Source organism: Gobio gobio (assembly GCF_949357685.1).
Source record: "Gobio gobio genome assembly, chromosome: 8".
NCBI classification, from domain to species: Eukaryota; Metazoa; Chordata; class Actinopteri; order Cypriniformes; family Gobionidae; genus Gobio; species Gobio gobio.
Window position 1 is genome coordinate 20,874,971 of NC_137114.1, and position 72,089 is coordinate 20,947,059.

General features: G+C 36.6%; 4 protein-coding genes across 9 annotated transcripts; all 4 read left to right on the plus strand.

Annotated features, from left to right (window-relative positions):
- The first annotated feature begins 13,682 nt into the window (after nt 1-13,682).
- LOC307130598 (uncharacterized protein) lies at nt 13,683-36,251 on the plus strand. Its single transcript, XM_079823667.1, has 10 exons — nt 13,683-14,092; nt 23,382-23,567; nt 23,762-23,880; nt 26,569-26,672; nt 28,027-28,094; nt 29,743-29,889; nt 30,014-30,104; nt 30,180-30,328; nt 30,897-31,038; nt 34,472-36,251. Exons 1-10 carry the CDS (start codon nt 13,846-13,848, stop codon nt 34,632-34,634), a joined length of 1,416 nt encoding a protein of 471 aa, XP_079679793.1. The 5' UTR covers nt 13,683-13,845; the 3' UTR covers nt 34,635-36,251.
- A 1,516-nt stretch (nt 36,252-37,767) lies between these two features.
- On the plus strand, nt 37,768-50,997 carry hsc70 (heat shock cognate 70). 6 transcript variants are annotated; one of them, XM_079823656.1, is made up of 9 exons: nt 37,768-38,041; nt 41,894-42,140; nt 42,379-42,584; nt 43,512-43,664; nt 43,886-44,441; nt 44,526-44,728; nt 45,563-45,761; nt 48,173-48,405; nt 50,421-50,997. In XM_079823656.1, exons 2-9 carry the CDS (start codon nt 41,936-41,938, stop codon nt 50,595-50,597), a joined length of 1,932 nt encoding a protein of 643 aa, XP_079679782.1. In that variant the 5' UTR covers nt 37,768-38,041; nt 41,894-41,935; the 3' UTR covers nt 50,598-50,997. The 6 variants fall into 6 exon arrangements, with proteins under 6 accessions (XP_079679782.1, XP_079679780.1, XP_079679781.1 ...); XM_079823654.1 differs by having other exon boundaries at nt 37,802-38,041; nt 41,931-42,140; XM_079823655.1 differs by having other exon boundaries at nt 37,831-38,041; nt 41,935-42,140.
- A 259-nt stretch (nt 50,998-51,256) lies between these two features.
- LOC307130604 (chymotrypsin-like protease CTRL-1) lies at nt 51,257-57,937 on the plus strand. The gene is made up of 7 exons (XM_079823673.1): nt 51,257-51,396; nt 51,560-51,708; nt 53,417-53,496; nt 55,142-55,223; nt 56,903-57,086; nt 57,216-57,346; nt 57,465-57,937. Exons 1-7 carry the CDS (start codon nt 51,351-51,353, stop codon nt 57,624-57,626), a joined length of 834 nt encoding a protein of 277 aa, XP_079679799.1. The 5' UTR covers nt 51,257-51,350; the 3' UTR covers nt 57,627-57,937.
- Nucleotides 57,938-67,275: 9,338 nt separating this feature from the next.
- Nucleotides 67,276-69,193, plus strand: LOC307130324 (chymotrypsin-like protease CTRL-1; the record flags this gene model as incomplete). Its single annotated transcript, XM_079823290.1, has 7 exons — nt 67,276-67,321; nt 67,476-67,624; nt 67,799-67,878; nt 68,194-68,275; nt 68,466-68,649; nt 68,785-68,915; nt 69,032-69,193. The coding sequence occupies 7 exons, from the start codon at nt 67,276-67,278 to the stop codon at nt 69,191-69,193; spliced, it is 834 nt and encodes a 277-aa protein (XP_079679416.1).
- Nucleotides 69,194-72,089: the final 2,896 nt, after the last annotated feature.

The following is a 72,089-nucleotide window of genomic DNA, read 5'->3' on the forward strand; positions in this document are numbered from 1 at the left end:
TGGGCTTATTTTAAAAAATGTGGTTGCTTGTTAGGAAAATATAAGCAACTTCGTTTCTTTACATTTATGGTCACAGTTTTGTCCAAAACATTGCCTGACACTGTCTTCTCACAGCTAATAGCCATTCAGTGCAACGATGCAAGTGCTGTAGTAATCCGTCCTCATACATCCCGCCTCCTTCTCCCCCTCATTGAAGAGAAATCGCGTTCAACGTGCAGGCATGCGACGTTATAAATGCACGTAATGATAGTTAGTAGACTTAAATAGACGTATACATTTTTACAAACCATGCCACCAGCAGAGATGTACAGAGATGGAGAGGAAACAGTGAGCACCTAATTTAATTAAAAAAAATATTGTTGTAATGTATTTAAAATTACAGGCTATTATTAAAAAAAACAAGTATACTAATAATAACAGTAGGTAGCCTATGGTTCGCATTTATTTTATTATAAATATGTGGCTATATTGCAGTGCTCCCTTAGTGCTTGTCTGTGTCCCAGTGTGCATAATATCAATCGTATAGTAATAAATAGTATGTGTCATTAGTAATTTTCAATACTATTTAGGGCAGATAGTATATGCACATTGAGATGTAGGGCTTATCTTTTACAAGGTTTTGCAGTGTGTGTTCACTACTTACTGCCCATAATATGTGTGCACTTACTCCGACTATGGGTTACCATAATTGGCCTTCTTGTCACTTTTTCTCTTTTTCCATCTCCAAACCTCTTCTGTTCACAGCTGATCGGAGGATATTGAGTGTCCTTATTGCAATTTGATATTTTTTGTAAAATAACATCTGTTTTTGCTTTTCAAACTCCGAAAGGTTTCAGTGTAATATGTTGCAGGCCCATTTATTGATAAAAAAATATTTATTATAAATAATATTGATGATAATAAATAATGTAATAATATATTGGGCTTGTTTTGGGCATGTTTTTGAAGCTGCTGTTGCTTATTTGTCTCGCGAGAGTTGGCAACACTGCAAGCACCGTTGGGCCGATTTTGGCTGAAATTAATGCGCCACTGTCGGGAGTGTCGGCATTGGTGAAAAGATAATGGGCCAGATCCGTGCCGACTGTGCATGAACCAAGCAATCTGGCTGACTGACGGCTTTTTCTGAATGGGCCAGCGTCGGCTGAACGCAGTTGTACTGGTGTCTGGTTCATACTCGGTGTAGTGTGTGTATTATGTATATATATTATATGTGTGTATTAGCTTCGGCCCAAGTTCGTTTTGTCACTGGCGGGCCACTACAGGAATTAAGGAACTCAGCCGTGTGGAACAAAGTTTTGTCGGTTAAATCCTGAGGAGGATCCTCCGACGCAGACCATTTCATCTTCGAGAGGAACCATCTCGGCTGAGAAACGAGTAAGTAATTTAATTCATTTATTGTTTTAGTGATGTTTGATGTTTTAATTGTCAAGATAAAAATCGTTTTTTAATATCTAAATGGTTTGCAATGATTATTACATAACGGCAGAATACCCATTTTGTCCCGGAGTGTTGATGAAGGCCTACGGTCTCTTTTTTAGGATAAAACAAGGTATTTTTTTGAAACTGCTCTATATACAGTGAACTGTAATGTTGGCTAATGAAATTATATTGAGTCATATCCCATTTGCTTGCTAAATTGTCGTCAGTCAATTCGTTCAACGAGTGATTAGGCTTTCGAATCAGTCGGACTGCGCCATATCTTATACCGCCGCGCGGCTCTGTGTGATTTGATTCACTAACCTTTAAAAAGAGTCATTTGTTTGTAAGTCAAACTACACTGACCGCCAGCTGCATTATACCCGCGGAGACAAACTCGTGTGTGTGCAATTTGAAATTAAATAAGATTTATTTTGTTCTAACACTGCTATGGGAAGCCGGAAGACCGCTATATACTACTCATAGTCGTAGTACTTAACATATTTTACTGCAGTTGGGATTACTATGATTATGAGCGAACATAAATTGAAGGTTCATCTGAATGCTCAGTTTGGAATTCAACACTAAAACTTTTTACAGATACTACAATAAGGTTTAATTTGTTAACATTAGTTAGTAGTTAACATGGATTAAGAAAGCACAGTGCCTCAGCATTTATTAATCTTAGGTCATTTCAACATTTACCAATTATTCAAATGAAAAGTTGTATTTTATTAACATTATAATGCATGAAAAAAAAACAATCACATTTCTATAATTCAAATCCCATAAATGATTGTTAGACTCCATAAATTAGGTCAAGAACCGAAAACATTTCTCATAACACAGAATGTACTTAAGAAGATGGTAATATTAGTCTGTCTGTCTCATGTCTATCCCAAGGTTACTGTAGTCAGCCGGATCTAGTCCATATCCAGATCAGATGGTGGACTTGCACCCTAAGATGACCACAGTGCGGCCCTGAATGCCAGACAAGACCTAGAAACAATCTGCCTGTGAAGAGCTCGCTGACACAACAGTCATCGGCACAGATCCTCAGCAAAGACCATGAGAAACAGACCAGTTCTACAGACCCCAGTGTTTCCCCTACAATGGATTTTCAGCGCCACTGCAAAATCTTCACATGATCAGTAATATCACAACATTCACTTACACACTGTGAAGGAGAGAGAGAGAGAGATTGACGATGGCCAGAGAACTAAACAAAAATGTTGTAGCGGCAAAACAAGCGTCAAATTTGAAATGCTCTCAGACAGCAAATGTAGTGAGTTTGCTTCCTTCTTCTCCGAGAAAATCATTAATATCAGAAATGCGATCAGCACATCGTTCAGTTGCTCTGAGGTGAGTCAGATGAGACCACAACCTCATAAAGTTATTATGACTGATTTCGAAGCAATTGATGGTAAAATTTTAGAAGAAATGGTACAGCACCTTAAAACATCAACCTGCGCTCTTGACACACTCCCCACTTCTTTTTTCAAAAGTGTGTTTAACTGTTTAGAAGCAGATCTCCTAGAAGTGGTAAACGCCTCACTTCTTTCTGGGACTTTTCCAAACTCCCTTAAAACCGCAGTAGTTAAGCCTCTCCTGAAAAAGAGAAATCTGGATAACTCCATACTGAGCAACTACAGACCAATCTCAAATCTGCCCTTCATAGGCAAGATCATTGAAAAAGTTGTTTTCAGTCAGCTGAACAAATTCTTGAACTCAAATGGATACTTTGACAATTTTCAATCTGGTTTCCGACCGCATCACAGCACAGAGACAGCGCTCATAAAGATTCTAAATGATATTCGCCTCAATACAGATACAGGCAAAACATAAATTCTGGTACTACTCGACCTCAGTGCTGCATTCAACACTGTTGACCACAACATACTTCTTGACAGGCTAGAAAATTGGGTTGGGCTTTCTGGAATGGTCCTCAAATGGTTCAGGTCATACTTAGAAGGGAGAGGTTATTATGTGAGTATAGGTGACCATAAGTCTGAGTGGACATCCATGACATGCGGAGTCCCACAAGGGTCAATTCTTGCACCACTCCTATTCAACCTGTATATGCTGCCACAATGAAAAATAACAAAATGGCTTACCACAGCTATGCTGATGACACCCAGATCTACTTAGCCCTATCCCCTAATGACTACAGCCCCATTGACTCTCTATGTAAATGCATTGATGAAGTTAACAGTTGGATGTGCCAAAACTTTCTTCAGTTAAACAAAGACAAAACTGAAATCACTACATTAGGAAACAAAGATGAAATTCTCAAGGTGAACGCATATCTTGAGGCTAAACGTCTAAAATCAAAAAATCAAGTCAGTAATCTTGGTGTGATTTTGGAGTCAGACCTGAGTTTCAGTAGTCATGTCAAAGCAATAACTAAATCAGCTTACTATCATCTGAAAAATATTGCAAGAATTAGAAGCTTTATTTCCAGGCAAGATTTAGAGAAACTCGTTCATGCTTTTATCACCAGCAGGGTGGACTATTGTAATGGTCTTCTCACTGGCCTTCCCAAAAAGACCATTAGACAGCTGCAGCTCATACAGAACGCTGCTGCCAGGATCCTGAGCAGAACCAGAAAATATGACCATATCACACCAGTCCTCAGATCTTTACACTGGCTTCCAGTTACATTTAGGATAGATTTTAAAGTACTATTACTTGTATATAAATCACTCAATGACCTAGGACCTCAATACATTGCAGATATGCTGATTAAATACAAACCCAACAGATCACTCAGATCATCAGGATCAAGTCAATTAGAAATACCAAGGGCTCACTCAAAGCAAGGAGAGTCTGCTTTTAGCTATTATGCCAGCCGTAGCTGGAACCACTGTAAAATCCAACAGTTGTTCTTACTAAGACTTTTTTAGTAAACTTTACTTAATGTCCAATAATTTGTTGACCTTACTTAAAACAAGTAAGTAATCTGAACTATTTGCATGCTATGCCTTCTTTACTTAGAAAACTCAAGTAAACATTACTTGACTGGTTTGAGTACCATTTTGCCAAAGCAAAAAAACAAGCGGGTGGACGGGCGGACGGGCAAAGTGTTTTTGAGGCGGGGCAATTTTTTCTAGACTTATCACTCGTTTCCTCCACTTCTTCTCACCATAATTGTGATTAGTGTTCCCTTTGGTTGGACACTTGGAACTTCATTCATATTATAGTAATAAACTTCCTATTAATGCAGCAATGCAGCAAGAAATTGATTTCAAAACAAGGGAAGTAATATATATATATATATATATTTGTCCATTAATGATATAGAACATAACTATTTTTCATGTCAAATAATGACCTTTTAACATTTGTTTTGCTAATATTTATGGCATAACCTTTTAATTGAGTTGATATAATCCCTCTATGTTTGTCACAATATCATTTGACCATGCTCGAGTGTGTCACACACACACTTCAACATTCAGCATGCAAAACACAACAATGGTAACAAGGATTTTTATTTTTTTTTATTAATTTTTTTTATTATTAATACGACCTTTACTATTTTACTTGCTGTCATTATTGGGGTTATACTGACAAAAGTAAAATAGTAAAATAAAGGCAAAAATAGTAAAACGAAGCAATTAATTTATTCATGCCACAATGCACTCTGGGAGTACACTTCCTCAGATCCCAGATAGAATTAAGTTGACAAAACTTAAACGGTTTAAGTAAGAACAACTTAATGCAATTAAAAAGATAAGTGAAGTAATTAAACAGCAGTATTACTTAAAAATAAAGTATTTAGTCTATTCAACTTAAAATAGTTATTAGAACGACTAATATCTTTAAATAAATTTAACTCAAGTTTATCAAGTAATCATTACTTAAATTTTTTAGGGCAACCGCTTTCCTCAAATTTTTTAAGTAAACTCAACTTATCCGAACAAAGTAGAGATAGCCCTGGTGTTCCTGTCCAGGAAGATTTGTCTGTAAGGGTAATGTTTAAATGCACAGTTACCTGACAAATATTTTTTGAGTACTCCCTCCGGTGCGAGGAAGACTCGTTTAGATCTGCTCTGGCGGGTAAAACATCTGGAGAACGCCCTCAAGTTAGGCCAAGAAGATTTGTCTGTAAGGGTACTGTCTAAACGCAGTTACCTGACAAATATTTTTAAAGTAAACCTGACTCTACATTTCCTTCCACCCCAGATAGGGGATTTCCTCTTTATTTTTTATTTCCTTTTAATTCCTATTATAACTGTAATACTATATATATTTTAATTTTTTTTCACTTATGACTATTTTAACTTAATTTCTATGTAAAGCACTTTGAATTGCCACTGTGTATGAAATGTGCTATACAAATAAACTTGCCTTGCCTTGCCTTGCCTTACTTCGTTTGACACCTTTATGGCTAAGATGAGAAGACTTACTGGGCATACTGGGCTTTCTCTTTTTCTGTCCCTGTGCACTGAGGGTTTAACGTTAGACCGCTTCATTTTTGATGAACGCGCCAGTGATGAGCACTTGCCTGACCTAACGCCTGAACGCCTGTGATCGACAATACTGACCATCAATTTAATCGAATAATCAGGTTAAGTAATTAAACGTGTGGCTGAGGGGGCGCCCAAGGATGATCATGTTTAATAAACATTATGTTTTATTTCGCTTGTTCTAATTCTATGCTTAATGGGAAGTAAGCCTAAGGGCGACACTAGAGGGCGCCCGCGCCCCCAACACATTTGTCGCCCTAGGCAACCGGGCCCTACGCAAGCCCGTCTGAAAAACACTCTCGTTTTCTGGGCCTGGTGTCTATAAAAGCTTTTCTTTGACTAACAAGGACGTTTTCACATCTGAAACTTGCAGGATATTCTTATATCACGATGAACTTTTATATACCAAAGGCTCAAAGAAAAGTTGATTTCTCAATTCATCACCCCTTTAAAACTTCATTTTCAGATTTCATGGTTCTGTAAATTCAGTCTGTTGAGAAAGATGAAACGATATACACGTTTTCACATATCCAGATTAAATAGTCAAACGTAAATATGAAATGTAATTGAATAAAGTAGATTTTCTAATATATGCCCTTAAAGTGCATATAAATAAAGTCAGTCATCATTTACTCATCTTCATGTCATTCCAAAGCTGTAGGATTTTCTTTCTTCTGTGGAAGACAAAAGAAGATATTCTGAAGGTATTTTTATATTATTATTATACATTTTTGAGCTAATGGCTGCATTCAGCAAGACACAACACAGCATTCTAATCCACAGCATCCAGGTAAAATGGTAGAATGGGAAAGATATCATACACTTTTTTTCACATTCACATTCAATAATGATTTCTATAAAATCCTATAAATGATGAACTGATCAACAGCAGAATGCATAAGTGTTTTAGATCTGTGTTATTTACAAATACATTATTAAGATCAAAAGTTGTCTGTTAACATTAGTTAATGCACTGTGGACTAACATGAACATGATCAACTAACATTCACAAAGTGTAGGAAATGCTGTAGAATATATTGTCTATTGTTAGTTCATGTTAGTTAAGACTGTAAAGTGTTACCCAGGTTTCCATATCACCTCTTCTTGTGTGTGTGCGCATCCAGTCTAGCTGTACGCTGAATGTTTCATGTGGGACAGGCATGTTATTGTCACATCCTGTTAGCATCTAACAGCCCATTGTTTAGAAATACAAGCAAGACCCCCATTTTTCATTATACCTGCATGCATAAACATGCAATGGATTTTTTTTTTTGTTCTTTTTTCAAAACATTGCTTTGGCCAACACAAACTTTGCATGGAAATAATAATGGATGAATATTGGATAACAGTTATAATCCAATTCAAGTCTTTAACTTGAAGTGAAACCTTCATCCTTCTCGAATGGATACGGCACAGGAAGTGTAACCGATGTGTGAAAAAAGCATGCTCACTGACTGACACATGCAGGTACAGATAAGAACAACAATATTGTAGGAAGCCCCTGATTTGTGAAAAGCTCAGAGGTAAGTCAGACAGCATTGAATGAAACAATTCAGCATTTATTGAAAAAGTGATCAGAGATTTTACCCCCAAAATGGGAGGTCAGAAATAGCACTTTCATGTATGTTTTCATGTTTCAATATTTCAGCATGTCGTAAATGTTCTACGGAACATTCCTCATGATCTGTCTTACTATATACTTGTAATGAATGTAACATGTAAAAAAAAACATAAAGAAGGAGAGACAAGAGCCAAGGTTGTTCTGAAAGCTCTAAATAATTCATGCTGTATCTAATAAGCAACAGGAAATGTCATTAATCTGTTGCTCCTGTCAAAGACCATTGTTTTTTTCAAATTTACAGACAAAGATATGTTATTCAACGATGTCTTTTTTGCCGCTGTCTTCTTTGCATTTTATCCTTCAGGTAACACACTTACTCTTATTTGTTTGTTTAGTTTTTGTGTTTCTGATATATTTTCAGCTAATGGCTTAAACTTAAAATACAAAATGCATCCTATTTCAAAATAGTATTTTATTATGTTGACTGATTGTTTGAGTGCTATTTTGAATATATAATGAGTATTGTTATGTTTATGTTGTACTATATTTATGTTTAAAGCAGCAGTCCATAATTTTTGTTGAAATGATCCAAAATCAAATTTTTAGCACATATACATACACAGCCAGTGTTCAAACTATCTCCTTACCTTGTAAGCTGTAATAATAACGGTAAGCTTGTAATAATGTGTTATAATTTGAGTGGTACTGGTTTTCCGCTGGAAATTCGAGCATGTCTTTGTGCCATTATGTCACGTCTGTCTACATAAAGAAGGAGTCCGGCAAGTAGGCTATCGCATGTGAGGATGCTGCGAGTGGCAGATCATTTATTATAGCCTTTTCTCACAGCAGCTGGAATAATTCAATTTATCATTTTGATGGCGGATTGTAATCCAGAAAGGTCCAAATGACAATCATCAGTGACAACTGGAGATTCACCCATAGACAAAAGCAAAAGATTAAACTGTACAGAAATTGAAATCTGCAGGTAAAGGTAATATACACTAAATACACAGTCACAAAATAACGTTGTTAACATTAACAATTTGAGAACAAAGTACAACAATAATAATAATTTGCACAATTTATTTTAATGATTTTTTTTTCTCATTTGGTCAGAACAAAATGGCAGACATGTTACTTACTTGTTCAGATGACATTTTCAGGTGAAATGTATTATTTTGGTCGTTCTTCCAAGATGTATCTGTAATTCCGAAGTACAGTATCTACACCGGTCTTGTGACTAACAGCCACACATACTCCTTAAAACATTAGATTCATCCACGCTGAGGAGCGTGACGATGCACAACCCACGTAAAGATAATAATTCCTCAACTAACTTCAATTCCAGGTTTCAAATATAGCGACAAAGAGGCACACTTTATGGACTGCAGCTTTAATACCCTAGCTTAAATATATGGGCCACAATTATTGTTTTGTTAATGTCAGTTTCCATATCTTATGTTAAGTAATCATGTTCATATTTAGACTCGATTTTCACTGAAATGTTTTGACTTTTTTATGGAAAAAAAAGAATGAAATAAGAAAAACAAGCATTTTCACTTGTTTCTATCATTAAAATGTATTCTCATTGACAACATTACAAACAATATGCAGCATATTGTTTCCCCATGTGCTTTGTAATATGTCAGCATTCAAGCACCGAGCATTAATGTGATGTGTTAAACGCTCTTGTTCCAGTGGTGTCAAGGTGATGAAGTGTGCAGTTTCATTATCAGTACTAATATGAGCTTGCAGGATCACAGAATTGCAACAATTCTGTGATCCTGCAAGCTCATATTAGTATGAGTTGCCACAGCACTCTTAAAAGAAAAGGTTCTATATAAAACATCAAAAGCTTCTGTCGGGTGCCTCCATCATGGGATCATTGTCGATTTATTTTTAATTAATACATTTTTCTTTAATTCACTTTTAATTTAACAGAAATTGTATAAATTAAACAGCTCAGAAACATTATTTATCACTAGAAAATAATGAAATAACCCATTGAACATGAAAGTATCCTAAACCCGCAGGGGAAAAAGTCTTATATTAAGTTTTATCAAATTTAAGGCCATACAAAGTCTTATCTTACATGGCATAAGAAGAGTCTTACTTTTAGTTTCAAGCGGTCTTACATATTTTCGGAGAAACAAGAATCGATTTTGGTTAATGTTGATATAATTATTATATTATATTATAGGGCTAACAAATTATTAATTGTGATTAATCGCATCCAAAATAAAAGTTTGTGTTTACATAATATGTGTGTGTACTGTGTATAATTATTATGTACTGTATATTTGAATACACACATACATGTAATATAAAAAAATATGTGCATGTATATACTGTATATATATATATATATATATATATATATATATATATATATATATATATATATATATATATATATATATATAATTTATATTATATACGTTTTATACATATTTTTTAAACATATTCATGCATGTATTTATATATATATATACATAATAATTATACACATTATACACACATATATTATGTAAACACAAAACTTTTATTTTGAATGCGATTAATCGTTTGACAGCACTAATATAATACAATATAACATAACGTAACGTAATATAATATAATATAATAAAATTGACACTGGCCACAATTTTGACATCGATACCATGGGGAAAAACTGCCATTTAGATATTTTTTTATATTATCTCATAATTTGGCAGCAGGTATATTAGGCTGCTGTCTCATTAAGACCTGCCGCACAGATCTATTATACTGTTACACATGCGTTTTCTTTCTCAACTGTTTACATTCACTTAAAACATAACTGACTGTGTTTATGTGAATACTCGCCAAAACCCGCATTTTGACATTATTTTGTGTGTATTTTGACTGTTTCAGCGCAATGAGCAGCGAAAAGTAACTCAAATATAAAACTAAAAGTCTTTATGTGCCACACTTTGGGTATGAGCACAAAATTATGTACAATACGTGCAATCCTACATAGAAATTCAAGCCCTGTAACACCAACAATAGTCATCCAGAGCATATGAAACAAGTGAGTGAGGGGAGGCGGGTTTGTGTGTCAACTCGCTGTTGGAGAGATGAGAGAGCGAGAAAGTGCAGCAGTCGTGTATTCAGAATATTGACGAGACTCAACAACAAATGAACAGAAAGCAAAGTAGGCTAACTAAATACCCAGGCGAAACAAGGATGATTAGACACTGAGAACTGATTGCTGATATCAAATCTGTAACAAACAAAGCAGGGGAAACAGTGAGAAATGGTGCAAACGAAAACAAAGTCCAAACTGAGAGAAACTATGACATAACTGATTACATGTAATCTGGATTACGTAAGCAGATTTCCTAAAATCAATACTTGTAATTATATTTTGAAATACTCATTAACCAGATTACAGTTACTTTTTATATTGATCACATTACATGATTATTTAATATTCACAAAATGGCAATAAATTATTTATAATTCAACGATTCTCCCTAATTATCCTAATTTTATCTTTTAAAATTTTCTTTCTAAAATAAAAAGTATTGCATGTTCGGAAATTATTACGTTTTGTGGAATTGCACACACGAGAAAGGCCACTAGTTAGGCAGCACATGGGAACTTGAGAGGCAACACAGCATAAACAAGTCAAATATTTGTAGTAAGTGTTTTATTTATATATATGCCTAACATATGTTTAATGCACTTCATATTGTTGATAACGAAGAGTGAAAAAGAACAGAAAAAAAAGTATGTTAGACATTTATATACCAATAGGCCTAAGATTGTTCTATTTAAATAAATGGGATAAATGAGATATCAAAAGTAATCAAAAAGTAATGAGATTATATGCAACATTACCCAAAATGTGTAAAATAGTGTAGAACCCCATTGAGCTTTTTTTTCAAGAATAAGCATCACGATTAAATGTCTTAAATATCTTTTGGGTGTTTCTCCATTCTTGTTCTTTGTCCCAGGAAAGGCTCACATGCAAAACTGGGTGAAACAGTGGCCAGGTGAAGTGTACAGCACACCGGGAGAAAACATCACCATACACTGTCAGACTCATGGAGACATCCAGGAGGCCATCTGTTTAGTACACTGGTACTATAACAAGAACAGAGATAGGAAATATGACCGCATCGACAAGCTTGCTCAGTTTAGAGGGAGACATTCTGAACACAAAAAAGCAAACCACTTGCTATCAAGCTTTACCCTGACCTCCCTAGAGCTCGACGACACCGGCATGTTCCACTGTAATTATATCTGCAGAATTGATGGCATATATGAGCAGTACTATGGGACTGGGACTCGACTTTTTGTACATTTTAGGACTGAAAATGTGACTCAGGGCAGCCCACTTTGTTCCTCTAATATTACAGGTAAGAAGCGGATACCTTTTGGTACAATTTCTCATTATCACTCTCTTGTTCTCTGACTTTCTCTAGCGGTTTCTTTCTTACTTTCTTTCTTTTTTCCCTAGATGGAGAGGAGGGTGACTCCAGAGTTTACCTGCTTTTCCCCTTTCTTGTTTTAATTGTTTTATTATCTAAACTGGTGGTATTTATATTTATGAGTTCAGTTGCACTTTTTTCTACACATTAAATCAAATCCATATGTTTACTTGATGCAAGGCATGTTTATTTATATGGTATATAGTAGTAACTGAAAGAGCTACAACTTGCATAATTTAGGGAGAACAAATTAAATTTAAAAAATATAATTTTGTAATTTAAAAAATATATATATATTTTTAATATAAAAATATGTAAGGAAAGAAAAAGATAAATAAAATAAAATAAATAAAATGTTGAAATAAATAATACAAAATTATTAAAAGAGAAATAAGCAGTATGTTCACTACGATACAAGTACTGTACTGTGCTTTTTAAAGAAATTAATACTTTTACATCAACAAGGGTTGATCAAAAGTGACAATACACAGTTTTACATTTGTTACAAAACAAATCTATTTCAAATAAACATGTATATATTCGTACCACTATTCATCAAGAATACCTAAAAAAAAATCATGGTATCACAGTCTCCATAAAATATTAAGCAGCTCATCTGTTTTCAACATTGATAATAATAAGAAACAAGTTTCTTGAGCATCAAATCAGCATATTAAAATGATTTCTGAAGGATCATGTGACACTGAAAACTGGAGTAATGATGCTGAAAATTCAGCTTTGCCATCACCGGAAAAATATATTAAAACTGTAATATTTCTCAATCTTGCTGATTTTACTGTTTTTGATCAAATAAATGCAGGCTTGGAGACTTCAAAAAAACATTTAAAAAATCTTAGGGACCCCAAACTTTTGAACAGTATTTTATACAAGGACAGTAATCTTCTGAAAATACCCTTCGGTTTAATAACAATGGAAGATGTGAATCAGTGTGTGGGCACATTACTGCTCACACATGCTGGTGTGTCTGGGTCAAGTGTTCAACAGTACTACATTAATTTCACAAGAAATGTTTTCCGTTAGGTTGTACTAGTAATGATAAAAGTAAATGTTTTTTTTTTTTCCCCAACATAAAATTCCCTTGTGTACCAGCTTTGTATGAGGCTTAATATTAATACTGAAACCATGTCTTATTAAAGTAACTCAACTTTTTTTTCTACCATGGCGTGATGAGATGCATTATATGTGCCAGTATTTGCAGGCGTAGCCATTAGGCTACCTGCCTAACCTGTTTGCTGAGCTGTATGTAAACATTAATGTCAATGGAAATGAGCATACAAAAGATTCTTTGTTCTCATTATTTCATCAGTTGGAGGATGATGATAATCCCACACACACATTTTGTTCAGTTTTCACCTAAATCAGATTATCTTGCCTTGATTTGTTCAATAAATAAATAACCTAAATCGGCAATGCTTAGTATTATTTCTTGAAATAACACATCAGATCCATATATGTAGCCTACAATCATCTGAATGTTGGGCCTATTAGTAATTGACATCTGAAATAACTATTCAAACAGTATAACTGCATTCAGAAAATAAAATAATATAGCTACAGATAAGATATGAAGTAGCTAAGCCTTCAACTGTTGTAAATAAAGAAATGGCAAAACACTCACCACAAGGGGGAAACATTGACCTTTACCACAGCGCCTGCAGCTCTGAGGGCTTTTAAAATGAGATAAGCATGGAGAGAGAGAGCGAGAGAGAGAGAGCGAGAGAGAGAGAGAGAGAGAGAGAGAGAGCGAGAGAGAGGTCATATGACAGGGATGAGGGGTGTGTTCACTATCAAGACACTTTCTCAAACGTCTAAAATGAGCTTTCAGAAAGACCGCCGAAGATTTTTTACGTGCTGATTTTATCACTTTGTCACCTCACAACAACTTTAATGCCTGAGAGTAAGAGTTTTCAAAGGATTTAACACGATGATCGCATCTTGTGACGAATCACATGTAGAAGGGAAAAGTAAAAACCATCTGGACAGTAATGGACCCGTTGGGAAGTTTAAGGGAATGAAGTGCAGTGTTGCTACGGGGAATAACAACATCTGTCGGTCCGTTGCACTTGTGACCTCACCTGCGTCTGCCTGCGCGCGCATCTCGATGCCAGGTGTGATGGACGCAGAGGGGCGAGTGGACGAATCCAGACTCAGGATGCATATATTTAAAAACGGTGAGTAATCTATCATCATCCATATCGTTTGAGGAGAGTCGGCATCATAATAGGCTAATTAGTGTAAGCTGTTGGAAATCAATAACTATTAAACATGACCACCAGCATCCTGAGGTGACAGTAGAAGTTGTCTCTGTTTGTAATATATGGATTGTGATTTGATTGTGATACTGGATCAGAAGATGATCTTGTTTATATTGTTACATAACTTTAATCTACATTATCATTAGATATAACATGTCAGATGATTGTGACACTACAGTTTTAGTGTTTCTGCTTGACCAACAAAGATTTCATTAGGCCTAAATATTGCATATAGAGAGAGAGAGAGAGAGAGAGAGAGAGAGAGAGAGAGAGAGAGAGAGAGAGAGAGAGAGAGAGAGAGAGAGAGAGAGAGAGAGAGAGAGAGAGAGAGATCATTAACATAGTGGGTGGATAGCCACCAGTGTTGGTTAGGCCTACTATAAAAATGTATTAATTACTAGCTACTAATTACATCTTCGACAGTGTAATTAGATTACTGTACTCTAAAAAAGTAGGCTACTGCATTAATAATAGCTTTCTAACCTCGACCAGTTTAACAATACAAGGATAGACAAGAATAAAGTTCTCTTTTGATTCTTTCAAATAAATCATATATAAAACTGCATATATTATTCCTGAACTGGCCAAGTAGCCTATATAAAGGGAGGTTCCATTAAAAACCATACATTTTATCAATAGATGTTCAATTTGAATGTAAAACCCACTATTGTTTATATAGTTTGAGTTGTTCTATAGTTTGAAGTAACTGAATTCAATTCAAGAAGCTTGTTTGTGTTTTGTTTGATACTTGTGACATCATTAAAAAAATTTTTTTTTTTTCAAAAGTTAGAATAATGTGTCAGCGTTTACTATAAATGATTTATCTGTGCACATAATTTTATTTAATTTTTTTTAATGTATGTGCCTCATAATATTAAGTCAAATAATCCTCCCTCTTGCAGTGATGTGTTCTCTGATGATGTGTTTACTGGCATGAGGGCGGGGCAACCTGTCACTCACATGAGATCGGCCAATAGCAAATCACAACCATCCAATCATTTCCCCATGGACAGAATCAAGTCCCGTACTACATTTTTGTTTCTTTTCTTGTTTAAAAAGCCATTTCTCTTGGATACACGGCACAATAGGGAAGAAAAGACTATCGCAACTTCTATTTCATTCAGAGTTTATTATATTTAAATTTAATAAAGTCTTAATGAAAATGTAAAAATGCAAAAAAAGTGTTGGTATGGGGATAAAAAATATAATTAACTCAGTAAGTATAAAAACAACAGATGTCAATGGAAATCCCTGTACCTTTATATTCAAATGTTTTTTTTTTTCTTCTGTATTTGCTGATCAAATCAACAACCAAATCAGTTGATCAGGTCAAGTACTCATGGTTATCTCTATCAGTCAATCTTTGTTGCATTCAAAGGGATAGTAATTAACATGCACAACTCTTAGTTTAACATACTTTGGAAGAATGTCTGTCTGGAATCACTGGCCTACCCAAAGGCCCTCTTCTTGTCAAGTGCTAGTCAAGTGACATGTTGCCCGACAAACAGATGAAGAATAGCTTCATAGTAATCCAGAGAGCTATAGAATCTGTCCTGTGTAGAACTACAATCATAAGATTCATGTTAACAGGATTAGTCATGCTGTAGTGTGTCATGGTTGCACCATAGAGTTGTGGATCTTTTATCAGTAGGTCTGTTTAATTTTAGTGTGAAATGATTATTGTGTATCGTGCAATATCTTATATAGGTCTAAAATGTACTAGCAGTTTGTTAGATTAACTAGATGCTAATCTTTTACTTATGGCCAATGACACCAATTAGCTTGCATTATAGTTTGATCTACTCTACAATAGGATCTTAAATGTTTCTTCATATATATATATATATATATATATATATATATATATATATATATATATATATATATATATATATATATATATATATATATACTGTATATTTAGAAGAAGAAGAAAAAAGATTAAAATTGAAAAAAACAATCTACAATTACAATTAAAATTAAAATTTGAAAAAAAAAAATTTTTATTCTTATAATATAAAATTATATATATATATATATATATATATATATATATATATAATTTTTTTTCTAAATATAATGTTCTTGTGTTCCCTGAAGAGGGCAGATGTATCGACACTCGAAACCACGTTCAGCAATGCAGCGATTGACTGGTGGCAATACAACAACATTATGACATCATATAATTAAAAAAGCCACCTGGCAAAAAACTTGACAAAAAAAAAAACAAACAAGCACAAATTTCTGGTCCTTTATAAGGAAACAGGCAAATGACCAAACCAACATAAAAGTTATAATAGATAAATGAACCGGTTGATTCGCAATTCCCACTTATTTATATTCACGTTTTTATAGTATTTGTACACCCTTTACATTTTTAATTCAATGTTGTATTTAATAATTAATTTAATTTTTAATTCAATTTGAAGCAGATTTGTTACGTGACAGCAATAATTAAAGTTTCTTAAGGGTGAAGATCAAGTTCTCTGCATCTCCTGCGCTGCATCAAGCCACTCACATAATATCTGTCACCACCGAAATTAATGCATGAAATTAATGGCTCAGAGTAACTGTACAGCATGTGTGTAAGACTGCAATGACATTATAAAGTAATTATTCAATCAAAAATGTACAACCCCAAATCAGTAAAAGTTGGGACAGTATGGAAAACGCAAAAAAAAGTGATTTCTAAATTTACTTTGACTTGTATTTCATTGCAGACAATATGAACACAAAATATTTCATGTTTTGTCTGGTCAACTTCATGTAATTTGTAAATATGCATCCTTTCCTGTCATTCAGACCTGCAACACATTTCAAAAAAAGTTGGGACAGGAGCAATTTAGGGCTAGTAATGAGGTAAAATGGTTAAATAATGATGTGATTTGAAAGAGGTGATGTCAACAGGTGATTGTAATTATGATTTGGTACAAAAGCAGCATCCAAGAAAGGTCCAATCCTTTAGGAGCAAAGATGGGCAGAGGATCGCCAGTTTGCCAACAAATACGTGAGAATATGAGAGAGAATTATTGAAATGTTTAAAAACAATGTTCCTCAAAGAAAGATAGGAAGAGATTTGGATATTTCACATTCATAATTAAAAGATTCAAGGAATCTGGAGGAATTTCAGTGCGTACAGGACAAGGGAGCAAGCCTAAGCTGAACAACCGTGATCTCCGATCCCTCAGGCGGCACTGCATCAAGAATCGTCATTCATCTATAAGCGATATCACCACATGGGCTCAGGACTACTTTGGCAAACCTTTGTCAAGTACCACAATACGTAGTTACATCCACAAATGCCAGTTAAATCTGTACTGTGCCAAAAGGAAGCCCTATGTTAAGTGTCCAGAAGCGCCGTCGACTTCTCTGGGCTCGGAGGCATCTGGGATGGACCATCACACAGTGGAAACGTGTACTGTGGTCAGATGAATCAGTATTTCAGGTATTTTTTGGGAAGAATGGACGCCGTGTGCTCCGGAGCAAAGAAGAAAAGGATCATCCAGACTGTTACCAGCAACAAGTCCAAAAGCCAGGGTCTGTCATGGTATGGGGTTGTGTCAGTGCCCTTGGCAAAGGTAACTTGCACTTCTGTGAAGGCACCATTAATGCTGAAAAGTACATAGAGATTTTGGAGCATAATATGCTGCCTTCAAGAAGACATCTTTTCCAGGGACGTCCATGCATATTTCAACAAGACAATGCAAAACCACATTCTGCACACATTACAAAGTCCTGGCTGCGGAGGAAGAGGGTACGGGTACTTGACTGGCCTGCCTGCAGTCCCGACCTGTCTCCAATAGAGAATGTGTAAATGCGACAACGAAGACCCCGTACTGTTGCCCACCTTAAGACTTGTTTGCAGGAAGAATGGGACAAAATTACACCTGAAACACTTCATCACTTGGTGTCTTCAGTCCCTAAACATCTTTTAAGTGTTGTGAAAAGGAATGGCAACATTACAAAGTGGTAAATGCTTTACTGTCCCAACTTTTTTTTAAATGTGTTGCAGGTCTGAATGACAGGAAAGGATGCATATTTACAAATGACATGAAGTTGACCAGACAAAACATGAAATATTTTGTGTTCATATTGTCTGCAATGAAATACAAGTCAAAGTAAATTTAGAAATCACTTTTTTTTTTTTTTTTTTTTGCGTTTTCCATACTGTCCCAACTTTTTCTGATTTAAACCCCATATATATATATATATATATATATATATATATATATATATATATATATATATATATATATATATATATATATATATATATATATATATTAGGGCTGTCAAAAGATTAATCGCATCCAAAATAAAAGTTTGTGTTTACATAATATATGTGTGTGTACTATGTTAATTTTTATTTATATATACATACACACACATTCATGTATATATTTAAGAAATATTTGCATGTATATACTGTATATACATTTATATAATCTATAATAAATATAAATGTTTTGTATATAAAAATATTTTTTTCTGAAATATATACATGCTTGTGTATGTATTTATATATAAATAATAATTAACAGAGTACACACACGTATATTATGTAAACAAACTTTTATTTTGGATGCGATTAATCGCGATTAATCTTTTGACAGCCCTAATATATATATATATATATATATATATATATATATATATATATATATATATATATATATATATATATATATATATATATATATATATATATATACATACATACTAGGGGTGTAACGGTACACAAAACTGACGGTTCGGTACGTACCTCGGTTTTGAAGTCACGGTTCGGTACGAGTTCGGTACAGCAGATTTACAAAATTGCTTTTTATTTATTTTTTATATTTAACAGTGGTTTACTGGAGAAAAAAGTGTCCTTGAATGAATTAAATTATATCTAAAAGTTTATTTAAGATATTTCTGTAAATTATATAGGGAGCCCTTACTTGCACATTAATATTAAAGGTTCACAACAGAGCCCAAACTATTAGCCTAAATTCAGTTGCTATTTATTTTTAGGTATAATAATCAACACTCAAATAACACATTGTGTGCAAATATGTAAACTTCACATAAGGCAGTTTTTGCATTAACTTCTAAATCTTAGAGCCCGACCGATATATCGGCGGGCCGATATTATCGGCCGATATTAGGCTTTTTCCAAACTATCGGTATCGGCATTTATGATGGCCGATAAATGAATATTTTTTTAAAAATAAAAAAACCGGACGAAACACCTCTCAAACACATTGAGTGTTGGCGTTTCATAGTTTGTCCACCAGAGGGCGCTCTACAACGTGCCGGCTGGCAACACCACCAGCTGATCCAGCAGAGTCATGCTGAGCTTCAGCGCTCTGAGCGCTGCATTCACAACACAGATCATCCGCGAAATGCATGTAAGTTGGCAACGAGACATACATTGCTTGAATTGAATAACAGTTAAAAGAACATCCCCATCAGTTCTCTTAACTCAAATAACATGACACAATTTGTAACTGCCAAGTCCAGTTTTGCTGTTACATGTAAGCCAAGAGAGCTGGTAATTACGCTAGGTTACAGTTGACTGACTTATTTTACCTCGGACAATGTGACTGAATAAAATGTATTTCTTTAATAGTCTGACAGTTTGACATCATGAGACGTATCATCTCTCCCCTGCCCGTTATTTTGAAAAAGTATACATATTTCTAAATTATAACTTATCATAGACGCTAACCACAAAGCTAGCTAATGCCATGGCTATCAGTGGGAGACCGCTAACATTAATGCGCCTTGAAAAACACAAACTTATTCTGCCTAAATAAAGTAATGATTACTGTATTTATAACTAGTATATTTGTAGTTCCAGTCTCTGCATTGTAAATCGTAAGTTAGGCTCGTGAAGAGTGAACGAAAGTGCGTGACTTCGTTCAGACGCCGCATTAACGAGTCAAATAATGGATTACACGAGTCATCATCAGTAACGTTAGTAGATTTTAGAAGGCAGGCAGCAAATGATGATTGAAAATGGTTTGTGGTAGCTTGATGGATAGAATTAAAAGTGCATGTAAAGGGATAAGCAAGTTGACATTGTAATTATAAGGTGGCTCATATTTATACTGTATATAGTTTATGTTTTGCTGTTGTTGTTATTTATCAGAACTTCTAGAACTTAACTGAATATTTTTTTTTTCCAGTCTTGCTAAAAGTTATATTTATAAAGCTTACCACATCTATTAATACTGGTAACTTTGATTTTTTGTTTTTGTTAGCCTATTGTGTTTTCGTCCAAACGACTTTAAGTTTCATATCTTAAGTTTGTATTTTTATACATTTTATTTATCAGAACTTTAATATATTTTATGTTCCTCTGTTCTGTTGTAACAATAAAACAAACAAGTTTATTTTTAAACTGTATTATCATATTATTTTAGAGAGGCTGAGGGATCATGAATAACTACAAATAACTGATGTATAAGGGAAATCTGTGTGTTTTTTTACGCGTTTCTGTTATTTTATTTTTTTATTTTTTATATATATCGGCTGATATATCGGAATATCGGATTTTTAAGTGACCAAATATTTGTATCGGTATCGGCCTTAAAAATCCTTTATCGGTCGGGCTCTACTAAATCTAATTATAAAATAGTTTTTTTCTCCAAATCGTTGTTGAAATATAATAATTTATATACAGTGTCTGTCATTTTCATGAAAGGTTTATTTAACATGCATGAAATAATCAAGACATCACTAACAGGTTAAGTAGAATATAATGAATATAACGGCTAATATAGACCATATATTTAGCGAAAGAGTTGATTTCTCTAGTGAATAAAATTCTGTGGACACTGAATGACTGCCTGAGGTAAATGTGATGCTAACGTTACATGACATTGTTTAGTTCACAAGCAGTTATATTGACATCTTTCCGCAGTTGAAACACTGATTTAGCGATTACACCACATATATACATGACAGTAAATTGTAATGTATCCTCAGCATACCTTCAGATCGTCATTCATGTTTATTCTTGAATCTTTAGTAACAGATGATCGATCGCCTTCACAGATGATCGCGCTCAGGCGCGTGCGCGTCGCGCGGCCGCTTGAACTGTGATCAGTGACCAGTCACGCCACATAGAGCGTCAAAACGGCATTTATCGTTTGAATTTCGTGATAAAATGGACTATATACTTAATATGTTCGTGTGGGAACTCGGATTGAAGTGTGTTCCGCGCTTACAACAAGCCGACAGTTAACTGTTAAAGATTACATTCATAACCGTTCGACGCGTGCACCGTTCACAAATGATCACGGTCACGCGCGCGCCGCGCGGCCACTTGAACTGTGTTTAGTGATCACTGATCAGTCACGCACATTAAAGAGCATCAAAACGTCATTTATAGTTTGAATTTCATGATAATATGGACTGAATACTTAATATGTTCGTGTGGGAACTCGGATTGAAGTGTGTTCCGCGCTTACAACAAGCCGACTGTTAACTGTTAAACATTACATTCATAACCGTTCGGTACACGCGTGCACCGTACCGGAAGCCCTGTACCGAAACGGTTCAATACGAATACGTGTACCGTTACACCCCTAATACATACATACATATATTTAATAAGTCTATTTTAGCAGTTCTATTTTTATTTTGTGTAAGTTATGTGATTTATTTTTCTTGATAGGCTTGTTGTAATCCACTCAATGGGTCTCTAAAGTAGCTCTGCACCCATTAGCGTTCATGAGATCTAGTCACATTTGAAGCTTAATATTCAGCAACACACCCTAATCTTACAACACAAGTATGTGACACGAGAGTGTGATGCAAATGTGACCACATGAGTAACGTTTAAACTTTAAAGACATACGTCACGATTCAAAGCATTTCACCAACTGCCCTTCAGTGTATCTTCTGCTGTGCATGCAAAGACCTCTCATCTCCAAAACACATTCCTCCTATTCGGTGACATGAGAATCTTTGCAAAGCGAATGAATTACATAATCAGCTCTGTAAGAAGGGGATTAGAGGTTGTTTTTGTTCTGTGTGAGCCCACAAGCTCTCTCTGCCCCGACTGTGAGAGCTCATTGTGAAATGCTGAATTGCTAATGCTAATACGATGCGGGCGCTTAGGTTTGCATAGACTTCTCTCTGGTGCAGTACATCTTTGAAATGATGCAATTAAATGTTGATGCTCTGTTTGTTTAGTCAATACATTTGTTTAAACTGTTGAACTGATGCATTGCCTTTCCAATCAATTGTATGTGGAGACTGACAATATCAATGAAAACTCCTAGTAAGCAAGTTATCACTTAGTTCAGGGGTTTTCTAGATGCCACAGACCCCAACATATGATCATCCTGGTGCATGTTCAACATTTTTTATTTAATTTTCTTTTCTTTTTTTTTTAACGTTTCTTATATATTATATTAGTTTATTATGTTTCTATTATGTATTGTTTTTTCAATAAATTTCATTTTAATCGTTTCATTCACAGTGTGTGTAAATTTAGTTTAATTTAATTAAATTTTTGATTATTTATATTATTAAATAATACAATTATTATTTTTCTATTTTAATTTAAAGTTTACACTTTTTATCTCTAAACTTTTCCATGGACCCCATAGCACTCCCTTGCCCTTTAAGTTTGAAAAGTTAGTTAAAGGGGTAGTTCACCCAAAAATGAAAATTCTGTCATCATTTACTCACCCTCAAGTTGTTCCAAACCTGTATGAGTTTCTTTGTTCTGCTGAACATAAAAGAAGATATTTTGAGGTGTTTGTAACAAAGCAGATAGAGCAACCGTTGACTACCAACGTATTTTTTTCTTTTGTGTTCAGCTGAACAAAAAAACTCATGCATGTTTAGAACAACTTGAGGGTGAGTAAATGATGACAGAATTTTAATGTGTTGGTGAACTATCCCTTTAACAACTTTAGAAATCCAAATAATACAAATTGATTTAAAATAAATAAATAAATAAAATAAAAGGGACATTTGCAATTTTATTATTAATATTTTTATCAGTTTTTTTTAAATGCATTGTATTCTTTAAAAATTTGAGTTTTTTTACATTTCCTGTAAAGTACAGCTCTCAAAAATAGTCTGTATACTTGTAGAATAAAAGAAACTGATATTGTGAAATAGTGAATATCCTGAGGCATGTGGTCCTATTATCCCTGCTCATCATCTTTAAATGTCTGTCTTGTGTTCTGTTTGTGTGATTCAGGTGGTGTGTCACCTGACGAACGGGGTCAGGTATGGCGCTTTCTGTTTGGGATGTACCCCTGCAGCTCTACGGCTCTGGAGCGCCACCTACTGCTGGAGCAGATGGCGGTGCGCTATCATGTCATGAAGAGGAAGTGGCAACACCTGCTTCCTGGAGCCGTTCGTCTGCGTCTTAATGGCACTGATGGTAAATCATATTGCAGGGCAGAACAAACACTTTTAATATGGAACGGGTTGCCCTTATCAACCCTTACTAACTGCAATAAAATGTTCAGTGTTGACATTGAAATCCTCTGATATACAACTGATACATTTTGGGGATGTTGAACCATAGCTAATAATAAATAAATATTATTTTCTGTCTGTCTGCTTATTTTCCAGCTGAACTGTTGACAGCAGTGAAGTTGTTTGACCAGAGGCAGGACAGAGAGCAGAATCAACAGCAATATCCGTCAGAAGAAGCCCAAGAGAAGATGTCCTTTTTGCAACTGCAGGCTCAGGTAAAACTACCAACCAACATCTAAACAATATACCATGTGAGATTTTACAGTGGTTGGAAAGTGTGAAAAATAAAAGAGCTTGATTATATAAAAAAAATCATAATATTAAATACTAGGGCTGGGATTTCTTGATTTTAATTGATTCTCATTTTTATCAACCGATATTGATTCTTTATTCCCAAGAACCAATTAGTCATCCTGTTTTCAGTTTATGAATGAACTGATCATTCTAGAGCGCCTCCCATCCAAAAAATCGCAATAATCTTTGTGCTTTGTTACTATTGATATGAAACAAAGTCTTAGATTTCAATTTACATCCATTTTATTACGAAATATTAAAATAAATACAGTTTTGGCGCTGTTTAATATGTTGTGACTGATCACAGTAGCGCCTTAGATTAGAGCTCACATGAACTGATCATCTCCTCCGCTTTAATACCAGTTACAGCGCAAAATAAACATGAATGAACGTCTGAAGGTTTGTTAAAAGATACATTACAACTTTCCATAATCCGGATCATGTCGCATGGAATCGCTCAATCAGTGTTTCAACCGCGGAAAGACGTCATTAAAACAGCATATAAACAATGTCACGTAACGTCACATTTACCTCAGAAAAACTAACTAGAAAAATGAACCCTAGAGATGAGCATTTTGAATAAATAAATCATTATAATTTTTAATGTTCTTCAATATTAATGCATGTTTGAATAAATCTGTCAAGTTTTTTATGACTGCCACCATTTAAAAAACAAATTGGTGTAGAAATATGATAATGTAATAACTTTATTATTATAAAAAAGCATCATCGATTATAATTTGTTTATATTTAAATCAGTTAATTTGAACATTCAATATTACAGTAATGTAGTTCAAACTGACATCCATGTATAGATTACAGCATTAGTTGAGAATTTATTTTTTCTTAAAGGGGTGGTAAAACATGATTTCACTTTTCTAACTTTAGCTAGTGTGTAATGTTGCTGTTTGAGCATAAACAACATCTGCAAAGTTACAACATTCAAAGTTTAAAGCAAAGGGAGATATTTGCTTTTAAAGAAATCAATTTCTAAGGACTACAGCAAACGGCTGGTAGGGACTACAGACATTCCTCCAGGGTTGCTGACATCACCAGTCCAAATATTTACATAAACCCCTCCTCCGAGAATATTAAATAAGGGGGGTTGAGGCCATTTTGTATTGCTGGGGGGAAGAGTTGATGTGGAATAGTTAGGCTGGAGTGTTGTTGCCGCAATGCAGACGAAACGCTGTTATTTTCATCCGGATTGCAGGTACACTTTGTTCAGCCTTCCTAGGGATGGGGGTGCGTTGCAGTGCGTTTAACATACAACATGTTATATGCATGTGTGTATGAGACCGAGGGGAACAGGTCGCATTTGCAGCAGATATATGCTGACAGACAGGGGTCGGAGGAGAAGACCGGAAAATGTGACATAATGGACAATATTCGTCTGTTTTTGCAATACACGAGCCGCGGTTCAGCTGCGCGAGACAAACACTGCCAGTGTGAATGCACAACGGGCGCGTGTGGCTCCCGCTGCACATTTCACGGAGGAAAGCTTCCACAATCTTTGCGAGTTCAATGCAGGATTTGCACAACGGCTTGTCCTGAAAGATGGATTTAAAAACAGAAGCTGTTTAGGCAACAACCTGTAAGTATGAATTATTTTTCGTCGATGTGTTTTCCTGTAATAGTTCTTATTGTTAATTGTACATTGTAGCAAGGAAGTAAACAAATGACAACGCTGTTTGGCTCTGCAAACCAGTTTATTAAATGCTCATTCATACTTAACATTCTCCGACTAACACCTAACGTTAAAAACTTTTTTTAAATCTCAACAGCGAACTTGGAATTAGTGTAAATTATTCTTTGATTAGAGCTTTTATGTATTGTTTATCTACAGGCATGCTAAACATGGTTCTGTGTTTGATTTGGCTACTATAGTAAAGCCAATGTTTAGTGTTTGTTTTGGATTAATAGTTCTTGCGACAGATATTTGGCTATAATCGTTCTAAAAATGCAAAAGTAACAGTGCCATTCAGTAGTGATCACTATAGATCGCAGTCTTTACTCTTGAGGACTGAACAGGTTCTGCTCGATCATCTTCACTAAAATTGTCTGGGTCCGATTCGGGCTCAAATTGGTATGGTTTTATTGACGCCATTGTTTGGAATACTACCAAAGCACAGTCTACCGGGAAAGGTAAGGGGCGTGACGTGTCTGACAAATGTGCACTAGGCGGTTAGCGAATCACAACTAACCAATCTGAGCCCATTGCATATTTTTGAGGGACCAGCTTCATAGAACCCGGAAACTATCAGACCGTTTTTACAAGGAGGGACAGAGCAGTGTATAATAAAGGTAAAATGTATGAAAAATAATGACATTTTTTAAAAACGAAGCATGAACACATGTTACAGTGCACCCCACAAACACAATCAAGCCTTCGAAAGAATGTGTTTTACCACCCCTTTAAGAAAATGTTCCATGTGTAACTGATATATATCCACAATAATCGATATTGAATCGAATCAAAAGCTTGTGAATGGAAATTTAATCCAATCGTGAAATTTGTGTCAATACCCAGCCCTATTAAACACAATTGTGTAATAAGAAGGTCCAGTATGTCAGGTCAGTTTTGATTTCATACTGACTTTAATGTGCAGGTGCTATTTGAACGGGTAAACTTTGACCTGGAAGAGCTTCAGGAGGCCATACGCATCATTGACAAAGATGTTCCTCGAACCGATCGATATCTTCCCTACTATCGGTGAGAACTTGTTTAATTTGTATATTTGAATATGCTAAAAAAAGAGAACGCAGGTCATAAAATATATAGAAAAGGCTATCAAAGCCATTGGTATCGAAGCATTTGCTATATCTTTGCAATTCTGACTTTTTCCTCACAATTGCGAGTTTAAATATCACAATTCTGAGATAAAGGTCAGAATTGTAAGACATAACCTCGCAATTCTGACTTTATTTCTCACAATTCTGACTTTATAACATCTAATTCTGACTTATGATATAAACTTGCGAACAAAAAAGGTAATTGCGAGATAAATTGTGAGTTTATGACTTTTTTTATGAGTTTATAACTTGCAATTCTGACTTTTTCTCGGAATTGTGAGACAGAAACTTGCAGATGTGCGAGAGAAAAAAAAAGATCTATCTTGATCTACATAAATCAATCAGCAAGTCTATCTTCACTTGATGATTCTGTTTTAAAACTTTTTTGATGTTTAATTTATACCAAAAAGGAGTTTTAAAATAGATTCATCATTGCATGTGTTTTGCATGACATTTTTTTTTTTTTCTTGCATGGGTTTTTTTGTCAGACAGCACAGTTCCTTCTTCATGTCTGCTGAAGAAAGTAAAGTCAACAATTCCTTTCTCATGTCTGTTTACACAAACTTCATAAAGTTGTGAAATACACGGCTCATTTTGCATCACTAATGTGAGTTACCAGCGCAAAGCAAACATGTCATTGCCACACCAATTTATCAAACAACCTTGAAGCTCAACGTAAATAACACTCGGGAGTCTGTCGCACCATTTTACTGCGGTTAAACAGTAACTAGTTTTGAGTATGGTCAGCTTAACTCACTTTGATAGCAGAATTTAAAGTACACACAAAATCTACAATTAGAGCAGAAATTTGTTGCACTTTCACAAAGTCACAATGTTGCTGGCTTCTAAACGGATATATTATAATTACATGAACTAAATTGCAAATATAGGCATACACAATAATTACTAATACAAATTAATGGTATATTAGCGAAAATGGTTTTCATACTGACCTTTAGTTCTGTATTTTGCTTTTAAGTATAGTTCAAGTGTAGTATATATTAAGCATTGTAAACTTTTTTTAAATAACTCTAAATTGATATATCAAATTATAATAATATAAACTAATATAAAATGTACCTACTTTGTGGCAGCAATATCAAACTGTCTTGATACCACTAAGCTTCTTCTTCTTTTTTTTTCTTTTTTTTATGATTTATATGCACTGCATGATTGTATCAAGTTTTTTTTTACTCTGTTAAAATACACCCGCTTAATTAAATCAGTTTTTTGAAGAGTAGGGAGTTTCTAATCTCTAATCTGTTTTATCACAGGAATGAAGGTTTGGGTAACCTGCTTGTGTTAAGAGATATCCTAATCACGTATGCTGCTTTTCACCCAGGTATGTGGTTGTAAATACACTTTTGAGTCTTTTTGGGTACACTTTATTTTAAGGTGTCCATGTTACAGTGTAATTATACATTTTAAGTACTGAGTAATAATAATCAACTACATGTACTTACTATAGGGTTATGGTTAAGAATAGGGTTAGTTGCATGTAATTATGCTTAATTTATTGTTATTACTACATTAACGTTATGTAACGTGTATATGAAGGACACTAAAATAAAGGGCCCTATTTTAATGGTCTGAAGTGCATGGTGCAGTTGCACTTAGGGCGTGTCCGAATCCACTTTTGCTAGTTTAACGATGGAAAAAAAATGTCTGCGCTCCAGGCGCATGGTCCAAAAGGGTTGTATGTAGTCTCTTAATAAGTCATGGGTGTGTTTTGGGCATAATGCACTTGCTCCATGGCAAATTCGCTATTTACATGGCGAAATTTGCAAGCGGAAAGACCGGACGCTTCTCCAGAGAGGAATCCTTTTATTTTTAATATTGATTTTTTTTTTTTTTTGCTGTTGCCCTGTGTGTGTAATAAGCAGAGTGTACGCGTGTTGTGCACCCACTTATATTACTAACACTGCGCTATTGACTTTAGACCAGGTCAATAGGTAGGTCAATGGCGCAGTCGTTTTCAGTTGCCTCAAAATAGCAACGCGCCAAAAATGCGCCTGAACACACCTCGTTTGTGGGTGAACAAATGGTTGCAACTTGCAAGTGCATTTACTATTTAAACAACGTGGCGCTGGACGTGAAAAACACTAGCAAAAAACACTTGACTTCTGCCGTCGCATTGCGCCAGGTGTATGATAGGGCCCATAGTGTTACCATCTTTTAAAAATAAAATAATACTTGATATAATTGTTCTAATGTGACAGTAAAGACATTTATAAATATAAAAAAAATGCTGTTCTTTTGAACTTTCTATTCATCAAGGAGTCCTGAAAAAATATATATCCCAGTTTCCATAACAATGTTAAGCAGCTCAACTGTTTACAACATTGATAATAATGCGGAATGTTTCTTGAGGATCACATCATCATATTAGAATGGTTTATGAAGGATAACGTGACACTGAAGACTGGAGTAATGATGCTGAAAATTCAGGCTTGCATCACCGGAATACATTGGATTTCAATTAGATTAGAACAGAAAACAATTATTTTACATTGAAATAATATTCACAGTATTTGCTGTATTTTGATCAAATAAATGCAGCATTGATGAGCATAAGAAGCTTCTTTCAAATCATTTTAAAATCTTATTGACCCAAAACCTTTGAACTCTTTTATTTGGGTGTTTGTGATCTGATCTTTGTTTGCTGATGAAGGGTGACATCTAGTGGTTAAATTGTGAAGTAGGCCTACTTAATTTCTAATTTAAAGGGGTGGTTCGTAACTTGTTCCACAACCTGTATGCATTTCTTTCTTCTGCTGAACACAAACGATTATATTTTGAAGAATATGGTTAGGCAAACAAGTCAATGGGGCCCATTCAACAAACTTTCTTCAAAATAGCTTTTTCTGTGTTTAGCAGAAGAAAGAATTTCATACATGTTTGGACCAACTTGAGGGTGAGTAAATGATGACAGATTTTTTGTTTTTGAGTGAACTATCCCTTTAATCAGTTTCTTTCTCTTGTCTCTGCAGAAGTTAGTTACGCTCAGGGTATGAATGACCTGTGCAGTCGCTTTCTTGAGGTTCTCGACTCAGAAGTGGACACTTACTGGAGCTTCTCCTGTTACATGGAGAAGTTTTCCAAAGACTTCTGTGCTGATGGACTGTATCGCAAAATGGGTGGGTTTTCTTGTTTTTTCCAAACCATTTAGATCTGTTTTTAGCAATAATAATGGCCCATGATTTCTTACCGGATTTATTGTTTCTAATGGTCAAATGCTGTTTCTGCTGTGGCGTTTATCAGAACTGGAAGCTGCTTTACTAAAAGAACTGGATCCTCAACTACACTCTCATCTGGTCACAGATAACATGGAAAGACTCACATTTTGTCACAGGTTTGTGTTGGTTTTCTTTTTTTGCTTTCTTTTTTTTCTGTCACTTTATATATGTTATCTTTGTTTTCCATTCAGGTGGCTTCTGTTGGGTTTCCAGCGGGAGTTTGAGCACAGCGATGCTCTGCGTCTGTTTGAGATTTTCAGCTGTGATCACCTGGAGCTCATCTCACAGCAGGTGGATCGTGCTCGATATCAGGAGAGACTGGCGCGCAAACACAGCCTGGGTAAGAGTCCTTTCAACCACCTATCTCTAGCTCTTAATGGAGTATTTCACTTTAAAATGGAAATTACCCCATGAATTACTCACCCCTCTCTTCTTTCTTATGAACTCAATCAAAGCTATATTAATAAATATACTAATGCTAATTTTCATTTTAAAGTGAGCTACTCCTTTAAAGTCACCATGATACCTGTCACTCACATGACATCACAGCAATAGCAAACCACAACCATCCAATACATTTCCCATGGAAAAAATGCCCCCATTTAATTGTTTTTTAACATTTTTTGGGAAGCCGTATCACTCGGATATACATCACAATATCCCCAAGACAACTTCAGTTAACTTACAACTTCCGTTTCATGCCGACTTTGATGTTATTAGAAAAATGGATAAACACTAGTTTTGTATTATGTATCGCATGTATTTATTGTGTTGTAATTATCTTTTCTCAGGACTTTGGTCAGATTTGATTCAAATGTGCTATATAAATAAATGTTACACTTTATTTACATTATTTATTTACATACATACTAAATTATTTTGATTGATTTTGACTTTGCGATCGGCAGAGGAGGAACCTGTGACGGAGCAACACTCCGTAAACACAGATTTCACCTTTGAACTCTTCATGTGTGCCACCATCTTGCTGGAGAACAGAGACACTTTACTCAGCTGCGAGAACGAGGTTCAGCTCATACAGTTTACCAGCAGGTGTGTTTTTTTTTGGTGTGTGTGTGTGCGTGTGTTCGTGCATGTGTGTTTGTTCCATAGACTGTAAAAAAATATGGACGTAGTGTCCGTGACGTCACCCATAGGATTCTGAATAGCAGTTTTGAAGCTTAAAGCTGGCTGTTGCCATATTGGCAGCGTCACTACTTGTCACTCCCGGATAACTAAAAATGGGTAAAGAGGCGGGACATGGGTGGAGCTGAGGTGACTTGTTGACTAACAGACTGCAGACAAATGGCAATCCACCTGTCACTCAAAGTGGCCACACCCTTATATTATGCAGAACTTTAAGGCTTTATATAATGCAAAAATTCACCCCTTCACAGTTGTCTTGAAGGACAAAATTAGCCGTATAGACCAAAAGCACAATTTGTACCAAGCTGTTAACATGTTTTTTTTTTTCTCTGCTGTAAAGTTGGGCATTTTAACATGGGGCTCAATGAGATTCTGCTCCCTTTTGGAGCCTGTATCTAGCGGCCAGTCAATGCATGCAGTTTAAGTCACTTCCGCATTGACTTCAAGAGAAACTGGGGGAGGTTGCTGCTTTTTCCACAGCAATTTTCACTCAACGCTCTAAGCATTCAATAATCACTTCGCTCCAGCTCCGCTCCGGGGTCACCATTTCCCGCTCCCCGCTCCACTCCTTGCTCACTGATATCAGAAACACTGCTCCGTCTGAGGAAATTTGCGGCTAGAGTATTTATGTAAGCTCTGAAATATCACAAAAGTTTGATTTATAACATACATTAAATTAAAAAAAAAATTCAATATAGTTTATTTGGAACATTAGTGCAAACATTTTTCTACGACATGCCAAGCTTATTAGGCTTTATCCACATTAAAAGTTAAACATCATTGCTGCTTTTTGCAGTGCAAATTTAGTTTGGAAAGATGAAATGGTAGGCCTATGTTTTCATCAATTATTTTATCTACGGGTCTCTACATTACAGATTTATGCTCATTCAAAATCAGATACAGAGAACTGTAAGCAGATAAGCACTGTAAGATTACATGTGTTTGAATGCATTAGAGAGAACGCTTGTGTGTGTGAATAAGTGCTACCTGTTTAAAATGTGCTTTCACCTGATCATATTCAGTATGTAGAAGGTACAAAAGAATTCCTTGAACTATAACATCCCGCTCATGTCCATTGTCGTCATCATAACCTTTACATTCTTTCTGATTTGAGTGATCCATCTGTATGTATCAAGCTAGTTAAAGGTGCACTATGTACAATTTTTCAGTAAAATATCCAAAAACCACTAGGCCAGTGTTATATATTTTGTTCAGTTGAGTTCTTACAATATCCCAAATGTTTCCAACTATTTGTAAACCGTGAGAAAATTGCTATTTTAACCAAGGAACCGGGACGTGTGAGGAAGTCGCCTGTCAACTGCGTCATATCTGCGTTACCCCTGGTTTTATTTTGCAGAAATGCTTTACTCTTACTGTAGTGTGAACAAGTGTCATATCAGCCGCCGAGCGAACACACAGAGTAACGTCATAACATCATTTTCAACACACTCAGATGTATCTAACATGATAAACAGAGCTGCTTTACCTCATGCTCATGACCGGAAAAGCAGAAGTGGTGCCGGCAACTGTGGCATAATAAAAGTCCCGCCGGAGACTATGCCATAATAACAGTCCCGCTACTCGCGAGGCGTGTGTTCCGCTCTTCTTATTAACAGTGGCTCCAGCGGCCTTGCTCAGCTCCACAACACTCGGTCCTCCTCTGCTTCATACTACAGTAACGTTAATAATCGCATCCGTGAACATGATTTTTGCCCGAGTCCGATCCCGATTCTTTTCCACCGACTGTGAGGTGAAGACCACAAGTCCCAAGATTCTGCATTCTAACTTAGCGTCATCAAACTACGTCTTTGTTTTGAATAGGCGACCTCTAATGGACGGAAAAGTTACATGGCTAAAGTGTGTGCGTTTGCGTGTGGGTGTTTGCATGTGTGTTTTTGCGTTTGTATGCGTGCGTATGTGTTTGCGTGATGTGTGTTTGCATGTGTGTGTTTACACGTGTTTGTGCGCATGTTTGCATGTGTTTTTTGCGTTTGTTGGTGTTTGTGAGTGCGCGCATGTGTGCGTGACGTGTGTTTGCATGACGTGTGTTTGCGTGACGTGGGTTTGCGTGCCGTGGGTTTGCGTGACGTGTGTTTGCTTGATGTGGGTTTGTGTGCCGTGGGTTTGCGTGACGTGGGTTTGCGTGACGTGTGTTTGCATGACGTGTGTTTGCGTGACGTGGGTTTGCTAAACGCAAACACGAGCACACAAACACATACACACGCATACAAACGCAAAAACACACATGCAAACACCCACACGCAAACGCACACACTTTAGCCATGAGGTTGCCTATTCAAAACAAAGACGTAGTTTGATGACGCTAAGTTTGAATGCAGAATCTTGGCGTGGGTTTGCGTGGCGTGGGTTTACGTGGCGTGGGTTTGCGTGGCGTGGGTTTGCGTGGCGTAGGTTTGCGTGGCGTGGGTTTGCGTGGCGTGGGTTTGCGTAGCGTGGGTTTGTGTGGCGTGGGTTTGTGTGGCGTAGGTTTGTGTGGCGTGGGTTTGTGTGGCGTGGGTTTGTGTGGCGTGGGTTTGCGTGGCGTGGGTTTGCGTGGCGTGGGTTTGCGTGGCATGGGTTTGCGTGGCGTAAGTTTGTGTGGCGTGGGTTTGCGTGGCGTGGGTTTGCGTAGCGTGGGTTTGTGTGGCGTGGGTTTGTGTGGCGTGGGTTTGTGTGGCGTGGGTTTGTGTGGCGTGGGTTTGTGTGGCGTGGGTTTGCGTGGCGTGGGTTTGCGTGGCGTGGGTTTGCGTGGCATGGGTTTGCGTGGCGTAAGTTTGTGTGGCGTGGGTTTGTGTGGCGTGGGTTTGCATGGCGTGGGTTTGCGTGGCGTGGGTTTGCGTGGCATGGGTTTGCGTGGCGTGGGTTTGTGGCGTGGGTTTGTGTGGCGTAGGTTTGCGTGGCGTGGGTTTGCGTGGCGTAGGTTTGTGTGGCGTGGGTTTGTGTGGCGTAGGTTTGCGTGGCGTGGGTTTGCGTGGCGTGGGTTTGCGTGGCGTAGAGTTTCCGTGATGTGTGTTTGTGTTTGAATGCGTGTGCGTTTGTGTTTGCGTGATGTGTGTTTGTGTGTTTGTGTGTAAGTGTTTGGGTTTGCATATTTGTTCTTCACTTGATATTGTATTACTTTTTGCAGTAAACATATAGTGGCCCCAACATGTCACACTTAAAAATGTCAAAATTTTTTTTATGTCAAATACTTTTTGTCTTAATAAGAAAATTAAATGTAGACAATTGATTTTTGTCATTGTCATTGATTTTGTGATTGTTTTGTTAAAAACTGCTATCTCTCTTTAAAATAATACCAATTTAGTTGATATTTTGAGTCTAATCATGCTGTCATGATCAGTCTGCAGGGCAAGCTGGACCTGAACAGCACCCTGAAAAAAGCTGAGGAACATTTTTACAACTACTGCAAGCGCTCATCCTGGGACTATTTGAATGGCCTCTATCGCACACGCAAGAGCAAAGAGGAGCATTTCTTATATCATCTCCGTAACCTTTTTACCTGAGACCAAAAGGCATGATGGAATTTTTCAGGAAACAATCTTGTTGACAGAAACTTGTGGAAAAACTGTGACTTTATGCTCCAGTGGGATTTTGGGAATCCAGTGGGAATTTTTACTCCAAAGAATGATGCTGCTTTTATACAGGACTAGGATGGGCTCCTTCCAAACAGTCCATTCAGTATTTGATCTTAGTTTATAAGGCTTCTATGGTGCCAGAATTTATGAGAACAGCAACACGCTAATTTAACCTGAAGATAATCAAAACAATTATTTTGTTTAACCTTTTACCCTGACCATGCTTGAAAATATAAGTAGCATTTGGGAATTTAACCGATTTTTGATAGTACTGAAGACTTATTGACTGCAGAGAAGCATGCAACACCAAAATGTGCTTTATTTTGAACAGGATTTTCCTTAGAAATCCTTACTGCTGATCTAAGCGAGAAGCGACCTGTGAATATTATTCAGTCTCAGAAAAACCGTGCCTGTTTTACAGGCAAGCACAATATAATAATAGAAACACAGGCTCAGTTCTGAGAAGCTCTAGAAGACCCTCCGTGGTGTTGTCTTACCAGTCGTAGAGTGCTGGTCAGAAATAGCATGTTGAATCAGGACACCCTGAGACCACATTGGTTTGATTATGTAAGAGGCTCAAAATATAAGTGTACACTTGTAGATATTGAATATTGGATATAACATTTGGTTATTATTTATTAAGAACTGCAGACGCATTCAGTGAGGGAATGCTGTTAAAATAGTTTTCTAAGAGAATTAAATGACTGGCCAACATTTGGGTGCTGTAATTTTAATGCTGCCCACTAATGTTTGGATTACATTTTGAAGTTTGCACAGCATTTTTATTAATGTCTTAATTAATGTAGCAATAATGTAGAGACACTGCAAAGTAAAACAGAATGAATGAATCTGTATTTTCAATCAATAGTGTCATTCGTCAACCTGTGCGTGTGTGTGTATGTGAGAGTGAGTGAGTGTTTTATTTTAAGATTACTATGTGACATTTAAGCTGTCAGTTTCTAGTGAGTCAATTCATAAAGAATAGACTCATGCATGCTAGCCATTAAATATTCTTGTGAAATAAAGTGTTGAGATTTGAATATGACTATTTTTTTAGTTTCTCTAATTAATTAGTTTTACTCTTAAAGCTGAGCTATGATACATGGCACTTTCCTTGAATAGGGTGCACACCAAAAACCATAACATTAGTGCAATATTAGTTACCACATAATGCCACCTTGGAATTATAAGAAGATTCTATCTGCATTCTGAGCAGTTTTGAGATATTGAGCTTCAAAGTTTTTGAAATTGTTTTGTTTTCTGAATAGAAAGTACAAAACACATTGCATAATGTAAATAAATTGTCACAGAATATGTGAATAACTCAATTTTGACAAATCTCAAGACAGAACCTTATAAATCCAAGGGGACTATAATTTATTACAAAACGCGTAACTTTCCTTAATTCTAATGCACAGCGACTGACTTTTTCTAAGGCATGATGAGTCGACGTAGTCTCTCTTGTTTTTTGTTTTTTTTGTGCAAATATTGTAGTTTTGATCATATTCATCAAGCTCAGGATTTACCTTTTTACCCAAGTTACTGTAAGAAAAAAAAAATTCTTTAATTAATGGGAAGTGTCAAATATTTGGTAACACTTTATTTCAATGGTCCACTTTAGACAAACTAACTTTGCAACTACATGTCAACTTATTCTACTAACCCTAACGGTCTACTAATACTCTAATGACTTGACTTGTAGTTGCAAAGTTACTTTTTAGTGGAATGTCTAAAGTGGACAATATAAATAAAGTGTAACCAAACATTGAATTAATTTATTTAGCTATATAAATGAAGTCTAAATATGCAACCCCATTGCCCAATATTTTGAAATAAATGTTGATGTTTATTTATTTTGTATGAATTAATCACACAAATTGGGGTTTTCAACTGTATTGAAACTTGTTTTAAAGAAGACACTCAGCAGATTATTGCTGAGTGAAAGCACTTAAAAAAATTATAGAAGTTTAAATTTTACATTTACAAATGTACTGTACTAAATATATATTATTTTCTATAAAATGTTTTGTATTATTATTTACTCTAAAATTACTAAAAAATCAAAGCCTCATATCTAACCAAGTTGTGTTCCAAATTTGAAGTTGATATCACAAAAAAATGAAGTTCCAATGTGTTTGTTTAGGCATAATGCCAAAAATAGCCTCCGGGTGACACACACATTCCATTGAAATGTTTTGATGCATTCTACTGTAACAAATTGATACATTTCTGTAAAAATTGATTCATTGATAAGATTCTATCACAAAATATGGAATCTTGAGACTCAGACCTTTCTGACAATATGTGTTTTGTCAAGATTATAAAAGATTTTGATTATAAAGTAGTTCAAATAAATTGTATAATATGAAACCTGCAATGCCCACTAGAGGAGGAGCCCGTTAAAATCATTTAATTCAAAACGGTTTTCACAGGATGAATTTTGAGTTTTCGAAGGATACCTAATTCATGATAATTACTAGAAAATGTGAAATGAAAAAAAGGTGGTTAAAAAAAGAGTGGCAATCGACCCACTAGCGGGACGGTGACAGTTAAGGGTTTAAAGGGATAGTTCATAGTCATCTGTTACTCTCAAATTGTTCCAAACCCTTATAAATGACTTTGTTCTGCTGTAAACAAAGGGAGATATATGGAAGAATGTAGCAGATCTCGTGCCCCATTGACTTACATAGTATTTTTTTCCCCTACATGGTAGTCAATGGGGCCTGAGATTTGTTGAGGTACAGACATTCTTCAAAATATATTCCTTTGTGTTCGGCAGAACAAAGAAATGTATGCAGGTTTGGAACAACTTGAGGGTGAGTAAACATCTGATTAACTTATCTTGTGAGAACATGTGTTTATCTAGCATGCTTCAGCACAACTGGGCATTTTGAGGCAAAAAGCACCACAAAAACATCTCAAAGTACTTCAATTTGCAAATAAAAAAAAGGTGAGGACACTGCACTTATTGAGTTTATGTCATGCTTAATAAAGACCGAACGTCCCCATGAATAGAAACCAGTGTCTTCTGTGTTGCACGGCCTTGGTTGGTTGTTAACTCACTCTAAATGGAGACGTTTGGCTGGCAAGACTGCAACACATGAGAACTGCAGCCTGGAACTTTCTCTGCGCTGTGGGTCAGGTGACTGCAAGCTGGAATCTTTTCGACTGCCGTGGCTATATACACAGAAGAGTCCAGGGCTTCTGCCTCTGAATCCACCAAAAGGCACCAGGACGCACTCTAGCAGGGCTTTGGCTGAGGGCAGACCCCGTGCGAAGGGAAAGGACACACGTTACACTTCGTTATCTCTCAAGTAGACAACTTTTCCAGTCAGGTAAAAGTTATCTTTGAAGCATTGCAAGCAGCTTGGCTTCGTTTTCTTATATGTCTGCTTTAGATGTGCAGTGTTTTGGCAGTTCTGCATTAATTTTTTTACTCATGCACACACTGCTAAAACAAAGCAAAGGTGTGTGTTCTTGACCAAACTGGACTGATTATGCTTCCATCCATCAAATCCCACAGTAAACTGAGCATGTGAAAAGTATGTAAAGGCAACACAAGGAATTCCCAGAAGTAAAAATAACTTGAGCTTTTTATTTACTTTGTGATAAGAATAGAAATTTGTCATTCAAAAAGAAAATACAGAGATATCCAAAATATTCCCTTCTGGGGAAGCTCCAGGAAACATTTGAAAAGCCCTGTGCTAGAAGGAGAAAGACATTTATGTATGGAATACACAGTTGAAAATATGGATGCACATACCCATTTTTTATTTTAACCCTTTTAAATTTTTTAAAATTGTAATGCACTGTATTAAACTGTATTGAATAACACAAATATAGTATGGAAATTAAATTATTTGCAATCCCAAAAATTTATATATATTGGGTGCATCCTAGAATGCATTTTTAAACTGTATTGAAGTTTGCATACATGCATGCTGGACAATTTTTAATTATATAAATTTTGTATTAATATAAAATTAATTTATAATATTTTTTATAAAATGTTACAATTGAAATATTACATTAAATAAGTAATATCAATTTGAATTATTATCATTATTATTATTATTATAAGTTTTAGTTTTTGAAAAATGTATGTTCTATAGGCAGGGTTATTATCACTGAAATAAGCAAAGCTGATATAAAATATTAATTAATTTATATTATTTTTAGTTTATGAACTTAAAATAACATTAATGAAAATTTGAAAATGTTGCCTTAATAAACTGAATATAAACTGATATGTGTAAGTTGAAGCACTATTAACTGGAAATAAATAAAAACTAAAACAAATAAAAAATAATTAAACCTATATAATAAATATAATAAATAATAATAATAAATGACAAAAGCACACAAGGAAATTATTACAAAATAAACTAAAAATAACATAAAAAATAAAATATCTGCCACACATGCAGACACAGCAAATCATGGATATTGTAGGTCACCCGACCCCTTCAGCATTAGGCCCTTTGTGTCTCTTAACTTCCAATGTCTCATGACATCAGCTTTCCAAACAGCCTGCTTCTTTGTCAGGCCTATATTTTCATCTCAGAGGATTTTACCAAAATCTTACTTTTGATTTGCTCTTCAGAGTTAAGTGGGAGTGAAACCTCCAGTCATTCTTACCGACCTTTTTGGTTTTGCATATATTTTATAATGTATAAAGATAAAGAAGACATTATTCTATCCTTATAATGAATTAGAATTAATTGTTGACTAAGCAGTGTGAGGTGACAGAACTTCACAGTCTAAGGTTACACAACACACACACACACACACACACACACACACACACACACACACACACGATCATGGCATGCAGCCAAGCAGGCAATCTAGTGCTTTCTAAATCAGCTGACAGCACAGGGCAGCATGATTGCAGCACAAATGTGGATGTAACTCGGGGGCGCGGGACGTACAGGATTGTAAATGTGTAACTGGTTAAATACAACAGAAAAAACATACCTGATACAAAAGAACAAATAAGCAGCCTCTTTGAGCGAATTGCCCTTAACATTAACTAAAAGAATGATGTGCACTTGTCACCATGTGCTCTCATTTCCACATATTTAGCAGAAGACAAATATATAACTCAAAAAGGGTAAAATGACAAAATCAATCCCACGGGTAAGTAAAATAGCATTATACATTAAGTGTGGTGAAAAAAAACATAAAAGCAATAATTACAATAAAGATTAAATATGATAATAATTATATGTTGAATTATGTAAATATGTATATATATAATTTTTTTATATATATATATATATATAATTCAACATTAAATTAACACTGTAATCATATGTTGAATTATATGTTCAGACAAAAAGGGGGAAATAAACAGCTTTTATTTACAGCAGAAATTTCAGAGTTGAAAAGCAAATTGTGTCCTTATCGCGATGCGATAAGATTTCCAGTGGCAAGCAATATTTGTCTGTCCACACCAAGCGGCAACCTCCCCCAGTTTCTCTTGAAGCCAATACGGAAGTGACTTAAACTGCAATTCAACGTCTGGCCACTAGAGACAGGCTCCAAAAGGGAGCAGAATCTCATTGAGTCCCATGTTAATGCCCAACTTTAAAGCTGAAATAAAAAACATGTTTACATACTGGTACAAATTGAGATTGGTCTATATAGCTCATTTTGCCCTTCATGACAACTGTGAGGTGAGGGTGTGAATTTTTTTATAACTCATAACTCATCTTTTTTACATTATATTAAAACTTAAAGTTCTGCATAATTAAGGGCGTGGCCATTTTGAGTGACAGGTGGATTGCCATTTGTCTGCTGCCTGTTAGCATCACGTCACCTCAGCTCCACCCACGTCCCGCCTCTTTACCCATTTTCAGTTATCCGGGAGTGATGCGCTGCCAAGATGGCAATGGCCAACTTTACGCTTTAAAACTGCTCTTCGGAAACCAACAGGTGACGTCACGGACACTATGTCCATATTTTGTTTACAGTCTATGGTCCAAACCAAACCAGACTCAACCGAGACACGGCAAAATAAAATAAAAAAATCACAGCCAATCAGAAAAGTGAGGAAAAGGGAGTCTCTCTGCTAGCGCACTGCATTCGCAACTAAATGTACATTAACAAATTTCTGAACCATTTTAACATGATTATATACTAAGGGACTGAAACAATCTTCTATATCATAGAATACATTTGGGGGTTTTTTTCTCCTTGTTTGCTTTGAACATTGTTGTTTTCCTTTAATTTATTTTCAAGATCTGAGGTGAATGTTAGCCTACCATGTTACTTTCAGAAAGCTATGTCTATATAAAGGCCATGAAAAATTATATTGAGAGTTTCAAACTGTTTAATAGGCTTCAAAAAATATGGTAACGACACATTTTCTCATGTGTCATGTCGCGTTTGGTTAGGAAACAGGGCTGTTTCAAAATTTGCATTGATTTTGTGTTGTTATTAAGTTTGTGAATTACGATTGCATTATTTTAATATGGTGAATTTTTGTCCACATTTTATTTAGATATAAATTATATCATATAATATGATAACTTGGGAATGTCGTTTTATGGCCAGAAAGAATCCTGCCATAGGCTACATAGGTTTTTGTGAAACGCCATTGTCCATTTCATTACGATTGCAAGCAGTATCAATAATGTCAAAAAACAACAACAACAACAACAACAAAACACTGCATCCCCAACCGAAAACATCTTGCCACGCCAATGATACATTACGATTAACTTGCCAGATATGTTTTATATATTTAGAGATCGACCAATTGTTTTTTGATGACTAATACAGATTACTCATGTTCAATATGCATTGTATTTTTTTTTTTGAGAATTAGATTTTTTTATTCATTTTAATAATATTTATAAAATCAAACTATTATTATGAATGCAATTATAGTTAAGCAAATTGTTTTGAGATAATTTACGTTGTTATCCTTGTGGTACATCTGTTAAGCTCATAATGTGCATTGCTCACTTGAGAATGTTCTGTTTAAGTAATAAAAAAAAAGTTGCACAATTTATGCAAACAATGCATTAAACAAATTAAAATGCTGTGGGGTAATGGCATTGTTGAACTCAATACTATACAGCTGTTTATACAAAACAAATCCACATTTTAGGTGTAATTTAGTACATATATGCAATAAAGTAAACATTCTTTCCCTGTGATCCTAAAAACACCTTATTCAGATACTTTACTAAAATCACCATTGGTCATCTGGTCCAGACAGGATGTCGAAAGGTCCAGCAGTGGGTATTGATTTGGGCACCACCTACTCCTGTGTGGGAATCTTCCAGCATGGAAAGGTGGAGATCATCGCCAATGACCAGGGGAACAGAACGACCCCCAGCTATGTCGCTTTCACAGACACTGAAAGACTGATCGGAGACGCAGCCAAGAACCAAGTTGCCATGAACCCCACAAACACAGTGTTTGGTAAGGCAGCCCATTACAGAATTCACCAGAATATGATGCATTTTGCTTGAGGAAAAGAATGAAAGATTTACATTGTCACTTGAATATGTTACTTTTCTCCATTAGATGGCATTGTAGTTACTATAAATGCTAATACTGTATTGAGTCATTTCTAACCCAGCAGAAACCAGCAGCAGCTTTAAAGCAATACTTGTTTGTTGCCATTTTGCATTTTACATGCATCTTATTTGCTAAACAGATGCCAAGCGCCTGATTGGTAGACGCTTTGATGACCCAGTGGTTCAGTCTGACATGAAGCACTGGCCCTTTCAGGTTATCAATGATGGTAGCAAGCCCAAGGTTGAAGTGGAGTACAAAGGGGAAATTAAGAGCTTCTACCCAGAAGAGGTGTCTTCTATGGTCCTCACTAAGATGAAGGAGATCTCTGAGGCGTACCTGGGCAAGGTGAATAAAACTATGCAAAAGTTATTAAGTGCTTTTAAATATTTTACATTTAGGTTGTTACCTATTTTAGAACACTTTCTGGCCCTTTTGTTTCACATGTAATGCACATTCAAGCATACAGGAAATGGATGGCGAAGCTTAAGAGAGCATATCGCTCTAGAATTTGGTCATTAAATGAATGAGAAAATGTACAACATTTGAAGCCTTTCCCTGAAATAATCTATTTATAATGAAATGTAAGCCTTTAATTGATCACATACTTTAGTAGGATGCATCAAACCAAAACAGAAACCCAAGTACTGCAGTGAAGACTAATATATACTATCTCTAATGCATGAGTGCAAAGTTTTGCAAACACAGCTGTACACATCTTATCTTTTACTGACGCATAGAGTTAGAATGGTTTTGAGAAATTCACCACTGATTAATATCTGATTCTGCAGCACGCGTTCTGCAGCACGCGTTTTATGTTCAGAGATCTCTAAAACATTTTGAAGTTTTAATTGTACCTCGACTTTTGCGAGATATTTGAAGATAACACTTGTTATTGCTGGTTCCAGGAAGGATGTCAACTCGGCCACAATCGTTAGTGTCAACAAGGTTGTTTTTGTGAACCTGTGTGGCTTAAAAACGTATTGTATTTTTTACAATAAATATTTCTGAAAGCATCTACTGTTTCTTCATGAACAAAATTATATTGAACAAAGTGAACTGTAATCATAATTGATGCAAATACTCTTTCCTTATTAATCACAAAAATCTCTCCTCCACAAAAGTTCACAAAAAAAAACCTTTTATATACACTAGTATCCAGAAGCCACTGGGGTTATCAGAATCAAAGCCAACATAATCTTTTACGTGGTTGTATCACACTGGATGCTAAACGTTCTGATTAATAATGAAGATTTGATCTTCTTGTTATTTCAGGCAGTGTCAAATGCAGTTATTACGGTGCCTGCATACTTTAATGACTCTCAACGCCAAGCCACGAAGGATGCTGGAACTATTGCCGGCCTTAATGTCCTTCGTATTATCAATGAACCAACAGCAGCTGCTATTGCATATGGATTGGACAAAAAGGTATACAGACATCCTAAGCTATACTTTACCTAGTTCAGGGCTTTATATATTACTTGGTAAACATGTTTAACTGGTAGTAAAGATGTTTGGACGTTTGGACTGGTTGTAAGTTGTTAGTAGGCATTTTTGTTGTCCAGCATCTCACTGATGAACTTTCATTGTATTATCATTAAAGAGTTAGGAGGGTTAAACTACTGCTTTACGGCCACAATTCACTACAGGTCGGTGGTGAGCGCAATGTCCTCATCTTTGATTTGGGAGGTGGAACATTTGACGTGTCCATTCTGACAATCGAGGATGGCATTTTTGAAGTCAAGTCTACTGCAGGCGACACCCATCTGGGTGGTGAGGACTTCGACAACCGAATGGTCAACCACTTCATTGCCGAGTTCAAGCGCAAGTTCAAGAAAGACATCACCGGCAATAAACGTGCAGTCCGTCGCCTGAGGACAGCATGCGAGCGGGCCAAGCGCACACTTTCGTCCAGCACGCAAGCCAGCATTGAGATTGACTCTCTTTTTGAAGGTTCCGACTTCTATACTTCCATCACCAGAGCTCGTTTTGAAGAGCTCAATGCCGACCTGTTCCGCGGTACGCTGGAGCCGGTGGAAAAGTCACTTCGGGATGCCAAGATGGACAAGGCGCAGATCCATGACATTGTGCTGGTTGGTGGCTCCACCCGCATTCCCAAGATCCAAAAACTGCTTCAGGACTTATTTAACGGCCGGGATCTTAACAAAAGCATCAATCCTGATGAAGCAGTAGCTTATGGAGCAGGTAAGACAGTTGATTTCCACTATAGATGGATTAGTATTGACTTTTGCTTTGTGATTTACTAATCTTTCCTCAAATCCCACCTAGCTGTCCAGGCAGCCATCTTAGCAGGTGATAAATCGGAGAATGTCCAAGACCTGCTGCTGCTGGACGTCACTCCTCTCTCTCTGGGCATTGAGACGGCTGGTGGTGTCATGACTGTGTTAATTAAGAGGAACACCACCATTCCCACCAAGCAAACCCAGACTTTCACCACTTACTCAGACAACCAGCCCGGTGTATTGATCCAGGTAAATGAAAGAAGTTGTTGTACCTATACGTACTTGGTTTTCCTCCCCTTTTGAAAAATCCCAGTTCGGATCAGCATTAATTTCCATTTCCAAGCTGATTTGGTACAGGTCCAGCTGGTGGACCATCAAAGATTGCTGTTCACCAGCAAAGACTGATAGTCAACCAGTGTGGCCTTCTAATGAAACTGCCTGACGAAGGAAGGCTTGCTGGTAAAGCTTGTTAACTCTTTCCCTGCCAGTGTTTTTTTTTAAATAAAGTTTCCCGTCACTGCCAGCGTTTTTTTGGTTTATTTTTTTACAAAAAAAAAATAATTTCATGGCCCCCAGAATATTTTGTTGTATGAATATCTGAACATGCAATATATCAAAATAAAGACCCTCTGCTTTAAAAAAAAAAAAAAATTCTAGCTTCTTGCATTTTTTATTAACACTTAAATATGGGTAAGTTTCATAAATAAATAAAAAAGTAACATTTTGAGCAAAAAGCTGAGAAAACACTGCACTTTTTTTTCCTGTGTTTTGATCTGGAGATACTGTACTTGTTCAGGAGATGTGTAATAGTGCCCCTTACTGTATAAAGGTGAAAACACAGAAAGCCATAAAAACTCTTCAATGACAGGAAAGCATTTCCTCTTGTCAATGGCAGGGAAAGAGTTAAAAAGCCTGGTAAGGGTACCAACAAACCGACATTCAGAAAATAACATGTGCTGCTGACAAAGTTTGGCTTTTCAGGAAGGTCCAATTGAGAGGTTGACATCAATTCGTCCAATAGCCATTGAGGCATTTGTAACCATTTGGAGTCTGTTTTAGTGATTTTGATTTTCAAATCCCTAGGTATATGAGGGAGAGAGAGCCATGACAAAGGACAACAACCTTCTTGGCAAATTTGAGTTGACAGGCATCCCTCCCGCTCCTCGTGGTGTGCCACAGATTGAAGTTACCTTCGACATTGACGCCAATGGCATTCTCAATGTATCCGCAGTGGACAAAAGCACTGGCAAAGAGAACAAGATCACTATTACTAATGACAAAGGTACAATAACTTGTTCTGACCTTGGATAAAGAGTGGACTTTATACTCATTCACTCTAGAGTCTTAGTTTTCACTGTTGAGCCATGTTTTCACCTGGTATTGAGATGCGGTTTGGCCGATCGGATCACACGTAGTCTCTTCTGTCCACTTTCAACCACTTCTGTCCAGATTTCTTCGAGGAGAGGGTCTATGGTGGGTAAATGTATCTAATGGACAAAATAAGCTTGCACAATTTACATATGACCATGGCCAAAACATACGGAGAACAGCATCTTTCGTTTCTGCTTTGACAACCGAAAGAACACGCCGAACGCAGTGTGTGTGTGTTAGACATCAGGAATGGTGAGAGAACATTGTGTTTTGTACGTTTTTCATCTTTAAACCAAACTTGGGTCTTTAGCCAACAAAGTTTAAATTCCGTATGCCTAGCGCGCTTCCCATAATGTTTACGTGTTAGGTCAGTAGGTGGAGAGTAGGTGGTCTTTTTTGGCTGTTGGAACACATTCGACCACATGAGCATTATGAAAGCAATCCAGCCGAATGTGTTTTCGCTTCCACCTCTGGAAGTGGTGTTCAAGACTAAAACGTTTTAGACCCCGTTCACACCTGTGTTTAGCGTCATACACTTGTGATCCAATCGACCACAACACATTTTAATTCCAGATGTAAACAGGGCTCCCCTAGCCTGGGAAAACCCAGACAACTTCCGGCAAATTTTTATTTGCTCTGCAAGTAGTCTGGCAAAGAGCCCATTCAAGCCCATTTCTAATCCCTAGAAATCGCGGCACCAATTAGAAACGTTGGGGCGGGCTTTAAACGATGACGACAGCGCAGCGACGTTGAAGCAGATTTGCCGCCGTGGAGCATCACTCGTTCGAATCAGCTATCGTTTCTGTTTTAAGCGATTTAAACTTTTCCTTTTCGTTAAAACCCGAGCAAAGAACAACACTCGAAGCCTTCATATCTAAAAAAGATGTTATCGCTGTCTTACCGACTGGATTCGGCAAAAGTCTGATACCAGCTTGGCCCTTTGGTGGCTAAACGAATGGGTCTTAGCGAGAGCCCTTTGGTAGTGTTAATGTTTTACAAAATATAGTTTTAAGTCCTTTTCAGTCGAGAATGTAGTTGTTTAAAGCTCAAATCTGTGGTTTATTTATAAAGAGAGCGCCTTTTTAAAAATTTTATCTGCCGTTTTCGGAGTTGTGAGCTCCAGTGGTTCAGCTGCGCTCAATCGCTCATTGAGCCCGCTGAGAGGCGCCTTTCCTCTGCCAGTCCTTCTGCCGTCTGCCGCTGGCTCTGATGTCTCTGTAGTGGTTAAACATAAGATATGATTCGTCTCGTCTTGTGTAGATCTAACGGCTGATCTTTGCTCTCATTAATCTATAATTTGTTCCTAGACAGATCGTTTTGTCTGAGGGCAAAGTGAAGTTTCATAACTTTATATTTTTAAGATATTAAACTTTACCGTTGTAGTCTCCTAGCGCTGACTTCGACTGAATTGCTTTATTTATTGTATAGCTTCTTATACCTTTTACTTATACTTTTATAATTGCTATTGATGATCACACATAAACTGACATTTAACAAAAATAGACTGGGTTGTGTTTTATGTCATATTTAATTTATTACAGTGATAATCATAGCTTATATTATGTGTGTGTGTTTTTTTAAATGTAAACGAAAAGAGGCTGGTTTTTTTATATTTTGTTTTGTTATAAACATGCATTGAAGATAATATGCATTGCCTGCACTACATATACAAATATATACTGAGTGATACTGTCAAGAACGCTGCTTGTCCATTAGCATAGTAGGCGGACTAGTGTCCTCCCGTCCTCGGGAGTTCGTTCTCCGGAGTCAAACTTGGTAAGTCACGGACGCAAGTCAGAAGTTTGCATACGAAATATGTCATAAAACACCACTGCCTCATTTCATAAAAAAAAAAAAAAATCTTAAACATAATAGCCACACGAATGTGGTTCAGGCAACGCGTAGCTAGGCCTACATTGATTATCTTATATATTTATAATAAAACGAAGTATAAAACACCCTGCCTCTTTTCGTTTACATTTTAAAAATAATATATTAAACATTAATATGTGGTTTAGGTAAGGTGACCAGATTTCTGAAATGGAAACCGGGGACATTTCCTATTTGAGAACACAAGTACAGACAAGAACGCATATTGAGAGACGGCCAGAGTTTCTCCGTCGCTCTGCATACGTCATCTCCCTCATCGCTCTAATTGGTTTTAGGTCTATCCAATTGCGCCCAGAGGCATTTGAGTTGGTGACGCCCCTTTGGAAATGATTTGTCTATGAAGCTTTGCCAGACCATAACTCAGTTACTACTGAGAATGGTCTGGTTTTAACCAGGCTAGGGCTTCCCGCTAATCTCTTCTGTTTCTTTCAGGTCGTTTGAGCAAGGAAGACATTGAGCGTATGGTACAAGAAGCTGACCAATACAAAGCAGAGGATGAAGCTCAGAAGGAGAAGGTCACTGCCAAGAACACTTTGGAGTCCCTGGCCTTTAACATGAAGAGCACTGTGGAGGATGACAAGCTGCAGGACAAGATCAGTGCAGAGGACAAGAAAACTATTACTGACAAATGCAATGAGGTCATAGCCTGGCTGGACAGGAACCAGGTAACATCCTAAAAATTGCAATTGAAATGCCAATCTACAGGTTACACTTGTTTACAGGATTAAGTCTATCTTTGGGTTATGATCATGTCATTGAACAATCTTTATTTTATGTTCTCCCCTAAGTAAAATGCATTTGTGTAGCCACCCAGAGTGTTTCACCCAACAAATTTGCCTTTCACACCATGCTTAGGCCTGGAATATCATCGTTCTAAACCTCTCTTTTTACTCTAAGTAGAAAAACATTATTTAGAAGCAGGGTTAGCCCAACTTTTAACCCAGGTTATGAAACCTTTCTCTGCATTGTGGTGCCAAAAGTGGACAGTGTGAAACAATTGGACAATTTACTTTGGACTATGACAGAAACTGTTGTAAAACAGTACTTTCGGTGTATGAGGGGAACATTTTAAATGGTGATGAAAAACATAAGATAATTCTGGATTCCATTTTACTGGGGTTTAGAGTGTCCCAGGAGTAACTATATCAAGTGAGAAAACCCCAAAAGAGATCAATAAGCCAGTTTTTCCCAACCTTAAAAGGTACAAGACACCAAAAGTACACATTTTGGATGTCTCATTTTTCTGACTAATCTATTTCTGGTCTTGGAGTCTCTACTAGTGAGCTGTGGAGTTGAATCAAGCGTGTTTAATTAGGAAATGTAAAAAAACAATATTTTTTAATATGTAGGGTACAATGGGGCTAAGGTGCACCAGGGTAAAAGGCGCATTTGACTTTATTCTCCTTTAAACCTCTAGATGGTAAATTAACTTAAACTCTTAATTAATCGATTTAGCGATCGCGGACAGCAACACAAGTTAATTCTGTGCTAATTTGATCTAATATTTAAAGGGTTAGTTCACCTGAAAAAAATATGTCATGAATTACTCACCCTCATGTCAATTGAAAACCCGTAAGACCTTCGTTCATCTTCGGAACACAAATTAGGATATTTGGACCCACTTTATATTAGGTGGCCTTAACTACCATGTACTATCATTTTAATTAATAATTTGATACAATGCACTTATTGTGTAGATACATGTTTTTACATTGTACTTACATTTTAAAAAATACCTGCATGTAATTACATCTGTAATTAATTTCTGTAGTTGCATTTGTAATTACACAGTTGACACTTCCCTACCCTTAAACTTACCCATACCACCACACCTGTCCCTAACTTTACCCTTAAACTAACCATACCACCACACCTGTCCCTAACCCTACCCATATCCCACCTCAATATCAGCAAAAGTGTTTTGCAATACAATTTGAACACAGTAAGTACCTTGTACTTATTTTTTAATGTAAGTACATAGTACTTAAGGCCACCTAATATAAAGTGGGGCCAGATATTTTTTATGAAATTCGAGAGCTTTTTGACCCCTCCATAGACAGCATGTTAATTAACACATTATTCATTAATCATAATTAATTAATAATTATTGAGTAATTAATGACAGAATGTTCATTTGTGGGTGAACTAACCCTTTAATGTTATTTAAAATGGTGTCGATTTATGGCGCAAATGAGAATCTGTAAAATTATTGACTATATTTAGAGACAAAGGCCTTGTTAATGTTTTTCAGTTTTGTTCAAGGTAATTAAAGCAACAGTTTTTCAATAACAGAGGAATTTGTAAAAGTAGGATATTTGGGGTAAAAAGCACCCCTGCTGTTGGGGTACGATAATTAAAATGATAATTTGCCAGAATTTTCCAGTTGTTGGCATGACATGGTTAGATTCAGATGGTATCATATCATATATTGATGTAAGACATAACATAACAAATCATAATATAATAAAACAAAATGTTTATTGTTACTACTAATAATTATAATTATAATTATTTTATTATAGGATCTCCTTCAATGCTTTCCGAATCTTTACTTTTTTAATATAATTTAGTCTCTGTATTTTTAAAATAATCATTTAATGGCAATATATTTATTAAACAAAAAAGTTGATGAATAAAGAGCAAAGAGCATCTTCTAAACATTGTATGTCTTGTGCCACAGACTGCAGAGAAGGAGGAGTATGAGCACCAACAGAAGGAGCTGGAAAAAGTGTGCAACCCCATTATCACCCAGCTCTATCAGGGCGCAGGTGGCATGCCGGGTGGAATGCCTGGGGGATTTCCTGGAGGGGCAGGAAGTGGTTCCTCCTCTGGTCCTACCATTGAGGAAGTGGACTAACCTTGACACCAGAACATCCAGGCTCATAAATAAGAAACCATCTGAAAATCTGATTTATGTCAACTTGCTGCATCTCAAACAGGCTTCATATGAACTAGTGTTTACTCACATTGATGTGCCACATGAGACCAACTTCTAGCTTGTGACCAAAGCAATATGGCATTGTCATTAACATATTAGCCTATCTGTAAGCTATTATTTAGTGGTTACAAGTTTAGTCATGCAACAATAACAACAAAATACCTAGTTGAGGTAAGGCCTTGTAACTTGTTCAGTTAGCCATTATACTCATTATTCATAATTATTCCACAGGGAGAGGTTTTTACACATCTGCTTTACAGTTCATGCATTTTAGTGTTTCCTGTATGACTCAATAAAAATAAAGCATATTATTTCCTCAATATCTTGTCTCATGATTTTGTTAAATAATATCTCATGATATAATGAACAGCCTAAATCATAGGCAACACACTTATTTCTGCAAATGCCTTCATGGAGAAAGAAAGTTAGTTAAAGTCTCCTTTTTTGCTTTCAGAAAAGTAGGTGATTTTGCTTTGTTTTTGTTTGGCTGACTCACCTATATCAAAATTATATTGCCCCCCCATATGAGAGGTACAAACATTCCTGAGCTCCTCCTAACTGCATGACAGCACATGTATGTATTGTGAAATTGAACTGATGTTAGAGAGAATATAAAGCCGGAGAGAGACCTAATAGCAAACAGCAGCAAGACACAAACCGCTTGTCAACAACATGATCTCGATCATTAGCTTCTTTGCTTTGGTGGCTTCCACTCTAGGTGAGTTTTTATTAGGATAAAATGTTATGTTATGTTAATGTTTAAATATACTGTATATAACTGATATTCATCTTGAGAATAAACAACTCAAAAATTTTCTGTACAAAACTAAACGACATGTTTTGTGATACTTTTCTTGCCTTTTTATGAACTTTGCTGACAGGATGTGGAGTGCCTCTATATCAGCCGTTGAATATGGCCTGGCGTACAATTGAGGACAATATAGGAAATATATTTGGGGGAAGTGATGTAATCCCTAGTATTATTAACGGAAGGGAAGCACTCCCTTGGCCCTGGCAGGTCTCTATCCAGGTAGTGTTACACGTTTTAAAGGGGTGGTAAAACACATTCTTTTGAAGGCTTGATTGTGTTTGTGGGGTGCACTGTAACGTGTTCATGCTTCGTTTTAAAAAAAATTGCATTATTTTTCATATATTTGACCTTTATTCTACACTGCTCTGTCCCTCCTTGTAAAACGGTCTGATGCGTTCCGGGTTGTATGAAGCCAGTCCCTCAAAAATACGCAGTGGGCTCTGATTGGTTAGCTGGCCTAGTGTGTTCTGATTCGCTAACCGCAGTGCATGTTTGTCGGAAACGCTACGCCCTTTACCGGTAGACTGTGCTTTGGTCAGTATTAGCCAGTATTAAACCATTGCGTCAATAAAAACATACCAATCTGAGCCCGAATCAGACCCAGAACATTTTAGTGAAGATGATCGAGCAGAACCTGTTCAACCTGTTCATTCCTCAAGAGTAAAGACTGCGGATCTATACTCGCTACTGAATGGCACTGTTACTTTTGTATTTTTAGAACGATTATAGCCAAATATCTGTCGCAAGAACTATTAACCCAAAACGAACACTAAGCACTGGCTTTACTAGTAAGTTAGGCAAATCACACACAGAACCATGTTTAGCATGCCTGTAGATAATAATACATAAAAGCTCTAATCAAAGAATCATTTACACTAATGCCAAGTTCGCTGTTGAGATTTTAACGTTAGTGTTTGTAACGTTAGGTGTTCGTCGGATAACGTTAAGTATGAATGAGCATTTAACAGACTGGTTTGCAGAACAGTGTTGTCATCTGTTTACTTCCTTGCTACAACATATTACAGGAAAACACATCGATGAAATATAAATCAGACTTACAGGTTGTGGCCCGTAAACAGCTTCTGTTTGTAAATCCAGCTTTCAGGACAAGCCGTTGTGTGATTCCTGCATTGAACTCGCGAACATTGTGAAAGTTGTCCTCCGTGAAATGGGCTGCGGGAGGGAGCCCCGCGCGCGTCGTGCATTCACGCACTGGCCGCGTTTGTCTCGGCGCGCTGACGTTGTGCAAATCTGGCATTGAACTCGCGAACATTGTGGATGTTTTCCTCTGTTAGATGTGCTGCAGGGAGCCCCGCACGCGCCTGTTTCCCTCCGTCTCAAACACACTTGCATATAACATGCTGTATGTTAAACGCTCTGCAACGCACCCCTGTCCCTATGAAGGCTGAACAAAGCAAGTACCCCAGACCTGCAATCCGGATGAATATAACAGCGTTTCCTCGGCATCGCGGCAACAACACTCCAGCCTAACTATACCACAACAGCGCCGCGATACAAAATGGCCTCACCCCCCCTTATTTAATATTCTCGGAGGAGGGGTTTATGTAAATATTGAGCCTGTTGATGTCACCAACCCTGGAGGAATGTCTGTAGTCGCCTACTGGCCGTTTGCTGTAGTTCTTAGAAACTGATTTCTTTAAAAGCAAATATCTCCCTTTGCTTTAAACTTTGAACGTTGTAACTTTGCAGATGTTGTTTATGCTCAAGCAGCAACATTACATGCTAGCTAAAGTTAGAATAGTGAAATCGTTGTTTACCACCCCTTTAAATATACAATCATCGTTAAGTCTCTTCCAGAGCAAGATGTTTTTATAAATGGATCCACTTTTAATTTCTTATCATATTTTAATGGTCATGGACCTCATTTTCTGTTTAATTATTTACTTTTTTTGTATATTTGAACCAGACATCCAATGGTGATCCCTTCTGTGGTGGTTCACTGATTAACAACTATTGGGTCCTCACTGCTGCGCACTGTGAAGTTCAGTAAGTATCTATCTATCTATCTATCTATCATCTATCTATCTATCTATCTATCTATCTATCTATCTATCTATCTATCTATCTATCTATCTATCTATCTATCTATCTATCTATCTATCTATCTATCTATCTATCTGTCTGTCTGTCTGTCTGTGCCCGCCCGCCCATCAATCTATCCATCCATCCATCCATCCATCCATCCATCCATCCATCCATCCATCCATCCATCCATCCATCCATCCATCCATCCATCCATCCATCCATCTATCTATCTATCTATCTATCTATCTATCTATCTATCTATCTATCTATCTATCTATCTATCTATCTATCTATCTATCTATCTATCTATTAGGGATGCCACAATTCTCAATATAATATTGAACCGTTCGGTACGGCCTTCACGGTTCAATACGCGCTTGTGAATTGCGGTTTTTCGGTTTTGCATTTAATTAATTATTTTTCTACAAATTCTATAATTTGAATCCATCCCAATATACCTAACCACGCGACATACATTCACATCACACGTTAGTGGTAGAGTTACACTCACGGAACACTATAGTTATTCACAATCACGAAAGCTCATTATTTGCATGCGTTTTACAGCCTTGCCGGTTAAACATGCGCTTTTCTGAGCATGCGCACTAAACGCCTGTCAAACATGCGATTACTGGACTAAGTAGTCTTACTTCGCTAATACTGTCAAATACACACAAGGTTTACATAAACACAGTAGGTTATGTCTAAAGTGAAAGTAAAATCGGCGTGTGTCTGTAGATTAGATGTGTAGAGGTCTTAAATTGACAACAGCGCAGCTGTCCTTAAAGGGACAGTTGAACACGTGAACACGCTGTCCCTAAAGGGACAGTTCACCTCTAAAATTATGTAATTATTTACTCACGCTAATATTGTTCCAAACCTATTCATTTCTTGATGACAGAATTTTCATTTTTGATTGAACTATCCCTTTAATGTTAATACAACAACAAAAGACAAAGAGAAAATCACTCAATGCTCTTGACTGAAAAACTTTAATACAGTAGCTTTAATAAGAATCATGTATATTTTATAGTGAAGTCTATGTAGTGTTTTAATTTTACATTTATTCATTCGATTTCATACTCAAATGCTGCTGTACAGCTCTGAGCTGCCAGTGTAAATCTTTATATATATTTATTGTATATTTTACAATACACTAGGAATGTGTACAAGGGTTTTTAAGTAAAGTTTTAAGTTTAAGTAAGGTTTTTCAATTCTTTTAAGTAAAATAAAGAAAGAAAATAAAGAAATTAAAAAATAGTATTTTTTCTCCTTAACCTCTTGCTGTTCCTGTCGCTTAAAATAGAATAGAAAAAAACTGATGTGACAAGCCATCAGAACCGAACCGAACCGAAAACCATGGTTAAAAACCGAGGTATGTATTGAACCGTGGACTAACTGTATTGTTGCATCCCTACTATCTATCTATCGATCTATCGATCTCTATCATCTATCTATCTATCTATCTATCTATCTATCTATCTATCTATCTATCTATCTATCTATCTATCTATCTATCTATCTATCTATCTATCTATCTATCTATCTATCTATCTATCTATCTATCTATCTATCTAGTATTAATCTTGCCCTGCTGTCTTTCTAGGGCTGGAAATCATTATGTTATCCTTGGACAGAATGACCGTGGCTCCAATAATGAACTTATACAGGTCAAGAGAATTGCCAAGGTATCATCTTTAATGTGATCATTACATTAACATATATTTTAAAATCTTTGTTTAAATTGAATAATTTCAAAGTTAAACACTCTTCAAGGCTGCATTTATATGATCAAATATACAGTAAAAATATCATTTGAGTTTAAAATAACAGTTTTGTGCTGCTTAACCATGATTCATTTTTTTCAGAATTCTTGATGAATAGAAGGTTCAAAAGAACAACATTCATTTGAAATACAAATCTTTTGTTGCAGGAACTTAAACACTTAAAAATGTTCTTAAAATCTTACAAACAAAACAGAGTTGACTACTAGACTTACCTTTCAAGGAAACTCACGCTACGTCGAAACACCGTGAGAACACTCTGCGTGATTGCGTCATGAAGCACGTGTGAAATCAGTCCAATGGCAAGATGGAATGTCATAGGTGGGTGACGTCATAGACCCAGAAACTATAAAGCACCCACGAAGGCAAACAGAAAACAGTCTCTGGGGAGACACCCATTTATTACTTGTTTCCTTCGTGGCACTTTGAGGCTGAGGCCTGTAGTTTGTACGAGGGTTCCAGCCTGGGATTTGGCCACTGTGCTTCAGGGCCTTTCTGTGGCTCCATTTGAGCCAATTGAGGGAGTGTCTGAGAAGTTTCTCACGCTAAAGACTATTTTTCTTATTGCTATCTCGTCTCTTAAAATAATTGGAGATATTCAGTCCCTTTCGGTGGTTCCCTCGTGCTTGGAATTTGCACCTGGCATGGTGAAGGCATTTCTCCACCCTAGGCCAGGTTATGTTCCTCAGGTTCCTACAAGTACTGTGAGTCCTATTGTACTTCAAGCTTTTTGTCCTCTCGCCTTTTAGGACATCAGACCAAGAGAAACTGAATCTGCTGTGCCCGGTTATGGCTTTGGATGCTTATGTTCACAGAGCTGCCCTGTGGAGAAAAGCTGAACAATTGTTTGTGTGCTTTGGGTCACCAAGGAAAGGTTACCCTGCGTCCAAGCAGAGAATGAGAGGGTGGTCGAGGCCATCTCACTTGCTTATGAGGCGGCCGGACAGCCATCTCCTTTGGCTGTTTGGGCGCATTCTACTAGGGGTATGGCTGCTTCTAAATCTTTATTGTCGGTGGCTTCCCTCCAAGATGTCTGTGATGCGGCAGGCTGGTCCTCGCCGCATACTTTTGTCAGGTTTTATGAACTTGACGTTGGCTCCACTCCTGGGGCTCAGGTGGTTCATAGTAGTGTGCGCTGAGGTTTCACACATACGGTTACTTGTTCTTATGGCGGCGTGGGTATTGCGTTCTTTAATTGCGATACAGCGTTTTACAGCGATACATCATTTCGATGCAGCGCGAGTTCCCTTGAAAGGGAACATCTCGGTTACGTATGTTCCCTGAAGAGGGAACGAGACGCTGCGTCGCCTTGCCATACTCCCTATGTGCCCGTGATCGGCTTACTTTAGGCTTTTCGAAGCTGTTTTCTGTTTGCCTTCACGGGTGCTTTATAGTTTCCGGGTCTATGACGTCACTCACCTATGACGTTCCGTCTTGCCATTGGACTAATTTCACACGTGCTTCATGACGCAATCACGCAGAGCGTTCTCACAGCGTTTCAACGCAGCGTCTTGTTCCCTCTTCAGGGAACTAAGGTTACATACGTAACCGAGACTTCCCCCTCCCACCCCCCACACTTATAGGTCTTCACCCATCCCAATAACAACAGGCAGACCAAGTTCAACAATGATGTTACACTACTGAAATTGTCCAGTCCAGCACAAATGTCGTCCCGTGTCTCTCCTATATGTCTGCCTAGCTCCACCACCAGCATACTCCCTGGGACTCTTTGTGTCACCACTGGCTGGGGCAAAACTGAAACTGAGAGTAAGTCTGCAATTCTTCTCACCTGTACTTTTTCAATTGTGTAGTAAAAAAAACAACAACAAAAAAACAGTTGATCCTTGCTCAACCATTCAGACACTTAACTGTCTCACATTATTTTTTTGCTTCTAGGGACTTCTCGCATCTTGCAGGAGGCGACCTTACCGATAGTGAGTCAGAATCAGTGTAGGCAACAGTTTGGTCGGAGACAAATCACTGATGCCATGATCTGTGCTGGAGCCTCTGGAGCCTCATCTTGCCAGGTAAATGAAGACAGATTCACACATATTACACACAAACTATTAATTTTCAATATTTGAAAAACACATAATGTTAACACTGTCACAATGTTAATCACTGATTTCTGTCTGTCAACTACAGGGTGATTCTGGTGGTCCTCTGGTATGTCAGAGCTCAGGTGTTTGGTATCAGGTGGGCATCGTGTCCTGGGGATTAAAAACCTGCGATGTTGGTGTTCCATTAGTCTACGCCCGTGTGTCTTATTTTCGAAAATGGATTGATGAAATTCTTAAATACAACTAGAGCACCAGCATGAGTATTTATCCTCTAGATGACACACAACTCTGTCATCGCCACATTTTATCTCTTTTTGTTCACGGTTTCTGGTTCTCCTGTGTCTGAACATCTGCCAGATATCAAAATGTCTTTAAAACACTTTTTTGTAATGCTATTGTGTTGAATACTGAAAATACCTCATGCCGATGCCAATTAAATTATTAAAAGCACAACTTATGTATCCACAATGTACTGTATCTGTTTTCATCTAATTGTAATTAACTAATTGTAATACACTTGTTACTCAATAAATATTAAATAAATAATTTTGGGGCTTCTATATTCTTTGAGTATTTGTAATTATATGCTTGTATATTGTAAATAAAACTTTAATTTCTCCAAGTTAATATACAGTATGGGGTCACTACATTTTTTTTTCATTAAAGGATCCTGAAAAAAATATCACATTCTAATAATAAATAATAAAAAAAATTATATCATTAATAATAATATAAATGTTTCTTGAGCAGCAAATCTGCATATTAGAATGATTTCTGAAGGATCATGTGACACTGAAGACTGGAGTAAGATGCTGCAAATACAGCTTTGATCACAAGAATAAATTGCATTTTAAAATAATAAAATAGAAAACAGTATTTAAAACTGTAATAATTTTCCACAGTGTTTTTGATTAAAAAAATGCAGGTTTAAACATGATAATTCCACAGGGAGAGAATGCACCTTTTGATAAAAAATGCAGAGTAAAAAAAAAAAAATTCTTATCGACCCCAAACTTTTGAACAGTATTTAAATGAGGCTATATAAAATCAAAAACATAAAAAGTATCTGACCAATTGGCATCTGCAATCAAATGGTGCTAGACTTTTTCTCCATTTTGGAATGACTTGATGTTTAGTGGAAGTATGACATCAGTTCCCATATTGTAACAATGAGGTCCACTGGAGGCAAGTGTGCAGAACCAAAGTGTAGTTTATTCAATAATCCAAAACATAAAACAAAGACTTGGCAAAAACAAGAAACAAAGACTTGGCATGGTTAACCAGAAAACTCACCCAACAATGGATTACACAGACATTCAATACTAGACAAGGACACATGGCAAACATGAGGGCCATGGCAGTTCACAGTACCACAGAGACATGGCATTCTCAAGGTATCCACTGCACCCCCCCCCCCCCCCCCAACCCTACGGGGGACTACGGGGTCATGACCTGGATCCGTCTCTGGATGCTGGTCGGATGCTGGAGCCATCTCTGGACGCTAGAGCCATCTCTAGACGCTGGTCAGGGGCTGGAGCCATCTCCGGACACTGGTCAGGGGCTGGACTCTGGACCTGGACAGGAGAGGTGGTCGCTGGACTCTGGACGTGGACATTACTCTGGACGTGGACAGGAGAGGTGGTTGCTGGACTCTCTGTTGTAGTGGGTACTGTGAGATTGTGGGGCCCCTCATCCACAGTCCCCACAGTAAAAGACCCACACAGCAATAAAGCCAAGTCTACAGGTGCTGGTCATATAATTAGAATATCATCAAAAAAAGTTTATTTATTTCTCTAATTCTTTTTTGTGCAAAAAACGAAACAAAAATAACGACTTTATTCAACAATTGCAATTACAATCTAGTGGTGAAAAGGTATATGACCATCCAGTGAATATCAGTTTCTGTTCCTCTCAATTCCGATTTCGTTGCAACTCCTACGGTGGCTTTAGTCCAAGATTAACATGGCTTCCAGTTCGACCTCGTCCACATTCGACACGGTGCCATCGAGTGTTAAAACGCGAAAGGCGAAGCTTGAATTCACGGGTATGTCCCTCTTTGGCTAATGTACTTTCAAGATGGAGGAGCAACATGGCGACCCGCATTCGAACCCATTACCATATGTATTTTCAATGGCATATTATAAACTAACGAGAATACGTTATTACTTGAAAGAAGTAAATATACATTAATGAGCACATATATTTTTGAAAGAACTAAGTGTTTTTAGCTAAGAATAAACTAAAAAAGTTACACAGTGTAGCTTTAACACTGTGAAGCTGCTTTGAAACAATCTGCATTGTAAAAGCGCTATATAAATAAAGTTGACTTGACTTGACCAGTTGCGCCAGAAGCTATATCTATTTCACAATCTATTTTGTTACAATAATTCACATAAGGTTCCAAGGATATGCTTTTAAAGCCTGGAACACACCAAGCCGACGGTCGGCCGTTTTCGTGTGTCGGCCAACTAAGTTTTCTCGGTGTGTTCCACATTGTTGGCTGACGTTGGTCCTCGTCGGATATTTTTCAGCAGATTCGACATGTTGAATCGGCGTATGCGCTTGTCGGTCAGTTGGGCCATCTGATCGTTCTGATTGGCTGTTCTGCTAACGAACCAGTGCACAAGAAAAAAAACAGAAGTGACCGTCTGTGGTGAGCGAGATTATGAGGTGTTTTGTTTATATAGGGTATACAGGGTAGCTCTTCCAGTTTCCCGCTTTGAATAACGAAAACGGACTACTGGCACCAGCTTGTACGGAAAGCTATTTACTCTTATGCAGGCGCAGAACGGACGTGCTACTTGGCCGTCAGATGTTGAGCGTCTGCTTGGTGTGTCCGGGCAACTTTGGATCAAGACGCTGCCGATGTGAGCCAACATTAGAGCTTAGATTGGGCTCAAAAAATCAAGACCGGCCCTACCCGAGCACGTTGTGTCCAAGCCCGGCCCGGCCCGGCCCGACACATTAACTGTAATTATGAGCCCGAGCCCGATTTAAACCCAACCATTTTTTAATACGTGGGCTTTCTGACGAGAACGAGCATAATGAGCAAAGCTCAGCTCAATAATCCGCTTTAAGCAGGCGCACACTCAGTAAAATGATAAAATGATGTTCGCTCAAATACAGCTCACGCATGACATTTATCTGTACTGTAGCCTACTATACTTGTTGTAGCCATTAAACAATGTTTTTTTTTTCATATTTATGTTTAAATAATATAATGTTATTTTATTTTATTATAAGTGCAAAGATGAGAGTGGGTCAGAAATTATTTTGGTGGTTATTATATTTTGCTTAATATTAAGTTATGTTTGGTAGAAAACATTTCTTTAAAGTTAATTTTGTTTTGTATAAATTGTATCATCATTTTAATCAAGGTTTCGTCAGCCAATTGCCTGGATTTAATAATTAAGAAACAAATAGGCTATAGTAATAATCGTGACATGGAGGCGCGGGAGCGATCACTTTCATTGCACATTAACTGGAGCGCGTCTCATAAATAAACCCAAACTCAGCAGGCTACTTGCCTCACAGACATGAGAAATATGTGTATAGAAAGCTTGAAATGTCTTTTAAACGAAACTATTTGAAACGAAAATAAATATAAGCAATGCGTTTGTATTAGCAATGTATTAGTTCTTACTTTGCTAAAGATATTATTTCTGATTATGGCATAGCTTTCTGCCCACCCAATTAGGCTAATAAAGTAATGATTACGAAAACACAAACTCTTGATCAAGGGCCCGGCTCGACTCGGCCCAAGAATAGTGCCGGGAAATCTCGGCCCGACCCGGCCCGCGGGTCGGTTCGGGTCAAGTTTGGGCTTGGGCTCGGGTAGAGAATCTAAACTCTAGCCAACATGAGCCAAAATATGCAGTCTACTTTTGTCACTACTAGTTGGTCGGCGTCGGTTTTGTGTGTTCCTTGCTTTAGCTTGTTTGGTTTCTAGAATGACTTCATATAAGATTTGGATTACTGTATGTGGTTTTTATGGGCAAGCCATGCCAGAAAAAAGGCTATAATGGCTGAATACAAACAAAAGAATAACGATAAAAGAATAATGAGGATTAAGTCTAAAACACACAAAGGTGTAAAAACGTCGTCGCTTTAGAACAATAGAGCATGAATTAAGATGTTCTCCTCGCCAGACATTAGATACAAGACTGCAAATGGGTGTTTACAAGGCAACAGCATATTGCATTAGCATCTTTATCAGCCTTCTCTAAAATACCCTGAAATGGTCTTACCAAATGCTTCATAAAATTCACACTCATGGCTTGACTTTAGTTAGAAGTTGTTATCCTACATTCACATATTATTTTTATACATTTAAAAATATATTCTTAATATTTTTTATTTTTGTTTTTATGTTTGAGCCTATATATTTTTTTATATATATATTTTCTTTTTTTTTCTCTGGTTGGTGTGTGTGTGTGTGTGTGTGTGTGTGTGTGTGTGTGTGTGTGTGTGTGTGTGTGTGTGTGTGTGTGTGTGTGTGTGTGTGTGTGTGTGTGTGTGTGTGTGTGTGTGTGTGTGTGTGTGTGTGTGTGTGTGTGTGTGTGTGTGTGTGTGTGTTTGGGGGTGGGTGTGGTGGTTCACATAACTGATGATGATTGGTGGGTGGGAGACACACAAGGACACAGATATGCACAGTCACACACACCAACGACAAGGAGTCAGAGTGATGGTAAGTGCAACGACTTCAAAGGTAGCTTTCGCAAACTGGAAGCACTACTTTTCCCTCGTTGAGGTGAAAGGTAAGAATGCTTATGTAACTTGCAACTTATGCCCAGGAAGAAAGAACGTCGGTGGCAAGTAATTCTAATCTAATGAAGAACCTCACATCATCACATGCTGCTACAAAATGAGTGCAGAGAAACTGCACCGGCTATATTAGCCGACTGCTCTCGAATCGCTTTCACGGTACTTTGATGCCATACATCACATGTCATCGACGTTGTCTAAAGTAAGACAAAATTTTGAACCAGCATGCACTGCTTCAAGTCAGCCACCGATCTGTCCGTGCATCTCTGTATCAAGTCGAACAAGCCTGTTTACTGTCATGTTTCCTGGTTGTCATGTGATTCCAATGCCCTCATGTGATCTTGTGTCATGTTGTCATTAGTTCATTGTCTTGATTGTTCACAGGTGTCCCTTGTCTTAGTCATTAGTCTCTGTGTATTTAAGCTTTTGTGTTTGCCTTGGTCCTTGTCGAGTATTGTTTGTGTGAACTATGTCTGTTCTGGTCAAGTCAAGTCAATTCATTGTTTAGTTTGTTCATGTTTTGTAAATAAACTGCACTTGGGTTATGCTACTTGCCTCCAATGGACTCAATGTTGCAACTATATTTTGAGACAAAGGTCTTGTTAATGTTTTTCAGTTTTGTTCAAGGTAATTCAAGCCACAGTTTTTCAATAACAGAGGAAGTTTGTAAAAGTATGATATTTGGGTTAAATGTGCTCCTGCAGTTGGGGCACGATAATCAAAATGATAATTTTCCATTTGTTGGCTTGACATGATTATGGGATCTCCTTCAATGCTTTCAGAATCTTCACTTTTCTAAAATAATTTAGTTTCTGTATTTTTAAAATGAACATTTAATGACAATATATTTATTAAACAATATTTTTTGTATTATTATTATTATTATTATTATTATTATTATTATTATTATTATTATTATTATTATTATTATTATATAAAATAAACAAAATAGTACAAACTTTGCTAAAGTGCTTATTTTGAACAAGTATTTACTTTGATATTCAAAGCATATTATTTTAGCTAAAGTATTTGTATCAGTAGGGGAGAGCGGGGCACAACCTAACGCTTTTTGACTGTCCCAGTTTGTGTAAATCCACTCGGGGTTCAGAGTATTTATTTTTCCCCACATTAATTTCACACGTCTAGTACAATTATGTGGTTTAGTTTCATTAATACAATGTATACTTTTTTCTTGATTTACCCCAAAAGAATGGAAGTGAAATGTGACAACATGCCCCATAGGTGGGGTACATTGTAACGTGAGGGGGTACATTGTAACATGACCATATGACCAGTGTTGGGGGTAACGCATTACAAGTAACTTGAGTTACGTAATAATATTACTTTTTCAAGTAACTAGTAAAGTAACGCATTACTTTTCAAATTTACAACAAAATATCTGAGTTACTTTTTCAAAAAAGTAACGCAAGTTACTTTTTCACATTTATTTAACTGACAGCTCTCCTGCCCCCATGTTGTGAAAAATAAGTGGAAAGGCGTTGTGTGAAAACATGAGGGTTATTGTAGTTCTAGACTAAATGTGAGCATTTACTCATCTTACTTGCACAATAAAGATTCTGTACTCCTCAAAATGAATAAAATCAGTCAAATGCAAAATCAGAGTACTCAAACCTCAAATATATAAATGTTAAATAGAACAAATATTTTTATGCATTTAATCTACCTTTATTGACCAATGTCGTGCTGCTGACCTTTGATGATTCAGTTAAGCCATGAGCAAAAATTACTAGATTTTTTGTTTTTATTGGTAAAACGTTTTTCTCCTGCGTCCTATTCTTCCATTATCCAGAATGGCACCACATTTATACCTCAGCCTGAGGCTTATTATTTCAATTTTGGTATGAAGAGGTCTTTACATTTGCACAAAAAAGACTTTTTTTGCTATTAAAAAACAAAACTAAAAAGCAAGCCCAGCCCAGGTGAGAAAAAGTAACGCAAAAGTAACGCAAAAGTAACGTAACACATTACTTTTCTTAAAAAGTAACTAAGTAACTCAATTAGTTACTTTTTATGGGAGTAACGCAATATTGTAATGCATTACTTTTCAAAGTAACTTTCCCCAACACTGCATATGACACCTTAAAATGTTACCTGACATAATCAAAAAAATATCCAAGACAAAATAAAATATTTTGTCAATAAAATACAATTGTTAACTTTTTTAAATAAAATAATGCCATTTTTTAATCATTAAAAATATACTAATTTTTGAGTTTGACAACAAACACATCGCTAAATACAGCATAGTTAAAAACATAATGATAATGAATAACTGCTCAGTCATTATTCACCTTTTCTCATGGTTTTGTCAAAAGAATTCATAAAAGTATAGAATATAATGGCATATTTCTAATAGGGGCTCATTGTAACGCAGTGTTACAACGCACCCCACCAGCACAAATGTGATTTAAACCCGGCTCGTGTCTTCTGCTGGTTAGATCAGCATTAAAGAACGATCTCAACTGTTAAATAACAGATATAAGATTAAAATAACCCTCTAATGCATGAATTATGTTTTTGCATAAAAAAAATTTTTTTTATCTTATTTTCTTGAAGATTTAAGATAACAGATTAACAAACAAAAAATTTTTTTTTTAAAAACCCACCCCCTTAGCAGATTTTATTTTGTTGCCTCAGGGCAACGCTATGCAGTATAGGTAGTAAATCACAGAGAAAAATGTAATATTGTCTCAATGTTTATTAGGAAAATCAAGAGGGAACTGGCACTCTTTTCAATTAATAATGGGTTTCAAATATTTAATTGTAGCATTTGGTCCATTTACACACATCAAACAGTGGTAATTTTCCTTTTAAAAACACTTCAAATATGTCTTAGCAAGTAAAGTGTATTTAATCTGACTAAAACTTATTTGTCAATCCATCAAACAGAGGTAGTTTTATTTTTTCAAACACTCTAGAACCTGTTTAAACAGTTCACTTTCTCACTCTAGAATGTACATTTCCTGAAGAAAATGTGAGTGGTGCTTGCCGTGGCAAAAAAAATCCCCTCGGATGCTACTGGGATGCAAAAAAGCCAAGCAACATGTCTGTAGGATGTTCTGGGGCTGAGATATGGCTTATTAATGTGTTTGTACTGTTGCTAGGGTACTGTACATGGTTGCTACGATGTGTCTATACAGTTCTTGGGGTGATATTTAAAGACTATTGGCCAGTCTGAGTCAAAAGAGCCCACCCTCATGACTGTACGAAGTTCTGGGGCTGAGATATGGCTTCTTTATGTTGCAATACGGTTGCTAGGGTGCTCTAAATGGTTGCTAGGGTGTGGCTATACAGTTAATGGGGTGATATTGAAAGACTATTGGCCAGTCTGAGTCAAAAGAGCCCAACTCTGTATTTCTACAATGCTCTGGTACTGAGATATGGCTCGTTAATGTTGATATATGGTTGCTAGGGTGCTGTAACTGGTTGCTAGGGCGTGGCTATGAAGTTATTATTATTATTTTACCATATTGTGCACAAATAACATGTAATGATGTGTGATAACATCCAAACACATTGTCAGCAAAGACCTCCATAAAAAGTACCCCTTATCGCATAACGTTGCCCTGAGGCAACAAGAAGAAAAACTGAATTTCTAAACATGCTAAATTAAAAAAAAGTTAATATAACTTGACAAACAACTTCTCTACACCTTCATGCACATACATATATTTTTTATTTACAGTTCATGTCATTGTAAATAAGATTACTGAAGCAAACAATCTTACCTTCTTCTCACACCATGTGCTCATGTGACCACATGTCAGAAAAGGAAGCCCCGCCTTCAAATGATGCTTGATAGTGACTCCCACACCTTATTGGACCATTCTATAGCAATCATTTGACCATTTTGATTGATTGCAATTATTTAAAGAAACATGTACTGGAAATTAAACTTAAAAACACTTTCCGTTGCCTGAGAGCAACGCTATGCAGTAGAGGGATAATATCAGATTTGTCTTATTTTATATAAACACAAAAAATAGAGATGAAAAATAAACTTAAGTAAGAAATTTACTTTTGCTATGATTAAATAAATGTTCAGTGATATCTTCCAAAGATTTTTTAATTATGGCGCTATTTTTTCTCTAAATAATGTTGATACGGACACTAGTAAATACATTAAGTTTCGTCATCCTGGCATGTGTGGAAAGTTTTAAACCATGTGTGTTACAACTAACCCTGCATTAGGTTGTGCCCCGCGTTCCCCTGCGTTTTGCCTTTTACCCCATTCTGGTGAGCCTTTTCCACCACCACATTTATGATTTATTTTCACTCAAAATCTGTTGCTCTATCAATGTTAAATGAAAACTTTTTTTTTTCTACAATCGTAGACTATGGGAGTAGTAAAGCTCATTTTCTAAAGGTGTGCCTTTAACCCCATTGAACCCAACTGTTGGTGTGCCTTCAGTAATAGAGCTGGGAAATGCTGATTTATGCTTCATATGAACTAGTGTTTACTTACATTGATGTGCCACATGAGACCAAATTCTAGCTTGTGACCAAAGCAATATGGCACTTACAAAACAGCATTTTCATTAACATATTAGCCTATGTTAGCATTATGTTTGCAAATCTGTTAGTCATGCTATAATAACAACAACAAAATACCAGTTGAGGTGAGGCCTAACTTGTTCAGTTAGCTGTTATACTCATTATTCATAATTATTCCTCAGGGAGAGGTTTTTACACATCTGCTTTACAGTTCATGCATTTTAGTGTTTCCTGTATGACTCAATATAAATAAAGCATATTATTTCCTCAATATCTTGTCTCATGTTTTTGTTAAATAATATATCATGATAGAATGAACAGCCTAAATCAGGCAACACACTTATTTCTGCAATCAAATTCCTACATGGAGAAAATCTCCTTGTTTTCTTTCAGAAATGTAGGTGATGTTGCTTTGTTTTTGTTTGGCTGACTCACCTACATTATATCAAAATTATATGTATTTTTTTCCTCATATGACAGATACAAACATTCCTGAGCTCCTCCTAACTGCATGAAAACATATGTATTGTGAAATTTAACTGATGCTAGGGAGAATATAAAGCCGGAGAGAGACTTAATAGTAAACAACAGCAAGACACAAACCGCTTGCCAACAACATGATCTCGGTCATTAGCTTATTTGCTTTGGTGGCTTCCACTCTAGGTGAGTTTTTATTAGGATAAAATGTCACAGATTTTACTTTTAAATGTTTAATTTATGTTAATGTTTGAATATACTGTATATAATTGTATATTTTATACAAAACTAAACATGTTTTGTGATACTTTTCTTGCCTTTTTATGAACTTTGCTGACAGGATGTGGAGTGCCTCTATATCAGCCATTGAATATGGCCTGGCGTACAATTGAGGACAATGTAGCAAATTTAGTTGGGGGAAGTGATGTAATCCCTAGTATTATTAACGGAAGGGAAGCACTCCCTTGGCCCTGGCAGGTCTCTATCCAGGTAGTGTTACACGTTTTTAAATATACAATCATTGTTAAGTTTCTTCCAAAGCAAGATGGTATTTTTGTGTTTTTATTAATGGATCCACTTCTAATTTCTTATCATATCATAATGGTCATGGACCTAATTCTCTGTTTAATGATGTACTCATGATGTTCTTTATATTTGAACCAGACATCCAACGGTGATCTCCTCTGTGGTGGTTCCCTGATCAGCAACTATTGGGTCCTCACTGCTGCGCACTGTAAAGTTCAGTAAGTATCTATCTATCTATCTATCTATCTATCTATCTATCTATCTATCTATCTATCTATCTATCTATCTATCTATCTATCTATCTATCTATCTATCTATCTATCTATCTATCTATCTATCTATCTATCTATCTATCTATCTATCTATCCATCCATCCATCCATCCATCCATCCATCCATCCATCCATCCATCCATCCATCCATCCATCCATCCATCCATCCATCCATCCATCCATCCATCCAGGTATTTAGATTTTGATACAAATGTACAGTATTCATCTCGTCCTACTTTTCTTTTCCCTGCTGTCTTTCTAGGCCTGGAACTCATTATGTTATCCTTGGACAGAATGACCGTGGCTCCAAGAATGAACTTATTCAGGTCAAGAGAATTGCCAAGGTATCATCTTTAATGTGATCATTACATTAACATAGAAGTTTTAAATCTTTGTTTAAATTGAATAATTTCAAAGTTAAGGACTCTTCAAGGCTGCATTTATATGATCAAAAATACAGTAAAAACAATAATATTGTGAAATATCATTGGAGTTTATGATACCCCCCCCCCCCCCACACGCACACACTTATAGGTCTTCACCCATCCCAGTAACAACAGACAGACCAAATTCAACAATGATGTTACACTACTGAAATTGTCCAGTCCAGCACAGATGTCGTCGCGTGTCTCTCCAATATGTCTGCCTAGCTCCACCACCAGCATACTCCCTGGGACTCTTTGTGTCACCACTGGCTGGGGCAAAACTGAAACTGAGAGTAAGTCCGCAATTCTTCTCACCTGTACATTTTCAATTGTGTAGTAAAAAAAAAAACAAAAAAAAAAAAAAAACAGTTGATCGTTGCTCAACCATTCAGACACTTAACTGTCTCACATTATTCTTTTTCTTCTAGAGACTTCTCGCATCTTGCAGGAGGCGACCTTACCGATAGTGAGTCAGAATCAGTGTAGGGAACAGTTTGGTCAGAGACAAATCACTGATGCCATGATCTGTGCTGGAGCCTCTGGAGCCTCATCTTGCCAGGTATATGAAGATTCACATACATATTACACACAAACTATTAATTTTTAATATTTGAAAAACACATAATGTTAACATTGTCAAAATGTTAATCATTGATTTATGTCTGTCAACCACAGGGTGATTCTGGTGGTCCTCTGGTATGTCAGAGCTCAGGTGTTTGGTATCAGGTGGGCATCGTGTCCTGGGGATTTGAAAACTGCGATGTTGGTGTTCCATTAGTCTACGCCCGTGTGTCTTATTTTCGAAAATGGATTGATGAAATTCTTAAATACAACTAGAGCACCAGCATGAGTATTTATCCTCTAGATGACACACAACTCTGTCATCGCCACATTTTATCTCTTTTTGTTCACGGTTTCTGGTTCTCCTGTGTCTGAACATCTGCCAGATATCAAAATGTCTTTAAAACACTTTTTTGTAATGCTATTGTGTTGAATACTGAAAATACCTCATGCTGATGCCAATTAAATTATTAAAAGCACAACTTATGTATCCACAATGTATCTGTTTTCATCTAATTGTAATGAACTAATTGTAATCCTCAATAAATATAAAATCAATCATTTTGGCTCTTCTATATTCTTTGAGTAAGTGTAATTATATGTTTGTATATTGTGAATAAAATGTTTATTTATTTATATTTTTATTATTTATATAAGTTTAATTAAGTTTCTAAAGTTAAGTTTAATTTAATTAAGTTAATATACAGTATGGGGTCACTATATTTTTTCCATTAAAGGATCCTGAAAAAATATATCACATTCTACATTAATAATAATACAAATGTTTCTTGAGCAGCAAATCGGCATATTATAATGATTTCTGAAGGATCATGTGACACTGAAGACAAGAGTAATGATGCTGAAAATTCAGCTTTGAAAATATAAAAATAGAAAAGTTATTTAAAACTGTAATAATATTTCATGTTCATGTTTAGTGGAAGTATGACATCAGTTCCCATGTCTTTTCCTAGCTTTTATATTAAAATGATATAATGCATTATATACAGTGGGTTTGGAAAGTATTCAGACCCCCTTAAATTTTTCACTTTGCTAAAATCATTCATCATTTTTTTTTGTCATTAATGTACACACAGCACCCCATATTGACAGAAAAACACAGAATTGTTGACATTTTTGCAGATTTATTAAAAAAGAAAAACTGAAATATCACACGGTCCTAAGTATTCAGACCCTTTGCTCAGTATTTAAAATCACCCTTTTGATCGAATACAGCCTTGAGTCTTTATGGGAAAGATGCAACAAGTTTTTCACACCTGGATTTGGGGATCATCTGCCATTCCTCCTTGCAGATCCTCTTCAGTTCTGTCAGGTTGAATGGTAAACGTTGGTGGACAGCCATTTTCAGGTCTCTCCAGAGATGCTCAATTGGGTTTAAGTCAGGGCTCTGGCTGGGCCATTCAAAAACAGTCACGGAGTTGTTGTGAAGCCACTCCTTCGTTATTTTAGCTGTGTGCTCAGGGCCATTGTCTTGTTGGAAGGTGAACCTTCGGCCCAGTCTGAGGTCTTGAGCACTCTGGAGAAGGTTTTTGTCCAGGATATCCCTATACTTGGCTGCATTTATCTTTCCCTCGATTGCAACCAGTCGTCCTGTCCCTGTAGCTGAAAAACACCCCCACAGCATGATGCTGCCACCACCATGCTTCACTGTTGGGACTGTATTGGACAGGTGATGAGCAGTGCCTGGTTTTCTCCACACATACCGCTTAGAATTAAGGCCAAAAAGTTCTATCTTGGTCTCATCCGACCAGAGAATCTTATTTTTCACCATCTTGGAGTCCTTCAGGTGTTTTTTTAGAAAACTCCATCCAGGCTTTCATTTGTCGGGCCACTCTACCATAAAGCCCCGACTGGTGGAGGGCTGCTGTGATGGTTGACTTTCTAAAATTTTCTCCCATCGCCCGACTGCATCTCGGGAGCTCAGCCAAAGTGATCTTTGGGTAAAGATCTCTATCACCAAGGCTCTTCTCCCCCGATAGCTCAGTTTGGCCGGACGGCCAGCTCTAGGAAGGGTTCTGGTTGTCCCAAACGTCTTCCATTTAAGGATTGTGGAGGCCACTGTGCTCTTAGGAACCTTAAGTGCATCAGAAATGTTTTTGTAACCTTGGCCAGACCTGTGCCTTGCCACAATTCTGTCTCTGAGATCTTCAGACAGTTCCTTTGACCTCAGGATTCTCATTTGCTCTGACATGCTCTGTGACCTGTAAGGTTTTATATAGACAGGTGTGTGGCTTTCCTAATCAAGTCCAATCAGAATAATCAAACACAGCTGGACTCAAATGAAGGTGTAGAACCATCTCAAGGATGATCAGAAGAAATGGACAGCACCTGAGTTAAATATATGAGTGTCACAGCAAAGGGTCTGAATACTTAGGACTATGTGATATTTCAGTATTTCATTTTTAATAAATCTGCAAAAATGTCAACAATTCTGTGTTTTTCTGTCAATATGGGGTGCTGTTTGTACATTAATGAGAAAATAAAATGAACTTAAATGATTTTAGCAAATGGCTGCAATATAACAAAGAGTGAAAAATTTAAGGGGGTCTGAATACTTTCCGAACCGACTGTACATTTCTCAAGGTGAATAAATATACCATGATGCTCAAATCAAAATAAAACAGATGAGCTTGTTAATTCATGATTGCCTGTTTACAAACGTCCGTACAGTGCCAATAATCTTTGGAAAAACAAAACAAAAAAATAACCTGTTATGCACACGTTTGCATTGTCTATATGCTCTGTTCTCTTTGTTGTCCTTGTAAAGCATGATCATGGTTCCAGTACTGAACCTGTGCAGACTAAGAGTATTCCCAAGGTGTCAGCATTAACAGTGATTAGCAAAGTGATTGACTTGTTTACTTGTTCATGCTACAAACCACAGGGGTTTTAGACATCTTTTCACAGTGTTCTGTGGTGTTCAACAACCACAAAACACATCCTGTACAAGAAAAAAAATATATATTTTGTGTATTAGAATGGAGAAAAGATCTTAACCCTCCCCCATCCCATTTTCTTTCTAGAAACTGCTGCTTGTATGGGTTTGATGAGAACTTCAGGTTATACATTTACAGGTGAATAGCATCTCAGGTTCATTGAGGCACTTGAATGCATTCAGAAAACATTTGTTTTAACAGAGGTTGAAAGCCAGCCT

Excerpts from the sequence above, each read along its gene's own strand:
- hsc70 (XM_079823656.1), top strand. The coding sequence starts at position 41,936 with ATGTCGAAAGGTCCAGCAGTGGGTATTGATTTGGGCACCACCTACTCC. Across the intron at positions 44,442-44,525 it reads AGCAGTAGCTTATGGAGCAG|CTGTCCAGGCAGCCATCTTA; the intron begins GTAAGACAGTTG and ends AATCCCACCTAG. Across the intron at positions 44,729-45,562 it reads AGCCCGGTGTATTGATCCAG|GTATATGAGGGAGAGAGAGC; the intron begins GTAAATGAAAGA and ends TCAAATCCCTAG.
- LOC307130604 (XM_079823673.1), top strand. The coding sequence starts at position 51,351 with ATGATCTCGATCATTAGCTTCTTTGCTTTGGTGGCTTCCACTCTAG. Across the intron at positions 53,497-55,141 it reads GCTGCGCACTGTGAAGTTCA|GGCTGGAAATCATTATGTTA; the intron begins GTAAGTATCTAT and ends CTGTCTTTCTAG. Across the intron at positions 57,087-57,215 it reads GGGCAAAACTGAAACTGAGA|GGACTTCTCGCATCTTGCAG; the intron begins GTAAGTCTGCAA and ends TTTTGCTTCTAG.
- LOC307130598 (XM_079823667.1), top strand. The coding sequence starts at position 13,846 with ATGATCGCATCTTGTGACGAATCACATGTAGAAGGGAAAAGTAAAAAC. Across the intron at positions 14,093-23,381 it reads GATGCATATATTTAAAAACG|GTGGTGTGTCACCTGACGAA; the intron begins GTGAGTAATCTA and ends TGTGTGATTCAG. Across the intron at positions 23,881-26,568 it reads TTTTGCAACTGCAGGCTCAG|GTGCTATTTGAACGGGTAAA; the intron begins GTAAAACTACCA and ends TTTAATGTGCAG.